This window comes from Akebia trifoliata, chromosome 1 (assembly GCF_017979445.1).
Source record: "Akebia trifoliata isolate Shusen 1 chromosome 1, ASM1797944v1, whole genome shotgun sequence".
Lineage (NCBI taxonomy): Eukaryota > Viridiplantae > Streptophyta > Magnoliopsida > Ranunculales > Lardizabalaceae > Akebia > Akebia trifoliata.
Window position 1 is genome coordinate 24,958,531 of NC_141375.1, and position 70,396 is coordinate 25,028,926.

Genomic DNA, 70,396 nt, shown 5'->3' on the forward strand with positions numbered 1-70,396 from the left:
TTATAATTGTTGATGACAAAGGTGGTAAAAGGTAAATCTCAACAATTGGATCAAATTTCAATCTTAAATTCAAGGGTGTGTAAGAGAATTAAAAAATAAAAAATAAAAATTCCTCCATAAGGATTCATCAAATAATTTTTTTCCATACATGTTTAAGTACAAGAAACCTCTTTTGCCATGTGATTTGGAGAAGCACTCAACCACAAGGCAAATTAGGCACTCCCATTGCTCATGTTGTCCCCCTTTCATTATTGGTTTCACATGATACATATTTCTCAACTTCTTTAGCTCATTAACAAATGATGTTGACCAAATCCTCCTATGGGGTTGATTCCATTCGATTGTCCTTGTGATTTATTTGTTTATCTCGAGGATCATCACATAGTTTTGAACTAGTGATGACATCCTTCTCATCATAACAATTCCATTTATAAGGCAAAGTAGATTACAATAGATTAAATGGTTATTTTGACCATGTAGTTTATCCTAGAGTTCATCCATGCCTATACGGGCATCTTTTATTGGATTAAGGGGGTAAAAACGAAAAAAATAAAATTGGAACGATATTATTATTTAAAAAAATTAAGATTAAAAGAATAAAAGATAAAAAAAAAATATTAAAGTAGATTAAAAGGGAAAATAAAAAATATAGTAAAGTTAGGGAAGGTAAAGAATAAATGAAATAAAATAGATCTCAAGAAACTATAATTTGATTAAAGTAGTATTATTAAAAAAAAATTAAAATTAAAAGGGTAAGAGATGCAAAATAATAAAGCAAATTAAAAGGGTAAAAGAAAAAATATAATATAGTTAGAGAGACATCCTTTTTCTAATTAAGTGGTAAAAGTTAAAAAAAAAAATTTGGAGAAGTATTATTAAAAAAAATTAAAATTTAAGGAGGTAAAAGATGAAAAACAATAAAGTAAATTAATGGGATATAAAAGAAAAATATAGTAAATTAGAGGAGGTAAAGAATAAAAGAAATAAAGTGAATCCCATGATACTACAGTTTGCTGGGAGATTTAACCCACAAAATAGTAAATGATGGTTATCTCTTTTAATTGTAATTGATTCGATGTTTATGTCACACACACAATTGTTTAGATGTTTTTTATTATTTAGATTTGATAATAGTCAGGATTTAATAAAATTGTAGGAAAATCAATAGAATTTTTGGTAGAAAAATCAAGGATTTTTAAAATGGAGTTAAAGTGAGGTTGAAAATTATAGATAATAAAAAATAATTTAAATAAAAATCAAGGGCTTTTTGACTAAGAGGTTGAAAATGGTGGTATTAAGGTCAATTTTTCATTAATCTATAATAGAAGAGTTAGGTCAAGGTAGAGAAGATGTCATTAGGTTGGAAACAAAAGAGGGCTTCTCAAATATTAACCAAAATTTTGTTCTATTTCTTTTTCATTTAAACGAGATGAGTCGAGCTGAGTTGGTTATTATGGGTCAGTTGGCGGTGACAGATCGCCTTGTCATCATTCTTTCTCCTTAAACTATGGTTGATTGTCTTTCCCCAGTCAACATTCTCTCCTTAACCATGGTTAGGTTGTTAACTCTTTTAGTTGGGTCAACATTCTCATCATAACCATGGTTAGATTGTTAACTCCTCCTTTTGTTGCTTAGCTGGAGGATGCTGGCACGGTACACAGCACATGGCCAGCTGCCCCTGTCCCATACCTTCGATTGAAAAGACCATAATACCCTTATGAGCCAGACATTTAACGAAATCTTCTCGATGCCATAGTAAGAACCCAGTATATAATATACTGTATACCACCAGTTCAAGTTATTTATGGGAATGGAATTGGCCGATAAATGAGATGAAGGGTAGTTTCGTAATTCTTCATACAAATTTTAATCTTACATTGGATTCTAATTTAGGAGACGAGAATAAGAAATTGAGATATTTGATATTGTCACACCGATTTTTCATTAACTGTCACACCTAATAATAAGAAGAGTCGTGTTGGAGTGGCTTCAAGCTGGAACCTCATATTATTTCGATGAAAAAATCATCTATAATTTCTATCCACTTTCATGTCAAGAAGTGCGATATGATGCTCCATCCTAAGGCCACGTCAACATTATTTTAATAATAATATGTCATGTTATTGGAAAACTATTAGAAAATTTTCAACTCTTTTCAAAGATAATTTATATTTTTTAATTTAAAAAAAAAATTATTTAATTGAATGAAATTCCTTAAAAAAATGAATTTTCTTAAAATTTGCAATTATGAGATCTCATGCTTAGAGTAGTTAGGATCATTGACAAAAGAGATATACTATGAGAAAATCCTTGACAGAGTGGCATAAAAAAATGACAACTTCAAACCAATCTTCATCATGAAGCCAAGGTCACAGCTCTCAAGGTATGGTTTTAAAACTCGTTTTGATGTTTCGTCTAATCCATGAATGAGATCGAGTCGTCCGATTTAATCATCTCATTCAATAATGATGCCTTCCACCTTATTTGAGCACCTCAAGTTTGAGATGACTTGTCAATCTGTCTCATTAAAGGACGATACTGAAAGGAATCGAACGAGATTTAAAACCATGTCCTAGAGTGGTTAATATTTGTCAAATATAACACAAACTTAGTACCAAATGGTTGGAACTAACAACTACGTATGACTTCTACATACTTATAAAGGTATGGAAATAAAGTTGAAGGTATGCATTCTACCCTAACACAAGTGAACACTCTCCAAAATTGAAAGTTGATTTGTGATCAAATTAAAATAAGCAAACAACCCACCCAACTAAGCATTAAATTAGGAAAAGAACAATTTAAAGATTTTTCATAAAATGTATCACGCATCTTGATATGATAATGTAATAATTTTTCATTACATCTCATGTGAACATAATGTTTAATAGAGTTTTACTAAGATTAATTTACATAATCTATTTTATCAAACATAAATATATCATAATCAAAATCAAATAACTATTGATCATTGGACTCGAATTCATCCAATAGGGAGATGCTGGTCATTGATGGTCCCAAAAGAAGAAGAAAATAAGATAAATAGAGAGAATGGTCATCTCTACTTCATACTGCCAACTCAATGGGAACATGTGAGCACACCACACATGCCACAACATCTACACACTTTCTCTCTCTCTCTCTCTCTCTCTCGTCTTGTAAAATTGGCAGAAATATAAATGCAAAGAGATTAGAAGAAATAATAAACAAAGAGAGACTAATAAGCGAGAGAGAAAGCAGACTTTGTCTGCAGGTGAAAGTGGGAGGAGAGAAGGAACTCTCTCTCTCAAACCACTCTTCATCCTTCTTTCTTTCTCCGGGTCTCCTTCAGTATCTCTGATCTTTTTCATCTCTTTGTTCTTCTTGGTTTTGGTGGTTTATTTAATGGAAGAGACAGACATCGTTGATAGAGAGGAGGATTGAAGAAAATTACGAACACCCAGAAAACAAAATATAAAATCTTTTTGGTTGTTTAGGGAGAAATGTCGCATTCTGAGACACCAACAGCCGAAATTGGGTTTGATTCCCTGACTGATAAGTTTCACACATTGTTGAGCTACGAGAACAATAAGCCAGATTTCAAAGAACTCGATCTGGGTTCTCCAGTTTCTCCTCTAAGAACTCGTAGTTCGGGCGGTAGAGCTACTTCTTCCACCCCTGCCCATAGCAGCTCTAGCTCTTCTGGTTCTGTTTCTAGCAAAACTGGGAACAACCCAGTTGTTAAAAGAGCTGATAAAGGTGGAAATAATAACTCGGGTGAGCTTTCGGGGTCGAGCGAAAACAGCCCAACGGCTGTTGAAAGTGTCCGATTCACCTCAGTGATTCGTAATCCCAAACCCGGTCATAGGAGATCGAATTCTTGCAGTAACACATTGATCTATTCAGGTGGAAGCGCTGCTGTGAGTTCGATTAATTCTCCTGTTATGAGTGTTCTTCCGACCGGGAACATTTGTCCTTCTGGAAAACTTTTGAAGACGGGAATGGGTTGTAGGAATTCGGCTCGAAAGGATGTTTTGGGATCGGGAATAGGGAATTATGGGCACGGAAGTATAATGCGGGGCACAATTGGGGTGAAATTGGGTGGAGATAAGGGAGCAAGTTCAGATCTCGAGGAGATAAAGAGGGAAGGGAACGAACAGTTTATAAGGGGGAATTTTGTGGAGGCTCTGTGTTTGTATGATCAAGCTATTACGATTTCACCCGATAATGCAGTATGTAGGAACAACAGGGCAGCAGCATTAGTGGGGCTTGGCAGATTGGTCGAGGCGGTGAGGGAATGCGAGGAGGCAGTTAGATTGGATCCTGGGTATGGGAGGGCGCATCAGCGATTGGTGTCTCTGTATCTGCGGTGAGTGAGCAAGAAAGATTCGACCTTGCATTGTTATTATGTTTCTATAGCTTATATTTCCTTCATTTTAATTGATTTTTTAGTGGAAATAATGTTTGTTTTTCATTTTTGTCATTGAGTTTTTTGTGAATGAATATGAATGGCTCGTGTTTTTATGATCTGCCTTACTGTTTAAATTTTTGTTATGGGTTTTCTTTGTCTTTCTTTGATGTTTGAGTGATTTGGATGAATGGGTTCTGTTTTAGTTTGCTGTTCAGTCTATTTAGATTAATAGAATCTATTGAATTTCTTCTTGAATTATTGAGATTAATGGGTTATCTTTGATTTCTTCTTAGCAAAGTTTGAGATGTTTAGTTTCAGTGGTGCTTTTGTAGTCTATGTAGATTAATAGAATCTGTTGGATTTCAGCCTGAATTATTGAGATTAATGGGTTATCTTTTATTTGCTCTTCTCAAACTTTGAGCTGTTTATTTTCAACAATGCTTGTGTATTTCTGTATCTTGCTAATCTAAGTGGCATTATAAATCATGAGTACCTTTAATTTTCATGGTGACTTGATTGATTTAGATTCATGGGTAATTTCTGTAGCCCTTAGAACCATTTAAGTTTCTTTGTATTTTCATCATTTTAGCTGGTTTTGTGAAATGTGGATCAATCAGTTGGATCTCCATTGTTTCTCCTCATTGTGTCATTAAGGAATCTAGATTTGTTAAGATTGGTCAATGTTCCTTTAACTTGATTTTTCTACAGATTTGGCCAAGTTGAGAATGCACAGAGGCACCTTTATTTTCCCGGGCAGCGGCCTGATCCAGCTGAGTTGCAAAAGTTGCGGGCAGTGGAGAACCATATGAGCAGATGTGCTGATGCCAGGAAGATTGGTGATTGGAAGAGTGCTTTAAGGGAAGGTGATGCTGCCATTGCTTCCGGGGCAGACACTTCTCCTCAGGTAAAATCCTCATGTCTAGTTTCTTCAGTAAAATTTTTGCGAGATAAGAAAATCAGCCTACCTGAATGGGTATGAATGGAATTTACAGCTCTTTGCATGTAGAGTAGAAGCCCTTCTGAAGCTCTACCAACTCAAGGATGCAGACTCCGGCCTGGCAAACATTCCCAAATTTGAAACATTTCTTCCCTCCTACTCACAAACCAAGTTCTCCGGGATGCTCTCTGAATCGTACGTGTTCTTCGTCCGAGCGCAAGTTGAAATGGCATTGGGAAGGTGAGTTCAGAAATGTCAAGTTCCACAAGACAAATAGTTAAGGGTCTTTTGGGGTGAGTGAGAATGGGTGATGGATGTCTTGCAGGTTTGAGAATGCAGTTGAAATTGCTGAGAAGGCCAGGAAGATTGATCCAAAAAACATTGAGGTCTCAGTGATGCTTAACAATGTGAGGTCGGTGGCAAGAGCCCGTGCCCATGGTAATGATCTCTTTAATTCGGGTAAGTTTAATGAAGCTTGTTCAGTTTATGGGGAAGGCCTCGAGTTCGATCCTTCCAACTCCGTTCTCTATTGCAATAGAGCGGCTTGTTGGTCAAAGCTTAGACAGTGGGAAAGATCTATTGAAGACTGTAATCAAGCTCTCAGGTTTCAACCCAATTACACCAAGGCCCTTCTTCGGCGTGCGGCATCTAATGGCAAGGTGAATTAAATTTTTAACTTTTTGTTTCGTCTCCATGTGTTTTATTTGCAACTAGAAGGTGGCATGTGGTCTTATTTGCAATTTAAAATGTTGATTAAAGGGCTCTTGAAGATTACATAGTACAAAACAGGACTTTTTTTTTTTTTTTTTTGTAATTTTGAAAACTAAGTAAGGTGATTATAAGATAGTGGGATGGAATTTTCTTGGTTTTTGACCAAAATGACCTGATTATATTAAGTTTAAATATAAAAATGGTGGCATTTATGGCCGCTCCAATTTTGGTGTCGAACCATTTCTACTCTGCCTTCTCCCATTGTAATAGTGAAGATTTGGCTCCCAGAAATTTAATGGGGTAAAATTAATCAATCATTTGCTCCTTTTGTTGTGGGATTATAGCTTGAACGGTGGGCCGAATCAGTGAAAGATTATGAGGTCTTGAGGAGGGAGCTTCCCGGAGACAATGAGGTGGCAGAATCTCTATTCCATGCCCAACTTTCCTTGAAGAAATCCCAGGGGGAGGAAACCTATAATCTAAAGTTTGGTGGCGAAGTAGTGGAAATCTCAGACATAAATCAGTTTGGAGCGGCTATATCTGCCCCAGGTGGCCCCTCCTGTTTTTTTTTCTCTGTTGTGTTGGTTCTTCAATTAATTACAACTAATTATGAATGAATGATACTTATACTTCAACTCTCAGGTGTTTCAGTAGTCCATTTCAAGGCAGGCTCAAACCAGCAATGCGAGCAGATATCCCCATTTGTGAACATGTTATGTGTTCGATATCCATCTATTAATTTTTTCAAGGTAGAACCCATAGTAAACAAATATCAATCATGTTTGTTAAACTTATTTTAGTTTTCATTTTTGTCTGATATCTGTGAACAAAAGAAAGCTATCTGATATCAATTCAATTGGATGTTGTTTCATGGAAGGTGGACGTGGAGGAGAGCCGGGCAGTAGCAAAATCTGAGAGTGTGAGGATTGTTCCAACATTCAAGATTTACAAGAAGGGTATTAGAGTAAAGGAAATGATCTGCCCAAGCGATCAGGTCTTGGAGTACTCGGTGAGGCATTATAGTCTCTAAAATAGTCTTTGCTACTGTTTCATTTTTTGCAATTTCATCACACCCACCTTGAAGCAGAAGTTTCCTAAAGCCCTCCACCCTTCCCCAATACTCATACAAAGTTACATAATAATTTCAAAGAGCCAACGCCAGAAGAACTCGGAGAGAAAACTTAGCTTATTTTTCAGTTTTTATTTATTGGTTCTGTTTTTATTCTTTCTGGTTCCATAGCTCTCCAATCCTCCTCTTTTTTTTCCGTTTGCGTAGACCTGCCCATTCTTGTATTCTCACCTTCATCTTGAGAAACTGAGAAAGATGTACAATAAATTGGCTCCTCAGTTCAATTTGAGAGAGAAAGAGAGGATTTGGTGGTAGAAGAGGTTGTATACATTATATATGATTTATACATGAGACATTGGAAGACATTGGGGTTAGTGAGAGGATTGTCATATTAATGTTCTTGTTCTAACATTCATTGAATATTAAGGGACCATAATTTGATCGAATTCACCCAAGTTCTGAGGGCATTTTTGGTTGTAGTTCTTTACGTGCCCACTGGATTAAGTCTGACCAACCAATCCAACTCTACATCCAAACACTCTGTAATGTTTATCACTTTGTAAAATTCAGGATCTTGTACTCCTATGAATTTGGTTGCAAACACCACTGCCTTGCCAATCCCATTATAACCCATCTTGGAAGATCTACTCACCAAAAATCATTTTGATTATTAATGTCTAGGAATTGGTTTCGAGAATTTTTCACCACGGTTTTGATTATAAAAAACCTCTCGAATCCGGTGGTTACATATTGCCAATGAGATTTTCTTGTGTGGGCCCTTATTCAAGGTCGTTAAACAGTCACAATTTAGTAGTAGTGCCATTAGACGATGAATTATGAAAAAAGTGGATTGAAATTATTTTGTCATTTGCAACAAAGTCAAAAGGAACATCAAAATATATATACCCTAAATTGGATAAAGAAACATTGACCCTAAATTTTTTAGATATAACTTTGATTACAACAAAGATGATGATAATGTAGTTAGACACATAATTTTAAAACTTAAGCGTTCATCGAGTCAAGTCTAGTCGCCAACTTGCAGGTTGAATCGGACTGAATCAAATTTAAAATATTTATCTTTTTTATATTCGAAAGAAATAAAAATATTTATTTAATCCACAAAAATATTACACATACCCATATAACTTGGCCAAGTTTCTTACTTGACTTGGTGCATTTTCAAGCTGCCTCGATGATTTGCCAAGTTAATTGAGAGAGTTGGGTTACATCGGGTTATAAGTCTGAATCTAGATTTCAAAACTATGGTCAGACACATTGAGCCGAAAGGAATAAAGAATTCAGGTTATAAATTGTACTCTTCAATTTCATATAAGGAAATAGCTTTATGTTATTGTTTCCCCATGGTTACTTAAACCAAATCCCATTACATGATAAATATACCTTCAAGTATGCTTATGGTATTTATTTCTCTACTAACAAATCTGTCCCCCCTTAGAGAAGTCCAGACTGAATTTTAAAAACACAAACACAAACATATAAACCATATAAAGCTGGTTTCTACCACATAATCAAACACCATCTAATAGTGAACCATGAAGAACACTAAAAAAGGCCACAAATCCTACTGGCCTGCACCAAATGCCTCGACTGGGAAGGTCTTGGTGACGCCCGCAAGGCTCTTGAAGTGAATTTTCCCGGTCGGTGGGTTATCGATATAGATCTCATTAACGGGTGGCCACAACATGAGCTCCTTTGCCTTAACTCCCTTGAGTTTCTTGATCCGTTTGTTCTCGATGTATCCACGTATCTCTACATCATAGCTTACTTGCTTACTAATCATCTTGAAACCATGTTCCACCTTCTTCTTTTGTAAGATCCACATGTATCCGGTGCTCCGAACAAATCCAACTTCGACCACGTTTTCGAGTGGGAGAAGGCCTAGAGGAAGCCCAAACTCTTCTAAAAGAGTAGTGGCCATTTTCAAACCCTCCTCATGACCTTTCTTCACAATGCCTCCTTCCTTCTCTGCCATGGCTGATTTCACTAAGTCTATATGAGAGAAATTTGAAATATATTCTTTTTTTTCTTGCTTAATGTCTTTAGGGGGAGAAGGTGGTGTAGAATTTATAGTTTGATGCGATTAGTAATTAAATGTTTGGGACAAATTGAACGGAGGAAACATAAGTAAGTTGCATTGGATGGGCCGTCACACTTTGGATTCATACTTCATAAGAATCTTATCTTTTTTTTGTCTAAAAATGCGTGCAGGTGTGCATTTTAAGACTTATCTTATTTTATTTTACTTTGATGTCGACCATAAGATGAGGCCATTTATGGTTATATATTTTGTGTTGATGGGGTGATCTTAAACATTTGATCAATTTGATTAGTTTCAATTATACATTTTAGTGAAAAATTAGTAGGGAAAATTACTTAATCAGCTATATATTTTGTAGAAATTACTGACTAGGATATAATGCCAAAATTACTCAATAAGTTCGAGAATCGTAAATTTGTACGGTTCGTGATACACGATTGCACTTCCCATAGAAAGTATATCTCAAGGGAGTTGTGTATCTTGAGATGTACAGATCTACAGTTCTCGAACTTATCCACGTCAAAGAGTCGATAGAGTATGTCACCTAGTAAGTCATATTATCAGGATTTTTTTTTTTTTAAATATCTACAAAAATAAATATATCTTATTTCATAAAATCATTTTTGAGGAAATATATATATATATATGATGTAAGGTACTTGTACAACAATTTGGTTAATTTACCTCTATGGGCTTAAGTAATTCAGATTCATAGAAAGGGTAAATAGCAAAGATGACCAATACAATAGATAACCATCTTTGTAAAATTAAATTAAATTAAATTTTATTTATGAAATTAGTATATGATAATTTTTGTAAATAAAAAAAAAAATTGAGATCGATCTTTGATCCAATTGTGATCGACCTCTTACAACAATCTAGATCATTGATTTTACAATGTCGATATCGATGCTAGAACATGATTAGCTAATATCCATTAACAATTTAAATAATCGATTTTGACAACTTGATTTTAAGTTATTATAGGGATGAGAAGTCATTAAGAATGAAAGATTCTAATAACTGGATTACTAAGCGGCCGCACGTAATTTCCCTTAAAATAATGCTTACTGAGTGGTGTGAAGGCCTTGGGCATCATTTTTATTTTTCAGAATAACGACAGTGGAGTTGAGTTACGCAACAGTGGACTCTATTACAGATAGATAGTGAGAAATGTTAAACTAACTTCCTACAACACTGCCCCCAGCATTGCACTGAGGTGGTGATGTGGATAGAACCATTGATGCTTTTTCTCAGTATACAAGTGTTGCACACTCGAGGAAAATCAATGGTTCTCTATATAAACAGTGTTGTAGGGTGTCAGTGTAGCACATCTCGTGGATAGTACCAAATTTTATTTTAAAATTATCTTTAAATGAAATTTGAATTTTAAAGAGGATTGTTTCTTCACCTGGATATTGTCTAGCTACCCACCTATGTCGATTTAGGGTACTAAGCAGCGTATGGATTAGCTGTGCACCAATGGGGAGTAGTTATGTATCAGAGTGAGAGGAACAGGAGGATGGATGACGATACTTGTTTAGACAACTCCAAATCTTTGGGATAAGATTTCGATGACGATAATGATGGTTTTTTTTTTTTTTTTTTCCGTTTGTATTTGACATTGTAAGCATCAAAATTTTGATGAGATTTTTACAAATTTTATAAATAAAAATGAAGTACCTAAAATTATAAATAGGCCTCGCATCCAAATTGAATTTATTAATTGAGAATGTGCCTCCTACAAGTCTAGGTTTTGAATTTTCACATATAAAACCCATGGTTCAATAAATCTAAGTGATTCGCATTAAGTATTGGGTCAATGTACTCAACAAACGGGTTAGTCCATGATTAAATTCAAAACCCATTAAAATGGGTTGGATTAATAATCAAATACCATTTAAATCGATTATGTAAAATCCGGTTAGGTAGGGGGCATATTTGAAAATGTTATTTTACTTCTCTCATTGAGAGGGAATCTAAATCACTTTCTCTCTGAAGACAGAAGTTCTTCTTCTAGAGAAGAAGAAGCTCTCAAGTCATATTCCAGAGATAAAGCAAAGCTCTTCAAGAGACTTGGAGTCCAATTTAAAAAAAAGATCAAGTCTAAAGTCATTCTCCGAAAGTCAAGAAATCTTTCTTAGTCGATGAAGTACAAAGTTTAGAGAGAAAAAAATCTACAAAAGTCTCTAAGAAGATCAAACACAAACAAAGTCATCATCAAGGTAACTTTCTCAATTGATACAACACAAAATCCAAAAAGAATAAAAACTACATACGTCATTATTTTGTATTTGACTGTTAATCAGAGGAAAATACTGAGATTTGTACTTCCGTTTTTTTCAAAATAAATAAAATCATTTGCGATCTTATTTCATGAATCTCGAGATAGATTTGTTAAAATTTATTGTTAACAGACATGTTTTCACACATTTATAGTTTCACTTTACGAAAACATATAATTCATGACAAATCATACCACTTACATGGTTATAAGCTTACCCCTAATATATTTCATGAAAATATTTCTCTCATCCTCGTTTTCGTTTGGAACTTTCATCTTCATTGTTGTCTATGTAAAGATATCTTTGAAAGTAGTGAAATTTTCACCTTAGGAAGAACTTTCAAGTTCCTCAAATGAATATATTGCTTATCATTACTTCAATCTACTTCCAATTGATTTCCTTAATAGATTATATTATAAATCTAGGAACCATTTCATTTATGAAATTAAATTTTTACCATCTTTATTTTCTTTTTAATTTTAAAAATTCTGTGAAAGTTTGTTGATGATAATCCAAATTATACTCAAAACTTTTCCCATCTCGATTTTAATTTCCTTACTGTATCCGAGTTATCAATTTTGGGAGAGTTGTTAAGAGTGGGTGCTTGAATTAGCTCTCCTCATAGAATGCTGATTTTTGAAACCCAACCCACACGGTATTCAAAAACTCACCGTCGTGGCTTGGGCAAAGAACCGTAGATTCGGCCCCTGAGATACACAACTGACCTGTCGTTAAAAGAATCTACAGTTCTTTGCACATGACACGTAAGTGAAATTTTTGAGTCCAGTTGTCAGGTTGAGTTCAAAAATCATTGGTCCTCCTCATATCATCGTACATCTCTCCCCAGATTAAACAAAAGTTGACAACCCATCGTCCATTTCCCATTTATATCTTGTTTTGCACGACGACATTAGTGGGTACAACTTAAGAGAACTCGGAGATCAGAAATCAAAACAAACTTATTCCAGTAGAAACAACCGTTGTCTTTCCACAGAGATCATGGAGGTCTCTGCTATCCCATTTGCTTAGCCACCAAAAAGATTTGCTTAGCCACCAAAAAAGAAAATGATAGGAAGGAGAGCAAGTAGAGAAGAGAATAACAAAAAAGAATCTGCAAATCTGTCAAAAATGCAACTATACTTATTATTTCACCTAACCAACAGACCCCATTGGAACTTATTACTGGATTTTCTGTCAAACAAGGCATAAAAGAACTGCAGTACACGGTCTTTCCAGCCAAAGCAGTAAAACACACACTCTATAAGTCCAGACAGCAAAATTTTGATTTTTCCTAGTATGAAAAAAGCCTCAGAATCCAGACAGACAACAAATACCATCATTCAATTAATTCTCATTTGCAAACTTGATCCCTTTCTCAATGGAAGCTTTAAGTTCGGATTTGAGACTTTCCAAGCCTTGCTTCTCATAATCAGAGAGAGGGCCCAACCCAAGTACTTCTTCCACACCATTCTTTCCCAGCCTTACCTGTGCACACCATTAAACATAATTGTTGGGTCCTGTTCAGGAATACTTTCAATATGGAATTAAGAAATGAACAATGTGATGAAAGTGGGCATATTCCAGGTAATCAATATTCAGATATGATAGAAATAAAGGATTTCGAATCTCGAATGAATAAATCAAACTTTTCAAGATTATGATTTTGAATCTCAAATAGGAAGAACTTCCTGTACAGAAGAACAATTTGCTGGTGATTTTTGACTTTGCACTCTCTTTGTGAAGTTGGCTATTCAGAATCTCACTCCAACTAAAAAAACTTTAACAGATATTTGACAACCTATCGAGGCTTCTTGAAATTCTTAAAAATGATTCAGAACAATATTGTCCAGTTCACTATTCATACACCTAGTTAATGAACAAGACTCCAGCAGTGAACAGAAATCAGCACCATGAACTCCACTAGTAGGAATAAGCTCTTTTGGGTTTGAGAAGAAGTTAGCAGCGTTTAGTGACTTTTTTTGCTAGGCAAGCAAAGGTTAGTGGTCAGTCGTCATATCAACACTCTGCATGCCTTATCAACTTAGCTAAGTTGGCACCTTCCATGTAATAAGATGACTTACTAAATGGACGGATGTGTCAAAGATCTAATAAACAAATGGAAGCTGAGAAAAACAAGTCAATGTGGTTGAAGCAAGAATGGAGCATCAGTCCACAAGACAGCCACTCAGTTCTGAAATCAAGGCTTTGCCTTCTTATGTCGCAATATCCTCATTAAACATGATAACGTGCATTTGTTCCAAGAAGTTTAAAAAAAAAAAAAACAAACAGTGCAGCTCATTCCTGTGAATATAATGTAATGGCTTGCATGAAAGAGCATACACTTGCTAATCACAGAGAACACTAGATCAATTTAGAGAACAAATAGTCACCATACCCATTAATCATATCATATTTTATCAGAATTATTAATCATATTATACTAGATTTAGATGACAATTTTTAGGGGAAAAAAACAAGAAAACTGATGGCAATCATCTAACTTGAATATGCTTTATATGTATCAATTCTCTTGCCTCTAAATTTATCATACAATCCATATTTGAGGCTATACTGATGACATACAAGGGTATAATCAGAATTCCTTACATATCTTACCTACATTGTAATGTATCATAACAAAAAGTAACACATCGATACATTCTAATATGTTCCTATTTTTGTCTAAAATTCTGTGTTACTACAAAAGGGGGTAATCATTAATTCTGTGTTACTAAAGAAACATACAAAATAAAACATTTTTCATAATTATCTTAGTAAAAACGGTGCCACCTCAATGAAGTGGTAAAGTCTGTGCTTAGTTATACCACAGATCTGAGATCAAAACACACTTATAACCTATACTCAAAAAAAAAAAACAATAAAAAAAATCTATGTATGCATCTTGGTGTGTCCCAGTGCATGGGTGTTTCTTTTAGTATATGTGATGTGGAGATGCACAAGCGTGTTTTTTTAAGTATATGTGATCGTGGAAGTTGTACACTAAGTATCACACTTTCTTGTTATATAGCCATAAAACACAGCCTAAAATAATGTCGTGAATTTTATTGATCAGTGGCACAAAGCAGTAGCATTTGAGAGAGTGTCTGGTCATGGGGGACAAGGAAGTAGCCATTGAAAACAAATTTTAGTTAAATTAATTGATGAAGTGGGAGCGGAAACAAAATTCCAAAGCAAGAATAGTACCAAGGATAGAAGATTTCAGCAAGTAAAGCTTATCAAAAAAAGATTACATACAATATGTTGTCATTGAGTCATGATGTAAAATTGCGAGTGGGATTGAAAACGAATTGTGATTCAAATTGTAAGGTCATAAGATTTTTCTTATGAGTTAAAAAAACATAAAATGATATCCAAAAAATTTATAATAAGAAAAAAAACCCACAAATGCCCTAAATACTTTGTAATCCATCATGTAAGGATAAGGTCATGAAACATCTATACATAATAATGACAATACAATGTACCTGGTGAAACAGATATGCACTATGGAGATACTATCATAGACTTTTACAATTAATAGATCTCTTCCAAAAGATGAATCATGTATCATCACATCAACATCAAATTAAACAAGTCTTGATCTCACATCAATTGTCCCAATTTAAAAGCTTTCAAATTGTGTGCATGGATTTGCATTTTCTTGTCATCCACATATATTGTTTATGATTTAGAAAACAACAACAAAGACTAAATTTAAGAATCATTGTTTATAGATGAATTTTTTTATAATTTTTTAACGATCCTCCAAGTACTTTAAGAAAAGCAAGCTAGTCACATCAATTCACAAGAAAAAATGAACAGCTATAATAAAATGGGCTTGATTACAGCAACAAAGAAGTATTGTTTACTGTCACATTCAATAGATTTGATTCAAGCATTGAACTGTAAAATGAAATAAAGATTCACCGACATAAAAATCACTTCAACTAAATAAATAAAGGAAGTCATTGCATGAAAAGAAACAAGTATTCCCCTAGGAGACTACTGACATCATAAATAAAAGTATCAAATCAGAGAAGTAGAAAAAATTTCATTGATAAGTAGAATTCAAGCACCTTAGAAGCAAAGAAAGGTAGCTCAGTGATGGTTGATTGCACATAAGAGCATTCAACAATATCGGGAACCCCGTTGAGTCCCTTCAAACAGGCATCAGCAAAAACAGCCCCAGCATAGCTGCAGAAAATGATATAGCTTAGATTCAAACTGCAACCGATTTTACTTTTAGAATCAAACATTCAGCAACTAAAAGCAGCAATGGAACAGAGATAAGATAATGAAGCAACAAAGAGACATAAAAAGATCCTTTTGCAGCTCAGATAAGTCCCACTAAAGTAGTACTAGTCAAGTTTTTTTTAAAGACTATGTAACAACATGACATTCTGTAATGATCAAAGCATGTGTATCTTAATAAAAGCATGCGAAAGAAGTAGCAAAGAAAATTATTATATTTTAGAAAGAACAAACTCTCCAATTTCTTTCTAAACTTACAAGTTAACAGGAATTGTTATCAACTGGTATTGGGTATCAATCTTTCTCTATAACCAAATAATGATTGCAGGTATAAGTGATACTTAGTGATGATTTGGAATGATTGGAACACATGAAAACTTAACAAAGTACTGCAAACTACCAGAACTATTTACAGTTCAGTATGGACATACAACGGCATAATCTGATATAGTCAAAGAGACAAGATCAATAAAGATCTTGGAATTTTCTAAGACAATCCGACAACAATCCTTAAAAAATATGTGAAATTCACAATTTTTGTGAACCAAACAACCGAACCAGTAACTAGCTTTCTCTGTAAGCAATTTGGCTCAGCACAATCCCATATCAAGAATAATAACAAATCTTGGCTAGTTAAAAATTACTTCGTCGTTATTGGGAAAACCTTTATGAAGGAGATACATTAGTTACATTTACATATGAAAAAGTAAGGTCTTCCAAAAGTGGAACAAAACTCAAAGTGCTAGATGGCTGATACTCGAAGACCATCAAAATAGACATGAAAATCACAAAACTAAAACACTATACGAACAAGTTGAACTTCATAAGATTCCAAAATAAAAATGATTATAAAAAATTTGCATCAAAACTCTTTTTAGCAGACTCAAAATTGGTGATACCCCATAGAACCGAGATATTGAATCCAAAAAAGTGACTCAACCATTAGGAATTCCAATTTTTGCTAATTTGCCAAAGTGGAAAACTAAAAAAAAAAACTAGAACTATATTAAAACAATAACAATTTCCAGGGAAACGATTTATCCACAAAACAGCTTTGAAGGTTGGTGCCCAAACTTACGCCATGGATAATGTAGCAGATCCTTTCCCTGCCTTTGCCTCTACAACCTCTGTCCCTCCATCTTGGGTTCGCTTTGTAAGAGCCGTAATCTCTTCATCCGACAAATTACTACCCTTTGGCGTTGCCTATTAGTTTGCAAAAACAGAGAACCAATTTCCCAAATTTTCACCATAAATAACCACACCAAACATTACAAAACAAAAAAAAACCAATCTAAGAGAATGGATTAAGATCGAAGCAGAGAAAAAAAAAATTACTTGAGAAAAGAGAGGGAGAATTGTAATGCCAGCATGACCGCCAACAACGGGTATATTGACCTCTGTGAATCACAAATAAATCAATGCAAGTCTTAACCCTACTCAACAAAAAAAAAATACAATTAATAATGAAAAAAACATACCAGAAACTGGCACTTTCGCCTTTCCTGCAAAGAAAGTCTTAGCCCTAACAACATCAAGCATAGTCACACCAAACAGTTTCTTCTCATCGTAAGTCCCCGCCTTCTTGAATACCTCGGCGGCAATTGGTACAGTGGAATTCACCGGATTGCTAATCATATTAATTACCGCCTAATTTTAATAATTAAGAAATGTAACAAATCATCATCAATCAAAAACCCTAAAAAATTATATTAAATCAAAGAAACAATCACAAATCACGACTTACATTAGGGCAATACTTTGCGATCGCAGTACAGAGAGATTTAACAATACCAGCATTAATGTTGAAGAGATCATCACGAGTCATTCCAGGTTTTCTTGGCACACCAGCAGGGATGATCACCAAATCAGATCCCTCCAAAGCTTGCCCTAATTGATCTTCACCCATGAATCCAGCAACCTAAAAAACCCAAACTCGAAGAGAAAAACAAACAGATTAGGTCAAATAAAGAAACCCTAGATCTATAAAGAGGATTGATGGAGGGGAAGGAGAGAAGAAACCTCAGATCTGGTGTTGATATGGCTGACATCGGCTGCAACACCAGGAGTTCCAGCGATATCGTAGAGAGCGAGCTTAGAGACAAGTGGGTTGAGCTTCATGAGGAGAGCGAGTGGTTGTCCGATTCCACCCGCCGCACCCAAGACTGCAACTTTCCGCTCCGTATTCGACTCAGAAGCATAGGATCTACGGAGAAGATGAGATGAAAACGAAGATGGAGAAGTCGTAGAAGCGCTTCTGAGAGCTCTTTCGACGGATCTGAACATCGAAGCCCTCATTTTCGCTTGTGTGTGAGAGAGAGGAAATGAAACAGTGATGAATAAAGTCAGGGGAAAGAAAGGGCTTTTTGAAGAAGCGAAAGTGGTTTGGTGTTGTGTGGTTTTCGAGAACTCCGTCACTTAGAACTTTTTTACAACCATTTGGGACCGTTGAAAATAATTAGATGATTGATATCTGATGATTAAAATGACTTTATTACAACCATTTGGGACCGTCGAAAATAATTAGATGTTATCTGATGGTTTATATTGACTAATATTGTTGGCTAAATAGCATTTGGTGGGAGATATTTCAAAGGAAAAGTTGACACGTGCTATCTTTTGTCACGTGCTATTGTTATTTTTCAGAGACCACGTAAGAAGCTGCCAAGTGGCAGTTAGCTTCAGGTGATTTTGTTGAGACCCTTGGCCTGGGGTCTTCTATGGAAGACTAATGAAATGACGTAAATGCCCTCTTCTTCTAAAATGTCTAAATTTTCAGATTGACTGTTTTTTAATCTTTGAAAAGTAATTAATTTTATTAGTAAGAAATTCATGTTCATCAAATCATTTGTATATTATGTCTCAATATATGTCTTGCTCGCATTATATCCCATATGGTCAATAGTTAAATATTTTACATGTTCATCGATGATCATTATTAGGCCATTTTATTCATTACAATGGATCTATATTGTTAAAAAATATATTAATCAAAATTAAAATCTGAATATTTGCAAAATTTGAATCAAAATACCCATTTATTTTGAATTCATCGGACATAACAATAAGCAACTAGAAATCATTTGAGTGTTGTGAGTAACAAAGACACTTTGTACAATTACTTTTTGGGGAAAAAAGATTTATACTCATGTGGATACATATCATGTATGCATACGACTTTCTACAGTTGAGGTGTATCCTCTTTCATCAATAATCCTCATTTTATATAATCCCTGGGAGACAATAATTTTTATTTAACACAATTAAAAAAATAAATATCAAATCAAAGAACACTAAGATTTATGTAATTCACAAGGATGACTACATGTGCAGATCTAATCTTCTTCACTGTGAGAGTCAATGAAGAAAAATACTTGAAATTTAATATCAAATCCGAGCCGAACGTCCTTGTACACCTCTCTTTGTCTTTCTCTCAAAACTTAGAAGAAAAAAAAAATACCATAATCATAAGAACTAACCCATGACATTACCATTTATTTGATTCCAAGAAAAGAACCTATTCCCACTGTTCAATTGAGATACCATTTAGTGGTTGGGTTAAAAGATAATAATAAATAACATAAACTTAGCTTTAGAATTTGTATAGTAGACTTGAAACTTGATGGGACAAACCCACAAGTCTATTTAGTAACCTCGATCAAATCAACTCAAAATCAAATTAAATTATAAGGTTGTATTTAACATTCAAGTCATGCTATCAAAGAAAAGCATTTATGATTCTTATACACTTCCACGTCAAGAAAGTAAGACATGAGCTACAATCTTGAGATCACTCTAAGCATTATTCTTAATATTTTTGCAAAGAACAAAAGAAAAATAATTTTTATTTTTACTCGACACCTTAAACATAAGTACTATTTATATTTATGAATGATGCTGAAGTGACCTCAAGATTGTACCTCATATTGCACATCTCGATATGAAAAGTGTGTAAGAACTATAGATACTTTTTGACTTGTATCTCGATGAAAAACATCTATGATTCTTACACACTTTCACGTCTGGATGTGCGATATGAAGTACAATCGTGAGGTCACTCCAAGCACAACTCTTTATATATACCTCCCCCCACCCCACACGATAACTCGGTAATTTCTTATATGCGAGAATTTTCGAGCTAACTCGGCCAAGTTGGCTTGATGAGTTTGCTCGACGAGTTCCATTGAAATTTGGGGCTAACTCACGTTGAAAACCAACTGAATCGAGCCAACTCAGGAAATTCCAAGTTGATTTGATGAGTTCTAAAACCATGGCAGAATTCATTTTCCCATGATCACTTTCTTTTGATCAAGAAAACCCCTAATAAAAACCAAAACTCTGAACAACAGACCAAAAGCTCACAATTTTCTCTCAATTAAATCACAAATAAAATTCTAGGCCGATAAGCTAACTTAATTTATTAAGACAAATGAATATATCTTATGACACAGCCATTTATGACCTAATTAACATTTAAAAAAAAAAAAAAAAAACCAGAACAAATCTGAATCTGAAAACAAATACATCTGCCATCGAAATCCACAGAAAGATAAATAAAAATAAAGCCTAATCGACCAAATAAATCAATCGAAAAACTAATTTCAACAAGGGATTTTAGAGGTGAACCACTCCATGACATGAAGAGGTGCTTTTATCAACTCTAGTGCCAACTCCACTATGATCGTCACGCATAGGCAACATGGGCAAATACAAGTCAACGTCAATCTGCAACATAAATAATTAATCCATTAAAAACAAAACAAAAACATAAATCAGATCAGAGTAGATCAAGATCAAGATCAAGAAACTCTTTTTTTTTTTTTTTTTTTAAGAAAAAAAAAAGTTAGAACGAACCCAACAATCCAGACGAGGACACCAACGATGGAGATAAGAACAGCGAGAAAAGCGAAAGGAAGACCCAATAGAAAGCCAATTGGGCGGCATTCACTGTCGCAGCAACACATCTTTAATTGCAAAAAGTGTTTGAGAATCGATTCTGATTCTTTCTTTTGCGAAAATGAAGCTTTAGAATTGTTTGTTATTAGGGTTAGGATTTCAGACCGAAGAGATGAGTGACCAAAGAAGTTGTTTCTATCTTTGCTACTACCGTCTACCCAAAGCGACAACGATAGCTGTTGGGTAGGTCCCACTGGAAGATTGGATACCTTAAAAGAAAAAATGCTAAAGTTACTTAATTAGACACTGTGTTCAACACTGCGCTAACGTGGAGGTGTACTCACAACCGTATATTCTTTTCCTCGAGAAAAAATTCAAAAGCATCAATGGTTCTGAACATACCTTCACCTCAGTGCAGGTTCCTGTGTAATCACTATAGCATTATTATAATATAGTACGAGACTTTGTAAAATATGACTCCAGACGTGACTTACGGGGTACGATTTTTATAAAACTAATGCTGGCCCTGGAGACATGTGCCCATGACATGCTCCCTTGAGGCCACTCTAGCACGGCTCATCAATTTTTCTAATTAGGCTAATATGATAAGATAATGTTAACAAGAAAGTCTTCACTCGATATATACTCAACTGATGTCTGATGTGTTTCATGATAAATTATAAGAGGTCGGTACGCAATTGACCTTGCAAGTGCAGGAACCATAGATCTTTTTTCTTGTATATACTAGGGGTGCAACTTAATTCGGTTCAAACCGAGAACCGAACCAATCCTTAAATTTTGGACTGGATTGGTTCGGTTTTAGTTAAATACAGTTCGATTTCGGATCAAAGAAAATAAGAATCGATGAGGTCGGTTTGATTTTCGGTTCAGGATTGATAAATAACCGAACCAACCCGAAAACCGATATTATATATAAAAACAAAAATGTAAATTTTTTTTTTAAATAAAAACCCTCTTCGTCTCTCTCGTCTCTCGTCTCTCGGTTGCGGCTGCGACTGCGACTACAATCTGCGCTGCCACCGACTGCCACCAGTTACAACCGTCTCTCTCTTTCTCTTCTCTCTCTCTCTTTCTCTCTCTCTCTCTCCATCGTTGTCTCTGCTGCTGCGACGGTGGGACCTGCAACCTGCGGCTGCCATCGGCACATCTCCCTCCCTCCCTCCCTCCCTCCCTCTCTCTCTCTTGCGCTGCGGTTGCGACCTCTGATTTGCAACCTACGGCCGGTGATATACGATCTGCGACAGGTTTGAGATTGGGTTTTTTTCTTTTTTTATTTTTTTTATTTTTTTTTAATTCCTTCTTTATATTGTGCTGATCTTTAGTAATTATAGGGTTTGAAATTCAAACTTTAAATCGAAGAACTGGGAATCAATTTTGTGTAGAATTCGAATGTTCTTCTCTTTTTGACAATCCATCGAACCGAACCGAACCGAATTAAGGTCGATTTGGGTTGGTTCGGTTCTAGACCAATTCGGTTCGGTTTTGATTCTCATATAGTATAACCGATCTTGGTCGATTCGGTTCTGATTTTGCTCTAAATCGAACCAACCCGAACCAAGTTGCACCCCTAGTATATACCCATAAAATGACTTATGGTTCTATGCTTTTGCTAGGTTAGTCACGTATTGACCGTATTGATTTATCACATCTTTTCTGATTACCCATTAATTAAAAAGTAGTGATAAATTGACGCTGTAAAACATGTGTGATATGTGCGCGACTGGTGTGGTAAGGACACAACACCATAGATCTTTTTTTTTTGAGATACATAAGGAAAAAAAATGAACGGTTATGTGCCCTTGCCACATCAGCCCGTATGTGTTTTGCCTTGTCAATTAAGCATTAGTCTAATTATATTGTCACACCAAATTTTAATCTTTCACACCACACATCTCTCTTACTCCCTCTCCCACATCTGGTTCAATGGTTCAAGGGTTTGGAAGATGGTTATAAGAAAATGAATTTCATTATTTGATGTAACACATGAAAATATCATAAAGAGAGATGCTTTTTTAAGGATAGTTTTAGAACAAATTAAGTCAATTCAAAATTTGACCGAGTTAACACGATTTGATTTGATTTGTCCTATATAAGCTAAAAGTTTCGAAATTATCAACCTCACAAAAAATCAGCCCATTCAAAAACTTTTAACCCCAGTTTATTAGTTGAAGAATCATGGATCGTAAATTTGAAACTACTTTTGGTGGGGTTAGAAGTTTCGGAATGGGATGATTTTTTGTGAGGATGATCTATAGGATAAAACTTCGGCTTTCATTTGGGCAACCGAATGTTGTCCATATATGTTTATATAGTGAAAAACAAAAAATGACTTGCAAATTTTCAACTTGACTCGAGTTGAATATAATTTTCGGCTTTTAAAACTTGGCCATTAGTTTTGGGGTTGGGAGAAATCTCGAAATAAAAACATTAGGATGCAGGAAAACAAATTTCTCATGAGGTGGGATGGGAAGGCATTTCCCTTTCTGGTTGGAAATTTGCCAGGATGAGAAATTGAATTCCAAGGGAAACTCGTAATTTCATGACAAAAAATCACACTTCATAGAAAATCAATTTCCTACACATTTTTCATACACAATCAAACAAAACCTTTTAAGAAAGGGACTAATTTTGCTTTCTTCTTTTTTTCCTTAATTTTCCAAATAGAAATGAATGGGTTTTCTACTTTCCATGAAAATGTTTGCAAATTCTGTCTCTATGAGTACCACTCTAAATTGGTGAACTAAATATCCTCGTTGGCAAATAACATCCTCTCACTCATTGGTGCTCTTTAAACATCATTTCTTTGTTTTTTATTTGTCTCCAACTTGTTATGGTTTCTTGATCCCCGATAGTACTTATTAGTTAACAAGGAGTTACTGTTAATCAATCCTCGAGTATTGTCGGTCAATGTTGATGTTAAGCTTGTTGAAGGGTTGTAAGGGGTAGACAATGTATTAAACCAGAGCCAACCATTTCACCGTCAAGTAGAATTTCTTCTTGTGCCCTTTGCTCGGGAATTTGGGGGTGAACGCCAATGTCCCAAGGGAAAAATCATACTTTTGTATGGGTAGGCTGCTATGGATCTGTGGACATGTCTCAATCTTCAGAGAAACATGTCAATCTCTATGTCGTGTTTGCATCTTCGTCTCTTTTATCTAATTTCTCTGATTATTGTTTAGTAATTTTTACGATTGTTACGTTACACATATTTCACCCTATCTCTCCTTCCAAACCTAATGCTTTATTTCTCTTTCAACTCTTGGTTCTTTTTAAGCAAAAGTAAAATAAAATTTTACTTTGAAAAAAAAAAAAAGACTTAGAAGATGAATTAACAAAGAAAAATTCCACAAATTCGAACTCATCATTCTCCTTTAAAAAAAAAAATCTCTTCCTTTCCCTCTCCCCCTATTCTCTTCTTGGATATGACAAAATTCCAAGTTTTGTACGTTATTCATTTTAATTCTTAGAAATATGTAGATATAACAACGAATTCATTGATTATAAAAGTGTAGAATTCACTCAAAATACATCTTTTGAAAATTAAAATAAACAGTGATCAAAACTGAAATTTGGACATAAGTTATGCACGATTTGGGAAAATCACTAATATCATACGAAATGGGCTGTTCTTAGTAAAAGTTGTTCTAGCAATAGAATATCTCATAAATTACTTGCGATGTTGGGCAGCCCACTGCTTGGAAACTATTTAACATAGGGAAACAATTTTCTTACTAAGCGTCGTTGAGCTCAAATGGGTTACCAAATTGGCCATCAAATACCAGACTTCTGGATCTCAAGTTAGATCTCATGTAAAACCTCGGATTTAAAAAAAAAAATAGTTTTTTTGAGATTGACCCAAGGTTTTGAAAAATGGACAGCTATTGAACTCTCAAATTTAAATTTAAAATTCAACTGAAATAACTTTTCAGAAATTTATTTGTTCAAAGTTCATATAATTTCTTTCTTTACAACTCTGTGGCAAGGGATCTGATTTCCACAAGGTGAACTCAACCACCCTTAATAAGATTTGAATCAAATCTTACTAAGTTTGTAAGTCTACTATTTAATGCATTAGAGAACATGGCTACAAATAATTGATCCAAATGACCTGGCTGAAAAGATTATTGCATGTGCCATGTGAATCAAATCTTACTAAGTTTGTAAGGCTAGACTTACTATTTGATGCATTAGAGAACATGGCTAGAAATAATTGATCCAAATGACCTGGCTGAAAAGATTATAGCATGTGCCATGTGGTAGCTGAAATACTGAATGAGTTGCTATTGCCACACCAAATCCTATTTAAATCACCAAGAAATGCATACAGTTGATGTAGTGTTAGCAAAAGTTGGTGCGACAATAGTAGCTCTAAAAAACAATTAACATTAGAGAAACATTTTCCTTACTTAGTAAAGATTTTAAGTCTTACTAAGGGTCCTTTTGCCCAAATGAATTACCACATCAGCCATCCAAAACCACAGCCCTCTGGGTTCATTGAAAAACTCAGATAAAAAAAAAAATCAGTAATAGATTGATGATGGTGACCATTTTATCGATGACACGTCCCATAATGAGGATATTGATTTTGATGATTTTTACCAGTAGATAAATCTTAAATTGATCTCATGATTGTAATCTTTTTTTTTTTTTTTTATATTTTGAACAATATAAACCTTGAGTGTGTTGTGGACCTACAGTTACTTATTGTGGATGGATGAATAATATCAATATGGGGTTTGATGATTTATTCTCATATTTTAATATTAAATTTGATGATATATTATGAGAACCACACTTAGTAGAAACAATTACACAGCTAGTACCCTATCTTGATTTTTTTTCATACTTTACTGAATTTTCCCCTTACCTCGAAGGCTCGAACCCGATTTGGTGACTAAGCTGACACCTATGTTGACTGCATCTTTCCGTGCAGTCAAGTCAGGTCCAACTCAGCTAATTAGCGTTGATTTCCAAGTGCACCAAAATATGAGCTGCTTAAGCGAGCAATTCAACAGACTTGGTATCGAGTTGCATGGTTTTGGTGTTAGATGAGAGTAATACCCTGAAATCAAGATTCAATTCCTTCTGAAAGAGTAGAATATGAAGAATAAAGCCATTAGACACTTCAGGCTTCGTGGCAACTTGAACCTCATTGTGGACCATCGTTCATAGTTGAGTTTTCTTTCTCCATAGAGATTATGCAAGCAAGCCTCTCATGGACCTGTCACAATAAAAGTTCCACATTCTTGTCTGAGAGATGAATTTCAACAAGTGAGCATCCAACATTGCTTTGTTGGAAACTATGATTATATCTTGATTACGTACCTCTGAAAGCAGTTCGCTTTTGTTTGTCTTATCCATGGAAGATCTGTCATACCTAAGATAAGATAGGGATATATGAAATTGCACACATTAAATTAAAAATTCAACCAAAATATAAAATATTTCTCACCAGTCACGAGGGATTCCAGCTTCGTCTCGAGCTGAATAATTGAAGGGTCCTTTTAACTGTACATCGTACTCCTTTAACAAGTCTACAACACAGAATTATGAATACAATTCATATAATTGTATGTATGTAGGTATGTATCAAAATTTATCATACAAGATTAAGCAGTTAAAATAAAATATGTCCAAACCTTTGAAAGCGGTGCAAGGTATGCAACCCATTTTCTCGCAAACTGAGACAAACCAGAAAACGCCTACTGCCACATGTGCAACTTCCTCATCAGCTATCCTAGCAACAATGTTCGATGTCCTATGATCTCCAAAACCCATCAACTTTTGTACCAGGCGGGGACCCGCATCAAGCCCTCTAGCCTCCTGAAATAGATTTAAAAAAAAAAAAAAACTGAAATGAACCACACTGGACATGAATTAAAATAAAACCATGCATTTAAGCCCTGTATGAAAGCTTAGAAATTCTCCTTAATTTTTCTTCTTTCAAAAGAAACTCCTGTTATGAAAATTCCAAGACAATAGAAATTCTTCACTTGTCAAAAAATGCAAATTCTTTTCAAGAAGTATCTGTAAGGAGGGAAAAATGGAAAAGAAGGGAAATCAAGCAACTTCTAGGGACTGAGCATAAGTCAATTCAACCTGGAACTAAATGATTATGTCTTGTACACTCTTTACTTTTACATTTTCTGAAAAATGGAACAGAATGGGTATTTAGAGTTCCTTTTGTCTTGACATGGTTAAATCAGTATTAATTTGATTCACGATGCAATTAAAATTGATAAGATCCAAAGTGCCAAAGAGTAGACAATTAAAAACAAAAGCCACACCAAGAAATGGCCGAGAATCTAAATCCGATTCACAAGATGGCAGTTAAGGGAAGAGGTGTTACTAAGGTCTTGGGTGTGTGGAAAAGTGCACATGCTGAAAATGGCAGAAATAGATGTAACGGTAAGTTGCAAATGTGACATTGATGTTTAGTGGTTCAACATAGAGTTGACCACATGAAGACATCATGTTAAAAAAAGAGAAAAATATACTCTCGTGGAAGAGTGATCAGGAAAAAAAAAATAGTATTATAGAACGAAAGTTGAGCTAGTGCCACAGTATATCTGTATACATTATAAATATTGGAGTTGGGTGAGATTTAGGAGATAAAAATGGAGAGCTCATACATTCGTCATCACAAATTCGAAGAAGCAACTTAAGGGAATGAAGTTACTGTGGTGTCCCACCAAATCAACCTTTAATGCCACCAGTGCACCCTTTTGAGGGTGGGGGTTGATGTTAAATAGAAACGCCTATATTTACAAACACAATGTGTAACATTATGCAAAAAACTTCTAGGTTTCTATTTACTACTGGGTTATTAGAGGCCAACCGCAGGGGATCTCACTCAGATAAACGGGTGGTCGCAAAATGACATTGCAATTACATCAGAAGATGGAATGAGATAATGAACCACAGAACTACACCGTAGAATTGTCAGTTAGGCCACAATATTGGATAGGAAACAGAATTTTAGAATGGATCGCGACATGTATTTACCATCAATCATATGTGTATTCTTTTGAGTGTTCATGCAGACACAGTGATTGTGTCCTTAAAAATATCTGATAAAACAGTCTTTTGAATCAAACACAGAATCTATGATAATGCCTAAATACATAGCCGTTATTCGATAAGAAACTACACTCATAAATGATAATCTCAAGTCTTAGAATTCTGTAGAGGCCAAATTTTCACTACATCACCATCACCATCATAAAACCTTACCCAAAAATTTGGAACGAATCATGTTCCTCCATTCAAGTGTGAAGCCACATCTTCTGTAATTCCTATTGCATTTTTAGAACCTTGAGATTGCATGTTCCTTTTAATGGGGGCTGTTATTTGTATTCATTGCACACGATCAAACCATCTCAACCAACTATACCCAAGGTAGGCTACTCCCACATTTATCTTCTTAGTCTTTCTACCCATCCGTCTCAGTCTATCATGTCTGTTACATTTAGTCTACGAACATATATTTTGATTGCCCAATATTCATCTCCATAGAACATCTAATAAAATTATCCTTTCAATTTGATTGGGATGCGCCTCATAAAATGTACATAGTTTCATGGCAGATTCCATTCGATGATTACAGTTGCAACAAAAAAGGGAGAGGAGACGCAAATCTGATACGACACCTATCTAAATCGTAACTATCAAACTATTCAAAGTGTACAGTGCTCCCAAAGCAGTAAGATTACCTGAACTAGGGGAATCACTGCTAGACGTGCTGCGACATTCCCAGTTGATTTCTCACACTCCCTCCAAAGCAAATTATGAGCAGGCATATCTCCATAGCTATTGACATACAACAACAGGAAGAGAGAGAATCAGTCTAATTAACAAGAACCAACAGGAGCTTTGCAAATTTTATTTATCTATATGAGAAATTCAACAAAAATCAGTCACAAACCAAGTAAACTCCCCTTCTTACCTGAATCCTAGCTCAGCCAGTCTCTGAGAACACCAACTAAAATGGCGACTCTCATCGTCAGCCACATGGGCAAAGTCAGCAAAGAAACCCTCTCCAAGAACATCACTATATGGAGAAAATCGGACAACTGTATCCCATGCTAGATCAATAGCATTCAGCTCCACATGGGCGAGATTATGGAGCATGTAAGCATTAAGTGGTAAGCCTGAGTTCTTGGGAGCCGGGATCTCCTTCGGAGAAACCTGAATTTCCAACCCCAAAAAAAAATCCATTTAATTATATACTAACCAAACAATCCAGACCCATAAAGCTAGAAAATCACCATCATCCATGCCTTTTCCAAAATACTGGTGTCGGCAACATGAACCCCCTTTGTCCATTCAATTCTACGGAATCACCAACCAATAATTCAAAATAAGCAATACTCAAATCATGAAACTTTCAGTACTCAATTTGTAGTACCCAAAAAGTTAAAAAGCACAAAGCTCATTGTATGTAACTAAGTTATAAAGCTTGTAGAGAAATTTCTAGACAGAACCTGTTAAGAGTATAATGTTATTCATTTTGTGTTCATACTCGTGTATCAATATCTGTCCGGGTATCATAGTTCATTGTATTTATATTTACGAGCCCTAATGGAATCATAATGCTTCATAATTGTCGTCTCTTTCAGCCTCTTAGAAGCCCTAGATGATCATCCTCTCTTTTTCTTCTTCCAATCACAGTTATCTACAACACTATTCTCGATTTTTCTTTCTTCCTTATCATCGTGGATCACCAATATCACTCTCCCTTATTTCTTGCTATCTTTCTGTGTGACTTAATCGTCTTCAATCCACAACATCATTAGCCTTTTGTCTAACATAGCCAAATCCAAAACATCACTCATCTTTTTTGTTTCTTTCCTTACGTTGTGCTGCCCTATCATTTTTCTAGGATAGAAACTACACAACAATTTCATTTGCATCTTCATTTATTAAAAAACCTAAAAGTCTGTTCACAATGTTTTGCCTTCTAATCAACAGCTAGTATCTCTATTGAGCTTACTAGTTATACTCATAGTAACAAACAAAAAAAAACGTATTTTTTTTACTTTTGAAACACTTTTTTTTTAAACATACTTAATTATAGGCACATGGTCAAGTTTTATGACCTTATGGTTGTTTATAATTTGATCTATAAATGTTGTTTAATGTGGGATTTGATGATAATGTCTTCAAGTTATGATCATTAAATTTTTTCAAGTGTCTTATTCTGCTCAAAAGATACGTTAATGGTTAACTTTTGTAACATTATAAAATGTATAATTATATGTGGAAAAATGTTGTCATGCATAGAGATTCAATAGTATTATTTTTACTCAAAAATATATTGAAAACTAAGAAAAAAATGTCTAATGCTATATATATACACTCTCGTTTCTCTCCTGTATTTTCCAAAGTTTTCCTCGGCGTTTTAAACCCATATTGGCGACTGTGGTTTTACTTAGGCAATTAAAGATCCCAAGTTCCCAACTAGACAACAAAATTGCAAGAAAACTTCAATGTACCCTAAATTCGTACTAGTCTCCATCTCACTGGCATTAAGTTGTCCGATGTAAATGTGATCCAAACTCAAAAAGCATTCAAATGGCACTATGGGGCAGTATGAACAACGAAGCAGCCCTAGTGGCCAAGGGATTCTTTACTGATTTTTTTTCCAAGTTAGATTTTTTTTTTTTTTTCAAGTTAATAAATTGGAGGTTATGAATTACAGATAACGGATAGAAATTAAGGGTTTGAGAAGCAGAGAACGAACCAGGAGAGGTTTAGCGGGGCGAGCAGGTCGATCGGGGGGTTTAGAAACTCCAAGAGGGAGATTCCCACGGCGCCATCTCGAATATGCGAGATGAGAGAGCTTGGATTTGATGAGAGGGTCGCTTGTGGAGAGAACTAGGGTTCCAAGCTCAGCCAGAGAAGATGCAGAGGCCGTTAGATCTTCAACATCATCTTCTTCAATTGATGATGGTAGTGGTAGTTGAGGAGCGTTGGATCCCCATATACGGTTTTCGTTGAGAGAGCTTTCTCTCCAGCTTTGAAGACCAGACCATGGAGAGTAATGGAGAGAAGAAGAAGAAGAAGAAGAAGAGGAATGGTTGGTCCTGAGACAGAGAGAAATTGGTGGAAGAGTAGAGGAAGAGCAGAGGGCGCATCGAAGCGATGCAGAGAGCATGAATTTGAGTGGCATTTCCACTACTTCGTCACCTACAGCTCTACTTCTGCTTCGCTCTTTCTTTCAAATCTCGGTTTGACGTCTCGTCCATAGAAGAGATCGAGTTGTCTCGGACGAGCCAACTCGTTTCGAAGAGATAAATCGGTTTACAATTATTTATTTATTATATACATTGTAAGATGTTTTATTATAAAATAATATTTTATTTAGATAACAAATATTTAAATTCGAAAAAAAAAAAACATTACTTACTTTCATTAAAATATACAGAAAACCTGATTGATAAAACTGAGATTTTAAAAATGAATAATGCCGAAGTGACTCAGGTTGGAACCTCACATGATTTTCATCGAGATATAAATGAAAAAGAATCTATGACTCCTATCCACTTTCACGTCAAAAAATGTGATATGAGGTCAGTCTAGGACGAGTCAAGTTGTTTATCCCACAAATCCAAAATTTAAAACCATGTGATCAAAGAGGCGAATTTGGGACAACTAGCAATGCCAATACCCATATACAATCCTCGTCGGATTTGATATGTTTCCAAAGTTACAGACTACGATTTTGCTTTTGCGAGACATTTCATCTTTCGCCAATTTCATAAAAATCCAATCTTAGGTTTTAAAGTAGTAGATACATTTACAAGGCTGAAGATTATTAGAGATATTAAGAAAATTTTCTTCAGGTTTAATTTCCAATATTCTATCATGGATGCTTAATTAATATACCATCATTTATTCACCCTTGCCCCGATTAATATCATTTAGGCTACGTTTTGGATTGAGAGAAGTGGAAAGAAGAGAAACTCAGTAAAAGGAAGGAAGAGAAACTCAATTTCTCTCCACCTTACTAGGATTGAATGGAGAGAACTTGTTGAAATTTTTAAATATCTTAAAAAGGTCAAGTGGCAGAATTGAAATAATAAAATATTTTAAAAGGATTTCTCTTCTCCTCTCCACTTTAGGAGAGAGAAAACTCAATTTTATGTTTATTTCTCTCCCATTCTAATCATTTTCTCTCATCTCCCCCACTTTACAATCCAAACAAGAGGGAACGTGGAGAAACTCATTTATTTTCTCTTCTCTCATTTCAAACACGGCGTTAAGGTAAAGTAAGCAAATTGATCGTCATAATCTACTAATTCCAAACCCTAATCATCAGATTTAAGTTGCAAACCATTTCAACTGGAACCACCCCAGGAATTCTGAGATTTGATTTCACGACAATCTCCATTGTATAGGTAGATCAAGATCCATCAAGAGTAGGTGAGTGCCAGACACTTGTGCCAATGAAAAATTTTAAAATTTCCTGGATTACAAAAACCAAGTAGATCAAGGACGCACTAGGCAAAGCCATAATAATCATCAGTAATTGGTAGCTTAAGGCAGGTTTTGATCCCAAGTCTGTTCAATCGACACTCAAAAAGACATTAACCAACTTTGCAAGCTGACATCTTCGAGTAGATCTTTTGATTCAGCCAAAGTCTAAGCCTCTCTTCAGCAACCTTCACGTGCCCAGACCTCATCCTGGTTGACTTGGTCTCAACCCAATCTCCAAACTCCATTCAATAAAAAGCCTAGTAGAGGTGGACTAGACGGCATAAAAGATCAGGGCATCATTCAAAGCTCCTGTACAAAATACAAATAAAAGCATAAAAGACGTGGAAACCTGTCCATCTTAACATAGTTGAGTGACCAACCAACCAGAAAACCTTTTCCCAGAACAAGGTAGTGCGTGTGCCCAGATCAAGTACAAGAAATGGTAACCAGCATCATAGAGAGAGAGCCACAACACTTCACACAGACTTCTGAGATACTTGGGGGGAGAGTGGAGGTAGTTAAATTTGTACATTTGCTACATAGCAAACCCACCTTTTGTCTCATCACACAAATTTATCCTACAAATTATCATACAAATTTGCAAGGGGTGCAAAGAAACTGTAAATTTAATAAAATTAACAGAGTTTCATGCAATGATGGCAAAGAACTAAGTCCGGTTAAAGAGTCCTTCCTCCAACTTCAAAACAGATATATGTTCTGTTCTGCAGCGAGAAGGTGAGTCCTTGGAAGTGATCTGCACTGCCGAACATGCTTCCTATGACGAGGGCACTGAAGCAGAATCACCATTTCAACAAGTTGGCAATCCATGTTTGTACACATACCAAATACCTACCAAACCCCCAAAAAAAAATTAATTAATTAATTAACACCATATCTAAACAACCAGCTTGGTTAGGAAAAGAAAGAAGCCCTGTTTCTCTTTCATCTCAATATATATATATATATATATATATATATTTTCATTTGGTAGTAGTAAAAGAAACCAATGTTTTCAGGATAGCATGTCCCAAAATACAAGTACAAATACAAGTAGCAAAATGCAACACAAAATGCACAATAACAAAATGATACAACCTAAATATAAGGAATGACGACACTTTCTTTTTTCTACAGAGATGTTATGACACATACTAGGTAAAATAAATTAAAAAAAGCACACAATGTAGAACATAATGACAAAAACTAATTATTAGAAATGACATGGTAAAAAAACACCACCCCCTAAGCATACATTTCATTCAGTATTAGTTCATGCTAGGATGTTCCCCAAAAGGGTTGAGCAACAACATAGACCAATGGAAGCAGGAAGTAGGTAAGGGTTATGGCTCAGGTGTCTTTCGGAAACAATGCATCACAACGATGTCCAATTTTGGTGAGTAGGCAAGGGTTCTCGCATCAAACCGGACAAATGCAAGTAAAGAAGCTAGTCCAAGGGTATAGGATTTGTCTCGCCAATTAGAACATGGGGACTTTGACTCAGAAAGTTTAAAGTTAATGAATAAAATGAAGAGAAGGAAAAGAGGTATGGCTTGGCTACAATAGATAAAGTGGAAATGAGTAAAAGCTAAGAAAATCTATAGATCTAACTTTTCTACACAAGATATTTATGAATATGGTACTCCCCTACATCAACAGGACGATTTAGAACACCAGTTCTACCATCATCTCGAGCCGCCTAAAGAGTTCCTGGATGTGGTCCACTAGACCAATGGTGTAAACCACACCAAAAATAATAAAGATGGACTCATTTAAACGATAATGAAAATCATTATAAAAAGTGGAAAACAACAATACAACATATAGCTAAATGAATGTATCAAACTAGCATTGCTTTCAATGTTGTTCAATTAGAAAGCTTCAAAGTAATTTTCGAAGCATTACAACTTTCAGATCCCAACTTAAACCACCCTCATCATAAAAAATAAGAGAACTGTGTTAAAAAAAAGTACTCACTAAAGGTTCTCTTGCTGAGGATAGAGAGTGTTGAACCACCTATAGGTGTACTCTCATGGCCTATGGATGAACAAATGGATGCAATCAAACATTAATTAACTTTCTACTTAATTGCCTGACTCAGACTGTTGAAATTTCGTGCATGCATCTGCTATTTACACATGGCTGAATAAGTTATTCAAATTTAAGATAATGTAGTAGACAAAATAGGGGAATGAAATGTTGGCCAATTTACGACAGGTGCATGTTATAGAAAAGGGACCTCATTTATATTGAAATTGAACGCCATGCACAACATAGTGTATAAACTTAACACATCATGACTATTGCAAGGGCTAGAAAATTGCAGAATAAATATGGCCCAAGATCTAGAGCAGTGTCTTTAGAGGCTTACGCCTTGAGGTGCGCCTCAAGATGAAGCTCATTAAACACCCTGAGGGATAAGGTCAAAACATAAAAGCAGCTAAGGCTTATGCCACAAACCATGATGCACATAAAAGTAGTAGATTATTATTATTATTATTATTATTATTTCTTCTTCTTCGTTATCTGAGCAATATTTTGTATTTTTTTTTTCACTTCTATTTCTTTGTTACTGCTACTATGCTAGTATGCGATATATTTGGAATAATTAGAAAATGACTCTGAATACAAAATCATAACATGTGCAAAAAAATAATTTTTCAGTTGAGCTAATTTATAAATATTTGCCAAAGTATTTAGCATTAAACAGGTAAAGTAATCGAAAAAATAATATTTAGTTGTATTTTTGTAATAAATATAAAACAGTTATTTATTGTAGAGACTTCCAACCATTCAAATACAAAATATTTCTCTTTTGTTAAAATATAAATATTTTTTTTTTGCAATTGATTAAAATTTGAAATTTGGTTGTGTGCATTTGAAATATGTGATGGTATCCTAACTAATTAGTTTTTAATATTTTAATTCTTTTAAAATATTGTATTAATTATTTAAAAATATAACGCATATAAGGCCTACATTTCACACCCTGAGGTGTTGGCCAAACTAAACACCTACCCACACACCTTAACGGATTTCATTTAGTAGCTTTCATAGCCAACTAATGGGTTAGACAGATTTTAGGGATGGAGTCTCCATTTTATTTGTTTTATGTTATGTTAGGAAATTGATAGGAGTCTATATACTATTCATATAGATTTTCTTTATACTTTATTTTAAAGGGTCAAAACTTGTCATATTAGGATAATTTTAGTGTAATTTGAAAAGTTATTTAGTTACATATCCAACAACCCCATGATTTTCCGATTCGATGAATCTTGAAAAAGTAATGACCAAAGTATTGACAATTTTAAAAGGGATTTGCATACCAAGGTCAAAAGTGTTCATCTTTAAGTCATGTTAGAACATCTCCAATAGCCTCCTCTTCCATATACTCAAATATAGGGAATAAACATCATATGGGGATGTCAAAAAAGTAAGGTAGTGTAGTGGTCTCTTCTTTCTTATTATCAAGTCACTTTTATTTATAAAACATTCATGTATTCATTTAAAACACTCAATCTTCAAAAAGACATAGTTTTATGTCTAAAAGCTAAACAATAGCCAAACGTTTTATTTTTCCTCGTCAAAAAATATAATTGAATAATAAATTATGTGGTTGACTCGTAAATATTTGAAGAATTAGATAATATCGATAAATAAATAATACTCAGTAATATACAATGTTATTATTGGTGAATAGTGTCACATGTACTAGATAAATGGCACAAATAATAAATAGGTGTAGAGGCAAGACTGTTATATTGTACGATTTTTTAGGTTAAAAAAAATCTAGAATGCTTGTGCATTTTGAGCATCTACAGCAAGCTCCACTTTTTCCTCCCTTGAATTTAGGGAGAAAAAGACGAAAATTCCTTCTCATCTGCCACCGCATTTCTTACCTTATCACATTCTTCTCTATTTTCTACCATAAGTTTGGGCTAACCTTCCAGATTTTTTTCAACCTCAAAAATCACACAATATAACAATCTTGTTTTTTTCTTCCTTGTTGTGTTTTTTCTTTTCTTGTTGTTTCTCTTTGTTCTTGGGTTGATCACCTTGACCCCCTCATTCTCTTTTTCAATAAATTTCTCTTTATCGATCAAAAAAAAAAAGAAAGGAAAAAATTACGAAAATTATGTTATTTATTTGGTATTTTAGTTTTATAGGGATTCTTACATCTATTTTTAGTTTTATTAGGATTATTTTGAACAAAGAGAGTTTATGAATAAAGAATGTTTCTTTCAATGGAACAAATTCACCATCGTTTTTTATGTGATTCCAAAAAACCCTCTGTATGATTCTAAGGTACTATCTTTTCTATCTCCATTTTTTTTAATTGTTTTCTTGACTTTCTTATTCTTGATTTTTTTTCTTTCAACTTTCTTGATCCCAAACCAATTTCCCTCCCAAACCAATTTCCCTAAACACCTATTTTTTCATGTCCCCCCTCATTGTCCTACATCAATTAGGCATTTCAAAAGTTCTAGAGATACTAGGCAAGGTAATCCTATGTTTCTTGTTTCTTGTTTGCAAAATGCATTTTGAATGTCGATGGAAAAGTGATGAGGCGATTTTAGATTCAACTGAAGATGAAAAGCTTTAATGAAAAAGAGGGGGACAAGAAAAGAAATTGTTGTCATTGGTCTTTTTTCCAAAGGCCCAAACAAACTCAAACATTTATCTAATTTCATATTTGATTGGAATTATTCTTAAATTCTCCCAAATGTACTCATATTTTTATTGTCTTCTCGACTATTGATCACTCATCCTTCTCAACTAAACTCATGCTATGAAGAATTTGTTTCTAGACACCCAACATTCAGCTCCATAAATCATTCCTAGCCATGTAAAACTTCTCCTTTTGTTTGGTTAGTAAATGCATGATTTAAAATATTGGAATGTACCAATCGATATCAGCCAAGGTCTATAAGAAACATCGACCCTAAAACATTCAATCAATGTAGTCAAGGCGAACGCTTCGGTGTGCCTCAAGGTAGGGCGGACTAAAGCGTCTTAATACATGTGAGGTGAGGCAATTTAAGTGAGGAGCACCAAGGCGGGCACCCTTTGACTACGCCTCAGTCAGGCGCACCAGACGCGCGCTTCACTAAAAATGAATTAATTTGTTTAAATAAAACGCTAGTTTTATACTTGATTGTATAATTTTTTTGCATAAAAAATAAGATTTATCAAGAAAGTTCAATTTTTTTACCATCAAAAATATTGAATTTTCCATTTGGTGATTTTTACTCGGCCCAAACCCATTAGGGTTTAGAGGACTTAGGCCCCTTATAGCCTAGTACAAGGTAGAGACTGGCTTTTTAGGATTGTTTAGGACTCAACCAAGCTTGACCTGAACTCACTCATTGATAGCGTTAGTTGTTGTTGTGACGTAGCAACAACACATGTTTGCTAGAATACTTCTAATTCTACTTTCACTTTGTTTTCTTCCCTTCTTATTCTCCTTATTCCTCTCTATTATTTATCGTTCTTCTTGAATTATTGAATTTTTTAACTTGTTTGTGAAAATTCACATTTATACATGTTATAATTGCAAATATCTAGAACCCACCTTTCATTATATGATTTCTATTTATTTTTATAATTTCATTATGCCTCACTTTACTCAAACGTGCACCTTGCACCTTGCACCTCAAGCACTAGGAGGCCTTTGCATCTTAAGTGCACCTTTCGCCCTTAACTACACTGCATTGAATGTTTCAAGAATGTATCGGGTATGTATCAGTTTGAATCGAATGTATCAACTGATATGATGCAGGATGGTGAGGGAAGAAAAGAAAATAAAGGGGGCTTCAGTGAATTTGGTTTAACATTTTTGGTAAGGATTTGGGCGACAATAGGAAAAGGATTTCCAAAATCTCAATTGGATGTAAAACACAAAGTTTTCCAACATTTTGAAATTATGATTAGGAGAAGGTTTAGGGATTAGGGTAAAGTTTAGGGTATTTAAATGGAGGGAAGGTTTAGTGTAATTTAATTATGAACTTTTGCAATGCATGATCACAATCCCAATGAAAATGGTTAAAGGTTTGTAGGATAAGGAAATGATTAAGGGTAAAAGATTTGGAAAAGAGATTAATGAAATAAAGTTAAAGAAAATGGGAAAAGGATTAAGGGTTGAGGTTTGAAGGTTTCAAGAATCAAGAAAGTTAAAAAGAAAAAATAAAGATTAGAAAAAATAAAAATAAAAATAAGGGATAGAAAGATAAAACCCTGGAATCCCACCAAGAATAGTGGAGAACTCACTTCACTCCATGAAAGAAACTCATTCTTTATTCATCAAAATCTTCGTTGTTTATTAATAAATAAAAAAACCCTAATACAATCTATATTAAAAAAAAAAAAATCAAGAATCTTAATCAAACTAAAATACCAAATAAATCAACTTAATTTTCGTAACTTTCTCTCTCTTAATTTCCAACCCTAATAAACTTAAACAAAAGACAAACTAAAGTTAATAACTACCACTAAATATTATACTAAAACAATAGGCCGATAAAACATCAAAATACGCCCAAACAACAGAAATCTAAATAAAAACTAAAATCTACTCTACAAGATTTAATGTCCCTATCACAATAACGTATCAATTTTTTCAATAACTAAAACATTCAATCAATACAACATTTTAAACCTTGAGTACATGTATATTACATAACACTCCAAAAGTGCACCTCACATTTATCCATCAAATAAAATGATTCGTGTCATCACCAATTCTCCAATCATTATTAATAATTGAACCGAAGTAACCAAAATGGCCTAGTAGGGGGATATTGCTTTTGTGCCTATCCTAACCAATGCTTTACCCCTAGATATGTCATGACTAAGCCAACTTTTGTCATGACATTGAACCACAAGTTTGAGGAAGAGTGGTTAAATATGTATCGTGGAGTTTGGTAAATGAAATGTGTCTGCAAATTTTTACTACAGCAAAGCTGAGAAAAAAGCAGGCACGCGCACGCACACACGTCAATAACTAATACAAAATGGTATGGGCTTAGTGTAGATCCCCCGTGCAATACAATTATAACAAGAAAACCCCTCATCTCTATTTTAAAGCCAGTAATAACTCCAGCATACATGTTCTTAATAACATCAATGTACTTGTAAGGAACCCCCTTATTGTCCTGATACCCACAAAATTGGGCTCCATTAAATTCCTTTTTGAAGTTCTTAAAAACCATGACATGAAGCCAAATTGGCGGTGGTTGTTCATATCAAAACAAGAACAGGCTTTCAATGTCAAAATTACTCCATTAATCATCTAAATAAGAAGAGGGCCTCAATAATTGACTTTCCTGGCATAATGCAAACTAATCGATTTTCTGATATCATTTTTTTTTGTCACAATCTTTATTTCCTGGCATAATACACTTCTAAGTCTCCAAAATTTTGCCCCTCTTCTACTGAAATTATCATTTCAACCCACATTCCTGTCGCTTCCTCATTGAAGTTCTGCATACCTTCATCTACCCATTTCTCTCTAAAAGATACTATGATCATCATCACCAAAATTCAGCTCATTCCAGCACCACTTAACTCATGACAAGTTTAAGTAATAATTTAATTAGATGATTTAATTTTAATTCAACTTTTCACGAGATAAGAATGTTGAGAAGGATCGATTACCATGTCTCCAGTGGGGACAACTGAATTAGGATAGATTGTCCAACAGGATATTCCACCAAATGTGTAATTTTACACATCTAGTGATCATTTTAGACATTGGCAATTGCAAACAGAAGATTTTTTCCTCAGCTAACATAGGCTTCTAAAACACGAGGACAAACCGATGGTCTCTTTTTTCTTATAATTTATTTAAGATGATGGTCAATAACCAAATACCTAATAAAACAGAAAGTAGCTACAGAAAGCAAAACATACAACACAGCTTCAGGTGATATAACAACCAGAACCAGTAGTTTTTTATCCTTTTTTCAACGTCAACTAGATATTGTAGTAACCTTAAATAACTGAATTACGGCAGAAAATCCAATATAATAACCACAACCTAAAGAGAGTAGTCATCTTTAAACAATAAATAACTTAGACAAAACAATATACAAGTAACACTTACAACTCTGGGTGTTCTCCAATTTGGAAGTAGTGTAAACTTTGCATTTTAATAGTAGCAGAAATAAGCTACAACAATCAGAATTTGTGAACTCGAAAATATTTTAAATAATGTTAAGTAATCATTTTTTATACAACAATCAAATTACAATGGATTGTGAACTTGGGTTGACTAAGTTCCACACAAGAGTATCTACTAGTTTAGATATTTCAGTTCAATTAAACTTGCTGATGCCTTCTATGACTAAACTATCTACACTCTTATGATGTAAGAGTAAGGAAAGAACCTTTTACGCTCATTCGGGCATCCATTTGGTCACCTTTTGTTCCATCCAAGGTGGTTTCTTTTTATCTGGCTAGCATCTTTAAACAGAATTCTAACCTTGGATAACTTGATCAAACGAGGCTTGCCTATGTCAAACTTTTGTTGTCTTTGCAAGGAAAACAGAGGGTCAGGTGTCATATTTTGACTCACCGTCCCTTTGTTTCTAAATTTTGAGTCATTTTCCTTGTCTTTTCCTAGTTGATTGGGTCTTCCCAAATTATATCTTGTCCTCATTCTTGGGGTGGAGCTATAATGTGGTATCCAACAGGAAAAGGTATTTGAGATCCATCCTCCCTTTTGAGTTATGTTGGGGGCTTTGAAAGGAGAGGAATAGAAGAGTTCTTCAAAGGAAGAAAAAATCGTCTCATGACGTAATCTTGGATATCTGGGGCTGTTGTTCTATTGGTGCAAATTGAGGAAGAATTTCGAATGAATGAGTGTTCTTTCAGGACTTTGATTCAAATGGGATGAGCTGTGCTCGTTAGAACGTTAGAGAGTGTTGATGGCGCGTTTTCTTCTTTATCTTTTTTCTTAGTTATTGCTTTCTCTTTTCTTTTTTTGAGCAGTTTTGTTCTTTTAGGGTAGCTCCTCGTCCTCTTGTTTCTTCATTAATAAATTTATTAAAAAAAACAATTTTTTGCTAGACAAAACAAAATTTTGCCAGTGTTAACATGGTTATACTCAAGGTTGCATCAATAAAGAGATCAATGTCAGTGTCGCATATTTTAAATAATGTTAAGTAACCAGTTTGAATATAACAATCAAATTACAATGGATTATGAACGGTATCCTAAGTATACTTACATAAAAGAATGCATAAGGCTTTTCGATTTGGTTTTGTAGTAGGTAGGTCTTCTCGACCTCCTTTGTATTTTCTCTCTTCAAATGAAAAAATCTTATACATACCAAATAAAGAGAACATAAATAGAATTACACTTTATACATAGACAATTTAATAGGAAAGATAGAACTCGTTATAATGATTAGAATTCTAAGGTGTCTCACAGAAACCAGGAGTTTACAAATCCAACATGGGTAATCCATGCAACAAAGGTTAAGCTTGTTCACGGATTTGGATTATCTGTCACTCAAAGATTGGTCGACACACTACAGTTATCCAATTTGTTCATGATTTTGACTTGTTATGCACACAGATCAAAAGAACTTAACCACATTTTCCAAGCTTATCTCCAACTATTGTGTTTGATTATGCAAGAAATGAAGCATTTTAAACTAGCATTTAATTTTAATTCCTAAAACAATCTGTAAAAGATAGCAGGCACAAGAGATACTTCTAGGAGAAAAAAAAGATTTAAAAAACTTAATAGTGTGATTCCTGGGATGAAATAAGAGACATAATCCTGCCAAAACAACAAATTCTACCTGAATTTAATCCATTCAAGTCCTAGGGGAATGCCCAGCCTCCGATGCAGAGGAGCTATCACTATCAGAATCTGTGCAATAAACATAAGAATAAAAGAATAAATTAATTTGACTTTCAACAAAACAAAAAAAAAAAATGTTAAATATTCTCTAAAAACAATATAGTTAGAAGTGCATAATAATACCACTAGAAGAGGACCCAGAGTCACTGCTAGAGCTGCTAGAACTACTCGACCTACTTGCATTATCCCCTTGTTTCTCTCCTTGAACAGGAGATGAAGAAGGCATATTCTTCTCATCTGTAGCCCCAAAAAACAGATTTCAGTGGAACATTGTTTCAAATAAGTAAGAATTAATACCCATTTTTCCAGAATGATTACCTGTTCTAGTTTCCCTCGGCAACTCCAACATGGCAGTGGTTGGGTTCTGTAACAAAAAAAGAAACAAGTCAAACACTAGGCAATCAACCTAACCTCATCGTGAAGAAGTATATCCACAAAAAGAAAAGATATAAAAAATATTGATTCAGGGGCACACCATTTGCTGGACGTTATGCTTAGCTTCTTCTCTTCTTTGAATAGCAAGTTCAGCTTTCCTCTTGTTCTTGCTCAAACTCTTTTTATAATTAGTAACAAACCTATCAAGTTCCCACAAAGTTTCCGCGTCAACAACATCAATATCCACTTCAATCTCATCATCACGTTGGCAGAGCGAGGAATTTCGCTTTTTTATAATCTGGACAATGTTGTCCAGCTTTTCCGGAGGTAAACTCTGCAAATTCGTACTAAGTCTCTGCTTCTCTTCATACGTCATATCCCGTTTGTTAAGATCCTTTGCTTTAGGCTTCTTCAGAGCAGGGGTCCTACCCGAAGGAGCAACATTCGAAGGTTTAAGCTTGGAATCAACGGGAAGCGTCATTGATTCTGATCTATCAAGTGTTCTTCTCATTTCATGAAAAGGAGGAGCGGGGGCTCTCTTCGATGTAGGTGTAGGGAGACCAATGTCATAGTCTAATTCAAACCTCGAATTAAGATTGTAGTATTCAGCCTCTACAACTGCCCACCTTTCTTCGAACATGTTCGACAACTGCTCCGCCATTATGTGAACGTCCTGCCCTTTTGGGTTGTACGTCATTGCATTATGAAACGTCAATCTCACATCCTCGGCAAATTCCTTAGGAGACTTGTACCAATTCTTGTTCAGCCGAGTCTTCACCGTGCCAAGGTCCATCGGGTGCTTGATAATAGTGTAATAATCATGAAGGCCAAGTCCCTTCACATCCACGGGGGTATTAAACACCCACCCATGCTTGTGTTTCATCAATTTCGAAAGCAGAGCAGAACAATTCTTGAAAACCTGACTCGAACACTTTTCCATCCCAAACCCAAAACCCATTTCTCCTCCACTTCCATGTTTCTTACTAGTGTTGGATTTCGACTTTTTGTTGCTCTCCGGAGGCGGGAATTTCTCCTTTCCAAGAACAAATTCCGAATTACGATAGTATTGGTTAGCCTTCGGTGTTCTCTTCTCTTTCTCAACGATTTCGCTTACCCCACCTTGACTATTTTCCAAAACTGAGATACTGAGTTGGTGCAACGGCCTCGACTGGCGAGGGGGGCCCACGGAAGCAACTTCTGAGTTCACTCTCTTTGCACCACCATTATCCATGGCATCATTCGCCGACAACTGCGAGTGACTATACCCAGTAAGTTGTAGCTCCTTAGCTTCAAGTTTCTTCACCATGGTCCGCACTTGGTCGAGCTCATTGGTAAGCTTTCGCCGAAGCTCTCGTGTCTCCTGCTTTGATCTTGAGGAAAGATTAATAGTGATTCGGTTCTCAAATCTCGAAACGGCTGATCCAGCTAAATCATTCCCAGGATGCGTGTCACGGTTGTTCGGCATAGCGATCTCCCGTCGATTGAGACTCGAGGAATCGTCCGACGCCGCATTGAAACGAGTCAACAGCTGTTGTTGTTGTTGTTGTTGCTGCTGCTGTTGCTGAGACGAGTTACCATCTTCGGATGCTAGGGTTTGGGAGGGAAGTTGAGAGGTTGTTTTAGGGCCCTTGTTGTGAACTTTTCTGGTGTAGACTTTGCTTTCTGCCCATCTGTGTTTCTCTCGAGATTCATCTCCGCCTCCCCCGACCAAAGGCCCCGAAGCCATACATGAAAATCGAAAACCCTAATTCGTTCTCTTAGGAAAAATAAATAAAAACCCTAGATCTTCTCCAGAAAAAGGTTGAAGCTTTAGAAACTAGGGTTTCAGAAGAAACCCTAGATAGAAACACGAATGGTTTATTCAACTTGTTTTACTGATCCAAGGCGATAAAACCCTAATTTCACAGAAGAAGGAAAAAAAAAAACCCTAAAAGACGACACGGGGACACGGAGATAAAAAGAAATTTGAAGGGAAAGTTAGGGTTCCTTACCTGTAGAGTGTAGACTTCAGATCCGAATCCGCCTCTCTCTCTCTCTCTCTCTCTCTCTCTCTCTCTGTGATTTTCCTTATCCGAACGATGTACGGTACTTTTTGAAGAAATGAGAAACGTATCGCGCAGTGTCGAATTTTATTGAGGAAATTTTGGGACTCGTCCGTGTGGGCCCACGTTGAGATGGAGATTGGTAAAGCTTTTGATTCGGATCCATCTCGAAGAAAGAAAGCCAAAAAAAAAAATTATATTATAATATTTTCAGCGTTAAAGTACATGTGTTCACACCAACTTTTACTTGCCACACACAAATCCTTTTGAAATATATTAAAAAGTATGCAACTTGTGTTCAAATTCCAGTTTCGTACAATACACATTTTAATTAACGAAGTCGTTGGTTATAAAAGTCACGAATTTACTGTAAAAACATATTTTGTAATTAAAATGACTAATATGTCAAGATCAGAATTTTGTCCTGTTCAACACAGGAAATGGAGGATTGGTGCGTCATAAGTAAAAGTTGGATTGCTAGCAGCGGCTCTTTTATTATTTTAGAGGTAATTAGATGTATTCCTCCACCAAATATGGAGAATATTTGAGATACACCCCCATGTTTTCAAAGTGACATAACTTCTTCACCAGCAAATTTTACTTAAATGTCTCCATCTTTAAAATTAGCAAAAAGCCCTTGATACCTTTGAAATAAGTCAACTTCGACCTCTTACACATTTAGGGGTAAAATGTTGAACTGACTACTCTCGACATTGTGCTGACGTGGCAATGTCTCTAGAATCATAGATTTCTTCTGTGTATCTTGAGGAAAACTTTATGGTTCTGGGGACCTGCCACATTAGCAGAGTGACGAGCATGACTAGTTTAGAACTACTATTTCACTAATAAGCATATTACGAGGAAAACTTTGTATGTAGTTCTCTTTTAACATATTGAAGAAGTACAAGATTTCCTTGATATTTTGATAATTAACATATTTTGTGAAGATTATTAACATCGATGTCACTAAACATATTTTTTATGAATATAAGTTATATTCTCGACAAAAATAAAAAATTAAGGAGATTGAGAAAACCTATTTTATGGAGAATAAAATAAATACAATGGAACCCCATTGCAAACCCAAAGACCACGATCCCATTACAAGCATCCCCCCACTTATAAAAAAAAATCTTTAAAATACTCTTTACAATATCTCGAATTATTTACTATATATATATATTAGGGAGCATTGAAAGGACATAAGTAAAAAAACATAGGTAAAAACAAACATTTTTCAAAATATGGGTTAAAAGTTTCATATTGAGATGATTTTTTGTGTGTATGATCTCTCTGATGAGAAGGTCTACCTCACAAAAATCAGCCCAATATGAACCTTCTAACCCTATCAAAAGTGATTTAGAATGTTGACTGTCGATTTTTTTTTACTGTAAAAATATATTTTGAGAATTAAAATGAATAATATATCAAGATCAGAATTTTGTCATCTTCATCACAAGAAATGGAGATTCATCCAATATGTTAGTTATCGTAAGGATTGGTGCGTCATAAGTAAAAGTTGGAGCACTAGCAATGATTCTCGTATTATTTTAGAGTTAATTAGATGTATTTCTCCACCAAATATGGAGAATATTTGAGATACACCCCCATGTTTTCAAAGTGATGACATATCTTCTTGATCTTAGGAATACTAACAGCAAATTACCTAAATGTCTCCATCTTCAAAATTAGCAAAAAACCCATGATCTTTACCTTTGAAATAAGTCAACTTCGACCTCTTACACCTTTAGGGTAAAATTACTTTTGCGACATTCAACCTCTTGTACAAATTGTATTTTTTGCTTCCCCTGAATTCTTATTTTATTCTTGAGGTTTGAATGTTGAAATAGTTAGAATCTAACGAGTGAAGACGAGGGAAAAAAAATAATACTTTGGGTGAAGCTGATGGATCTTGGAGAGAAAAACAATACAAACTTTGTGTGCATCCTTGCATGGATTGTAAATATAATTTCATTAGGAAAATGTTGAACCGACTACTCTCGACATTGTGCTGACGTAGCAATGTCTCTAGAATCATAGATTTCCTCCGTGTATCTCAAGGAAACCCTACCACATTAGCAGTGTCGAGCATAGTTAGTTTAGAACTACTATTTCATTAGTAAGTATATTACAAGGAAAACTTTGTTTGTAGTTCTCTTTTAACATATCGAAGAAGTACGAGATTTCCTTGATATTTTTCATAATTAACATATTTTGTTAAGATTATTAACATCAATGTCACTAAACATGTTTTTATGAATATGAGTTATACTCTCACAAAAAAATATATATAAAAAAAAAAAGGAGATTGAGAAAATCTATTTTATGGAAAATAAAATAAATACAAGGGAACCCCATTTCAAACCCAAAGATCATGATCCCATTACAAGCCTTCCCCCACTTATAAAAAAAATGTTAAAAATACTCGCTTGAACATCTCGAATTATTTACTTATATATATATATTGGGGAGTATTCAAAGGACACAAGTGAAAAAAACATATGTAAAAACAAACATTTTTCAAAATATGAGTTAGAAGTTTCAGATTCAGTTGATTTTTTGTGTGGATGATCTCTATGTTGAGAAGGTCGTCCTCACAAAAAATCAGCCCAATCTAAACCATCAAAAGTGATTTAAAATGTTGACCGTCAATTTTTGACCAATAATTTGTAAATCACTTTTGATGGATTTATAAATTTTCAGATTAGTCTGATTTTTTTAAGATGATCTTTTCATCATAGAGATCATCCTCACAAAAAATTAGATAAATACGAAACTTCTAATCCATGTTTTGAAAAATGATTGTTTTTACATATGTTTTTTACTTATGTCCCTTGAACGCCCCCTAGACATGTGTGTGACTAATAATTTAAATTACGATCTCATGAAGATCATCTTCCTTGATAGAAAAATGTTATTTTATTCATTTTATATATGTCTTATTTGGATACAAAACTGAAGTAGTAGAATGTAGCAGTGGAAGACAGTAGTTTAAAAAAATATATAAAGTAGTTTCTCACTACTTAAAAAAAATAAAAATTAATGTATCATTTATTTTATAAGTTCAATTTCTTGGTATTAGGATATTATTTATAGTGGCCCCATAAAATTATATGGTTTTAAAATCAAAAGATTTAATTTAAATAAAATCAAATGCATGAAATACGAAAAAGGTTTATAGCTAATGACATTTGATTTTAGTGAAATCCCACTGACGAATAAAATATCAAATCCTTGTACGTTGATAGCTAATTATGATCAAACGTTAACTGTTGAGATAGACAGAACATAGGACAGATAAGATAAGGGTAGGAAATGGTCATGAGTTTTAATCCCGCATCAGACACTCATTTCCTTATCTCTATCCTTATGAGTTATTAGGCCTCTCCTCTTATTGTCAATGATTTTGAGTTGGACTATGATAAATCCTCAAATTTATCATGGTATGAGAACGGGTCTTTCTCTCATCTATGTCATCCAGTTCATATCTCCTTGTGCTTTGGCCCAACCCGGCTCACATGTGTGGAGATATGTTGAGTTTGGTCCACATCGGACACAAATTACCATGTCTCTCTCCTTATAAGCTCTTGGACTTCTCCAGTTATTGTCAATTGGTTTTGAGTTGAACCCCCAAATTTATCATTCAGTAGAAGGTTTTTAAATTTACATTGTAAAAAATGATATTTATATAATTTTAAAAACTAACCAAAGTGATTGGGGGTGTGCAACAATTTTCTTGGTTTTTGACCAAAATGACTTAAATTATATTATGTTTAACTATAAAGGTGGCGGCAATTGTTGGATCCAAAATTTGGTGTCGAAATACGAATTACTTCCTATCACAAAGCATCTGACTATCACCGTGGAAAATAGTATGTCATCTACATGTAGAATGATGATCATATAGTCGCTCCTGCCAATTTTACTATAGATACATTGATCCAAACTGATGATATAATCTCTTTACTTTGGTCCATTCTTAAAGACTAACTTAAAATGGCCTAAAAATTATTACAATATTTTTGTGTTACACGTCGGATTATAATTTTAGAATGAATCGGCAGACGTACTCCTCTATGTTTTGGTGAATATTTGAGATGCACTCCTATGTTTTGAAACTGATGAAATAATCCATTGACCTTGGTCTATTCTAAAAGAGTAACATAAAATGACCTAAATGCCTCCATCTTCAAAATTAGCCAATAGTTTTGATTTTTAACTTTAACCTCTAGGGTAAAAATATTTTTCCTAAAAGACTACAATCGCACTACAAGCAATCCAACATTTAAAAAGCACAATTATTTTGATCATTCCATATAGCCTAACAAATAATAAAAGAAACTAACAACAAATTAAAGTTTTTTTTTTTTTTTTTGCTTGTAAGAAAATACCACGATCTACAAAGGTTGCTACGTTATAGGTAAAAATTGATGTGTCCGTAGAATCTCTCTTAAAATATCGATCATAGCTAATTATGATAAGATATTGACCATTACAATAGATAAGAATTAGGGAAAAAACATACTTTAGGGTATGTTTGATTGCACATAGAAAATGGGCGTAAAATGAACTCCTTAAAAAAAAAAGAAGAAATTTTTAGGCTTTTGATTATGCATTTTCCCAATTTCTTGCCCAAATTAATTTTCTAGCTTCTAAGGGAATAGGGATACCCATTTCAACCCTTGGAAAATCATTTTTCCAACCAACTAATGTTATTAGTGGGGTGACACAAATGAGATGGAGGCTCGCACATATCCGTAGATGCTTTTTACTTGTATCTCGCAGAAAAGCTTCTACGGTTACATGCATGCCACCACGTCATTGTGTCACCCGTGTCCCCCTTTGTGTCACCCCAGTATGCCTCATCTAAAAATCATAGTTTTTAAACTCAAAAACTTGATTCATGTTGCATCTCCATGATGGTCATTTTGAGAACTTGCGAGTTGACTCGAACAAGTCAATTAAACTAAATATATCTTAAATTATAAACATTTAAAAATAATAAAATATTAAATTTTGTTTTCCCCCAAAAAATTTATGTGGGCGGATAACTTGGTCAATTTCTGATATATGACTAGGTGCATTTTTGAGTTGAGTCGACTCAACTAGTTGGTTCCATCAAATTATGTGGTCGAGTCGTCTTGGATGAGATTTAAAACCATGACTGACAATATATAAACCATTTTAATAAGAATAAACAATTATGAAATAAGATATATGCTCATTTTTATAAATATTTAAATAAATAAATAAAAAAAATGACTAGTTCGATAAATTTAGTAAAATGTATAGCTGTTATCGTAAAATATCCTCTGATTTTCGACCACGGAAGCTTTTGTTGTTCCAAGTATTTTTAATTTTCTCACTACGACGACCATCTGTATTGAATATTAGTATACTTTGAAGAAAAAAAAAATCATTAAAATTTTAATTTTAATTCAACCTTCACAAGATTAAGATTATTTAAATGAACTAATTATTGCAAGGAGGATCTATATTATGTAAATATTCAAGGACGATTGAACTTTTATCAAACATTCATGGTCATGTACAAGGGCAAAATTACTAGTCCAACTACATTTTTAAGGGGTTTGGTTAACATGTGCATTAAGGGTACACATTAAGAAGCATTAAAGACACCTCCAAAACTTTATTTTCCTATAAAAAATGGCCTTAATTTTTTTCCCTACCAAAAATACCCTCAAATACATATTTCCAAGGTGTATATAATTAGGGGTGTCAATTGAGCCTTTCAATCCGGCCTGGCCGACAAAACAAGGGCTAGGGCTTTCATATTGAGTTGCAAAGGTATGATCGGGCTTAATAATTTTTAGCTTATTATATTCGGGTTGCGGTAGGGCCTTACCCAGCCCCGTCCGCTGCTTAATATTATAAAAATATTTATAATATATTTAAGTATTATATTTTTCTAATAAAACATATTGCCTAACTGCTTAATTACAATTTAACTCTCATCTATAACTTTTATAGGTTAATAAGATATTAATTTCAACTTCAATTGGATAGTCTTCAAACATGCACAAAAAAAATTATTTCAAAAATACATTTTTTTCATTAAAAATAATAAATTTTAATCATTTTATTTGACTCGAATTCAGCCCGAGTCAAGTACAAGCCTGTTAGGGCTGGGCTAAGACTTGGTTTAGTTAGGCCCGATACTAATATAGTGATAGTCGACGTAGAACCCGCCCATTGACACCCCTATATATAATGCATCTTCACATGTGCCCCAAAATGAGTGGCGATCGAGTTCGATTTCTCGTTCCTATAGATAGGAACTTTGCATATGTGGTACATTTTGATTGGAAAATAAATGTATTGGGCTACGAGTACAGCTTGGTTACAAGCCCGAAGTATTTTAAACTCCAATTAAAATATGCCACATAGACACCATTCCTATTTGATAGGAACGAGGACCGGGATCAAAACGGGTCGATTTTCAAAACATCTATCAAAAGAACCATATATCCATTTTGATATTTATTTATCAAAATGGGTGATAACATTTGCAATTTTAGTGTTTTTTTTTTTTGCCTTCACGTGAACCTCAAATAAAAGCTCATACTTATTATTATTATTATTATTATTATTATCTTTTTAATTAAAAAAAATCAACTTATTTGTAATTTGAACTTGACAAGGGTACACTATTTATTAATGCCAATAAAGTAAATACTATTTTAGTAAATAAAAATAAAAATCCAAATGGATATATAATATTTTGATAAATATTAAAAAAATGAAATTGGGCCAGTTATTTCATTTTCATAGATCACCCAATATGATATCCTCATGGACTAATTAGAAAAAGTACAAGAATAGAATAAATATATTCTTTCAAGAAATGGGAACGAATTGGGAACATGGTTTCAGATCACGTCCAAGACTGAAATGACTCGCTTGAATCATCTTGGTATCGTCGAGGAATGAGTGAGATATCTTATGCAAATCACCTTGTTTCACAATCGAGATGACTTGAGGTGATATTTTAAAAATCTCGTTTGAGTCAGTAAAACTCAATCGAGTCAATCGAAATTTTGTATTTTTTGAGTAAAATATTTAATTTTTTATAAATAAGATATGATCTAGTGGCTAATAATCTTCTTCTCAATCTTATTTTATCAAAAAATTATTATTATTTACATGTAAATATATATTAATAAGTAATTGTAAATCTAGATAAAGATTTACCTCTTTAGTTTCATTATTACACCTAGACGTCCATGTTTCCATTATTGCATGAGAAATAAAGTATGCAGAAGGATTCCACGTGTCAACTCAACCGGATAGGATATGGTAGCAAGAAAGGAGCACTCAGCTGAAAGTTAGGTTCAATTGAAGTAATCATATAGTTTGGGAAAGTACATTGCAAAAATAAAATAAAAAATTGAAAAAGTGTACGGATCTTCAATTTCGAGCAGAGAGATTTATCGGGCTGACCTATCTGTTGCAATTTTATTACAAAAATTCTCTTACTTTATTAAGTTTGTTGATTTATCGGGTTGACTTATCTGTTGCAATTTTGTTTCACAAATTTTCTTATTTTGTTAAGTTTGTTGTTGAAACTAACCTTACTTTATGAATCATGCTACCATGGCTAAGTAATATTTTAAATCTTATTAAGGATTGTTGGGTGCATATGAATTATCAATCAAAAAACACAGACTTGTAGATTTCATGTAAGAACTCTGATTCAATATAATTTGTTTATTAAAAAAAAAACCTTTGAGCTTGATTGTAGGTGTTGAAAATGGTGGCTACTGAATTCCCAAATTTAAAACTAAAATTAAATAATGAAAAATAACTTTAATTTTTCTATTTTTTTTTTTTAATTCTTAGAATTTTGACCTTTTATAATTTTGTGTATCGGATCATGTTTTTGGATGCCACAAATTCATGTTGTTAGAATCCACTCCGAGGTATGTTAAGTAACAAATTAACGTCATAAATTTGAATTTTATGATATGGATCCCACTCAGGGTTGAGTCCAACTTTGAAGTTGACCTCCCGTTTTAAATTTTGAAGAAATCCTTTTTGTTACAAGACACATGGCATTTTGAATTTATTTCACGTCCCTACATTTTTGTCAAAATTGGAAACACCTCCTTGAAGGTGCCACGTGTAATCCAAAGAGGAGGGTTCCTTCAAAATTTTGAAATGGGCTGACCGCTTCAATGTTTTTTCCCTCAGGGTTTACTAGTAACAACTTTGATAAAGTGAGGTTTGTTGGGTAACAAACTTCATAAAGTTAGGCTCCCTTGGAGTTGTTAGAACTCTAAGGGAGTTTTTGTAATAAAAATGCAATTAGTTGGGTATGTTGGGTAAATCTCTCTTCCATGAATTTAATTAAGGGTTCGAGACTCTCTCAAGAATCTCTTAATGTTGAGCTTAAGTAAGATACACTTACATTAGAAACCAATTGAAAGAGAAAGGAATCAAGTTATACATAGAATGATAATAGATAAACTTAGTAAATTTCCAAATGGGAGAAAACTACAAGATTATAGGAAATATTTAAGAGATTTTCATGAATTTGCGAAGAACAAACTAGGAAGTGTAGATGCCCATGGGCCTAACTCATTTTCACAAAATCAGCTTGTAAGGTGAGGATTGCCCTAGTTTTATATATAACCCAAAGTCATAATACTCAAGCGATGTGGGACTATTGCTTACACTCCACCTCACATGTAACGTGTCTCTTACATCCCTATGGTTACCCACTTCGATACCATGTAAAATAATTGATTTGTTAAAAATTCTTGGATGATTATTATATAAACCAAATAAGGTATTTACAAACATATCAATAAATATTCTAGAATATCCTCCATCATAACCTTCCATTTGTGATGAGATACACTAATAATGATATAGTGTATCTCATGCATCTTATTCTCTAACATCTTCCTACAATTGCATGGTCATTTGAAGAAGGAATATGCAATTGGTTTTGTTGAATAATTATTTGATCTCATTAGCGGATATGTTCATTGATCTTCGAAGTGCCAATCGTGTTTGTTAGTGGTCATCATCTGTCTGTGAAGTCTATCATTGTCGCATCCCACTATTTTTAATCTGTTGGAGTCGGTGACTTAATAGATCAGATTTGTCATGATCTCTCTTAAAAACATAAAAAGTAGGATTGTGCAATTTAAATGAAAGAACGCTCGTTAGAGAAATTTTAGATATGAAAAACAAAAGATCGTGAGAGTTGTATATGTGAATTGGGGAGACTTGTAGAGATATGGAAGGAGGTGTGGTTTTTATTGAATAGAACTATAACAATAATAAAGGGAAAAAAAAAAGATATAGGTCCAGCAATGGTGATGGCGTCATCGTCGAAGAACGATGCACCAAGATCGATGTGCTGGTGGAGCTTAAGCTTTGATACCATGTGAAATAATTGATTTATGTAAAATTCTTAGATGATTATTACATAAATCCAATAACGTATTTATAAGCATTACATCAACCAAGATATATGAAAACTACCTAGTATAAATATATTAGAATATTCTAAACATTAATAAATATTCTTGAATATCACAACATTTTATTTGTGATGAGATACACTAATAATGATATAGTGTATCTTATGCACCTTAATACAATGCATCTTATTGTATATCAAGAAGAAAGGGAAAGTAAAGAATCTATGACTATATGTAATAATTATATTTTATTTTTATCAATAAGTATATTTTTAATGAGTTCAGTAACTTGGTGTTAGTAGGATTTGAACCTAGGTCTTTAGTATCATCATACAAAAACTTTACTAATTAAGCTAGCTGGCACCTGCTAAGTAATAGTACTAATGTAATGGACTTTTGATTGTTTTTTAATTCCAATTTTTTATTTTTGTTAATTTGATTGTCGGAAGGTCTTGGATTGAAAAACTCTTTTTAGTTTTTTAACTTTTTACAGAATTAGAAGGAGGATCTTCATTGAGATATGAATTTGGGGGTGAGGTAAAGATTTTTTTTACTTTCAATCTCATTTGAGATGAGATGACTCAAACAAGTCAACTTGATATCAAAGGGAGACGAGATGAAATAATAAGTTCTAATACCATGGATGGGAATTGAGAGAAATAACCTCAAACTCCAATATTTTGCATGTTTTAAAATTTCAATTTTGCGTCTCATGCTTGAACGATGACGAATATATTAGACGATGACATATGCATGATGGTGTCTGAGATGATTTTTATTTATTTTTTTAATCATGTAAGTGCCCCCAAGTCATCTAGCTCGATCTCCGACGATTGCATGGTTGTGAGTTTAGTTGCTATCTGACTTAGCAGAGTACACGATTTGAACTCCATTGCATTTTTTTCCAAAAGGATTTAGCTTACGAAAGATTATTTCTTTTTTCACACTTTTTAGGAAATGGACCCCATGTTTCACTTTTCATGAAACCTAACATATTGTCGGCTAATGCAAAAAGAACTTAAAAAAACCTTTAGGGCCCAACATATTATAATCAAAGTAGTCATGAAGACAATTAAACTAGAGAAATGCCAATGTGCAAGACGACATCACCATATTATTCTCCTTCAAGTTGATCAAAACCTATAATCTCAATCACATTAACCCAATCCAAAGCATTGACAAGTCAAAGTAAGCAATTGACCAAAACCCATCGAAATTTGTTTTTTTTTTCTTCCACAAAAATCATTCATTTGGTAGGCCGTTTAACAGTATTGATTATTATTTTTAGTTGGAAAATATTGATTGATCGTACGGTCACGAACACTCTAAATGTTGACAAATGCTGACCAAGTAAAGTACCATCATCATAAAATTATATTTGACTTATATATAGCAATATAAACCCCATAGCTTCCATGCAGAACTTATAGTAAGTGGGGTGGTTTGTGCTGTCCTTTCCTTAACCCCAATAAACCCGACCTGTGACCCCACTGGCTCACGCGCACATAAGCTGCTCTTATGGAAATTTAAGGTGTTACTCACTTACTCATGAGAGCCACTTGTCTTGGGTGTTCAAATCAAATATTATCAGATGGACCCTCTATTGTGGGACGATTCAATGAATTTGCCCTGTAATTTCAAGAAAAAATTAAAATTTTCTTTTGGTAAAAAAGATGATAATCATTATTGATCTCCAAATTTAAAATGCCTTGACTAACAATGGAAATGTTTCCAAGGATTCCAATTCAGAGCATATTCTTAAAGACTAATGATAAAACAAAGTAAAAGTTCATAATTTCTCATATGAATCGTGATAATCTAACTACCCCACATGGCAAACTCAATCGACTATCCTAACGTGACAAGTTCGGAAACAGTAGATCTACATTCCTTAGGATACATGGCTGCACTTCCCATATAAAATGTATCTCGAGGGAACCGTGTATCCCAAGGAGCACGGATCTATGGTTCCCGAACTTGTCATGTCACGGGAGTCGATTGAGTTTGCCACATGGGGTACTCCGATTATCACTACTATATATATATATATATCGAGAGAGAGAGATGATAATATGACGACCCCTTTTGACAAACGCCTTTATGCCCCCATCACAGAACCGTAAATCATTTGCCTTGGGATATGCAAAATCATAAATCTTTTTCTTGTGTATCCTAAGGCAATTGATTTACGGTTCTGTGATGAGGGCGTTTGTCAGAGGGGAGTTTCATATTATCACGGTTTATATATCTATATGGACAACGTTGATTGTCAAAATGAGAGCCAAAGTTATGTCCTATATGGGCTAAAAGTTTCATAATGAGTTGATGTTTTGTGAGGATGATCTCTATGGTGAGAAAATCCTCACAAAAATTTAGCCTATTCTGAAACTTCTAACCCCTCAAAAGTAGTTTTAAATTAACAATCTATGATTTTTCAACTTATAAATTGGAGTTAGAAGTTTTAGAATGGGCTGATTTTTTGTGAGGATGATCTCCTCACCATAGAATCCATCCTCACAAAAAAAAAAAAATTCATTCCAAAACTGTTAGCCTATATAAGACAAAACAATTTGGCTTTTGGCCCATATATTTCAAAACCCTAACGAGTTGGCTTAGTGGCAAGTCGAACCTTGATCATAAGCTCCTTCAGGAAGGGTAGGTCAAGGGTTTAAAACCCCACAAAAAAATGAAATCCTTGGGACCACCCTCTAAGGTCAGGTTGACTCAACCAATTGCATGTAAGACATCCGAGAGGGCAATGCGTGTGATTGTGGGACTAGTCTCACCCGAAAGGTGAGGATACAAACGATAAGCAAAATATATATATATAGGGTGGCGTTCGGAGGTCCTAAAAAGAGTTGATTTTTTTTAATGTATGGGTTAGAAGTTTCAAAACAGGCTGATTTTTTGTGAGGATGATCTCTATGATAAGGAGATCATCCTCACCAAAAATCAGCCCATTTCGAAACTCCTAACCCCATCAAAAGTGGTTTACAAAAATAAATGATCTACGATTTTTTAACTTGAAAACTAGGATTAGAAGTTTCAGAATGAGCTAATTTTTTGTGAAGATGATCTCTTCACCATATAGACCATCCTTACAAAAAACAGCCATTCCAAAACTTGTAACCCCTATTTTGAAAAATGTCTAGTATAATGTTTGACTTTCTTTAGGGCCTCCGAATGCTTTCCATAGATATATATTCAAGGAAAGAGTGCACTTTCATTCAAGAATTGATGAAAAACACTACATTACAACATATTTTCCACGTAATAACTTCTAGAGTTAAAAGCCGAGCTTTATTAATTAAAGTTTTCATATGTTTCTTTACGATGAGTTTAAAACTAAATAACAAAAAATTATGTGTATTTACTTAAATCAATCAGTAATGAAGAAATATATATAGTTGATTTAATATGGAAATAATTACCAAAGAGTTAAGTTCCAAACTCAATCATCATTATCATTGTCATTGTAAGCCTTCATTATTATCATTGTAAGCTTTGTCAACAATTTTTTTAGTCGATTGTTACTTCTGTGTTGTTAGAATAGAAAAGATAAACAAGAAATAAATAAAATAGTAAAATAATGAATAACAAAAAATTACCGATTGGACTCAATTATTGATTTGAATAGAGTGAGGTTTGTATTAAATACAATAGCCTTAAAACATATTTCACCTCTCCAATGTGCTAGTAGCCTCTAGATGTCTGTCTCCGGGAATACAAGAAATATTTTTAAGGACTCACGAATAATCTCAAAAAACATAAGGTTTAAAGTAACAAAAGATAGAATAAATGGGAATTTATAGAATTATAAGTGTCTATCCAATAAAGTTTTGGCAAAAATGGGTCTTTCACATGAGGTTTAAATCCGATTTGCAATCCCCCTGTGCATGATGCATGTGCACTAAGGTTTTTTGGACCAAGGGCTTCAAATCCCTTTTAGAACCCATGGGCCCTCACGTGTATGTGGGTTTGACCTGTATCTTTCTCACACTTACTATAATATGTCAGAACTTTTATATAAAAGTTACACTCTTTAGTTGTTTCTGTTCAATGTGAAACTAAAATTTTACACCACAACTTATAAACAAATCACTTAACTATTATTTTCACTTTTTTACTTTTACTTTTACTTTTGCTTTTACTTTTATTTCCACTTCCATCCAAATATTAGGATAAATCCAACGTTAATCCAACACGATAAAATACCAAAATGAGTTTCAATGAATAAATCATTACTAGAAAGATTCCTTGCATGCACAAAACTTTTCTTCGATCATTATCTTTTGCAAGACTACGTTAATAACATTTCGTAGTCATAACAATGAAAACAAATGAAAAATTTACAACTATCTCAATCGTACAGAAATTTAAATGATTTATTGAGATTTTTAAGCTAGCTTGCTTTATGAAATCGTTGATAATGATGATGTGATTAAAAAAGAAAAAGAAAAAGAAGCAGCCTAGACAATCATCTATGATTTTTTTGAATGTGTAAGAACCATAGACACTTTTCACTGAGATACGAGTCAAAAACATCTATGGTTCCTACACACTTTTACGGCATGATGTGCGATATAAGGTACAGTCCTGAGCTTACTCCAGCACCACTCATTTTTTTTAAGGGAAGGCCAAAGGAATAATTCTACTATTGGAATTTTCTAGTGTTTGAGCATCAACTGTAACAAAGATAGAAGGAATTAAAAACACAAAATTTTTAGGCTTCAATATAGATTTCTTAAGTAGTCATTTGATTGGAACTAAGACTATCTTTATCTCTCAGTCTACCTATAACATGGTTTGAAACTAATATTTTCAATTTTTATTATTTGTAGTTATCTTCGAAAATAACCATGACCTATTAAATTAGGAGTTTAATGAATTTATTTTATTTCAATTTATTTAAAATATTATTTTAGAAAATAAGTAGATATTTAAATTAAATATTTAACAAATCAATACATACTTATTTTTAAATTTTAATTTAATATTTCATTGCTCATAGTACATTAAAACTTGGCTAACACAACTAAGTAAGCCACATCATGCATACAACAAAACTTAAAAGGTTGGCATAGTGGTAATGCTAGCAACATGGGTTTGTTCCCTCTAATCGTGTGTTCAAAATTGGGTGGTCTTCTAAACTATTAACCTCGTTGCATATTGAAAAACTTCAATGATAGGGATTGATCCTACCCCAAAATGAGTGGGATTATCAAAAAGGTCAATTTTTTTTTTATAAAGTTTTTTGATATGATAGAAAAATCATAACCATCCGATCATACACTTACTTGATCTTAATTACATTATTTCTTATCCAATACACTTTTCTTTATTAATACAACTATCACGTAATGTTGATAAAATATTATCAATTGTCAACATTAGCAGCTTTTTAAAATATTAAATTTTTTTGTAATTATTTGGGCATTTACCCTTCCAAACAAATACAAATAGGAAAATGTTGGAGTGACGATAAACTTCACATTGTTTCACACATTATTGACTTAGATGTGGGTACGGAATCGTAAATGCTTTTCATTGAGATACTGATGAGAAGCATCCATGTTTACATGCACACCTCCACGTCAGCCATGTGTTAAATTATGTCAATTTTAATGTCACTCCAGTACGACTCAGATAAAAATATGGGGATCTAATATGCAACGACGGAAGTTGCATGTGCGACCCCATCGATTTCTCCTACACAACACGAGACTGTCACGTGCGATTGAATTAATCTTTCGCCGAAATATGATTATAAAAGGATTTTGTTAAGGCCACACGTTAAATTACATTAAAATATCCTTTGGGATTTGGGATTTGTATCGAAATTGCCCTCATTCTTTTTATATAATACCAAAAGTGTCCTCACATACTTATTCCCATATTTAATGCACTTTAACTTGTGCCCTTAGGTCAATCAAAAAGAAATTCCATCGAGTAACTCAATGGCTCTAAACGTCATCTAATACTGACACATGGCATTCTAATCAATCACTCTTCGTTAATTTCAAACAACGTTTGATGCACTAAATCAGTTTCACGATAGAGATGGAATGATGTTCTTTCTTGTCAGCCGTACATTTCACTCTGTATTTCAAACGTCGTTTGATGTTAGTGAAATAACTTAACTACGAGTTCTCTAACAGCTAATGCGAACCAATCATTTTCAATTTATAGACGAAATTACCCTAATTTTTTTTTTTACTAAACTACCCTCAACTCATCATTTAAAATTGTTTTTTGCGAAGGGCATTTACGCACAATCATTACGAGCCTACGAAAACTCCGCCATCTCTTTTGTTTCGGCGGCCGAATCGATATATTTTGCAATAATGACAACCGTAAATAAGAGAAAGGATCTGGTGCATTAAAGTCAGGAAAAATTACCTGAACTCGCATCTCTAATTATGCCACGTTGCCCACATTTTTTTTAAGGGAGGCTTGGATCTAATGTATTTTCTTCCCTTCATTATTAGGCCCCTAAATGGATAAGATCATAATTCCAATCCATTATGATCCAATATATTTGGATCTAGTTTATGGATTTGGGTTTCGTTAAGTATCTGATTTGATAGCTGTCTCCCCATCCGATAGGGACCACTATAATGATTGAGTGTGAATTTTGTAATGTAAACTGCCACAGATACAAAATTTTGTATTTGCAGAATTTTGTGTTTACTGAAATTTACATAGTTTTGTAATTAGAGTGTTTGGTTGTGTCCAATGAAAAATTTTACGTTTGTTTGATTATCACGTTAAAAAAATGATTTTTTTTCTTTTTAAAACCTTATTTAAATTTAAATAAAAAAAGATAAATAATTACATATTACTTTAAAACAAATCAAAAAATTATAGTCAAATCATTTTCATATAGGTCATACAATGCTATTCTCTTTAAATCAGAATTATAATAGAAACTAAAATTTCTTTAATCACCGATAATTTTCCTTAAACATCTACTACATGATACCAACTTCCACTTGCTAATTTTTCATTTTGGAAAGAAACGCTATTGCCCCAAACATGTCAATATTAACATTGATAGTACCTAATGTAACTTACCCGAAACTCAGTTTAATACCATATATCTAATGATTTTTTTTTTTTAATTTATAAAAAATATATGTAAATTAACAAAGTAAAGTTTCTATCCCTCGTTTTTCTTATATTAAAAAAAAAATATCAATATTTAAAAAAATTTTTTTTTTTTTTTGTAATTTTAAAATATAAATAGAAATTAGCTCCAAGTAGGATTCTATCTCACGATTTTTCATTTAAATAATAATTATATTAACATTGGGTAATGTTTAAGAAGTTGGGGAAAGTCAACAAGAGCGAAGAGAGAGAGAGAAGAAACTTAACATAACGTAAAATTTTGTGGAGGTATTTTCTCCGCAACACTTTATGGAGAATTCGTTGTAATTTTAATTAATTTTTGTATTGTTTTATGGTGGGATCCACCAAAATTTAAGCATCCAAGCACCCACATCCCGTAAACAAAATGTAAACGTTTTTGTTTGCGTTTGTCTGTGGTGCAAACAAGCAGGGCCTTATTTTTGTGCAAGAAATTATATTTGATCCCAGAACATTGAAATTTATACTATTTCACACATTGTCAACTTGGATGTGTACAAAATCATAAAATGCTTTTCATCGAGATATGAATGAGAAGCACCTATGATTACGTGTACACCAAATGTGAAACGATGTCAATTTCAATATTACTCCGGTACAACTCTTGATCCAATTATTCTTAGATGATAAAATATCGATATGACATCAAAGAATGATTTTTTGAGTAAGAGAACCCTATTCCTTCTTATGATAGTAAGGAAAAAGACATTACTAAAGACTCTTTCATTGTCAAAAGGACCCTTAGGTATGTAAAACAAGACCTCAAGATATGTTTCGAATCTCAAGGACTTGTTTTACACATCTTGGAGTCTTTTAATGGTGGATGAGATTTAGGAAGGCCGTTTTCTCTCGCTATCATAGTAGGGCTAGAGGGACTCTTTGACTAATTCATGATAAGTGGGCGTGAAAATTTTTATGCCACGTGGTACAAAACAAGGTGTAAAGATGGGTAACGTTCGCCGACTTCGGGAGTATGGGATCCATGAAAAAGGTAACGGCGACTTATGTCAAGCACAGTGGCATTGTCGTTATTATCAAGATTATTGAGAGCATTTAGAAGTTTTAAATTTTGGGAAACTACAAGAAGGATAGAGAGAGAAGTGAAGATTAGAAAAGCACTCATTGGTGAAAGAAAGAAAGAATCTGAGGTACAGAGGAAAGAAAACTACCTCTCAATCTCTCTCTTACAGATCTCTGATTTAAATTACCAGCTTTTGCTTCAATTATATGGGTAGGCATTAATGGAGGAGCAGCTTTAGCGAAGAAAAACACTTAAAATTTTCAGAGAAGGGTTTGTGGTTTTGTAGGTATTTCTTTCTTTCTTCAAGTAGCATTGCATGTGAAATAGAATCAAAGATTAATAGAATCCGTTGTTAAAGATGCGTCCAAAGATCATTCTCTTTGGAGATTCCATTACTGAAGAATCCTTTGGAGATGGAGGTTGGGGAGCTGCTCTTGTTCATCAATTCCCCCGTAAGGTATGAATAAACCCTTTTTTCTTAATTAATTTTAATTTTGGGTCAATTAGATCTGATATTTGAAGAAATGGGTTTGAATTTGTTTTGTTGTTTGTGTTGATGATTAGGTTGATCTAGTTCTTCGAGGTTACAGTGGATACAACACACGATGGGCTCTCAAAGTGTTGGATAAGGTTTTTGGTTGTGATGGTGTTAATGATGGTGGTGCACCAATTGCTGTGACTGTGTTTTTTGGTGCTAATGATGCTTCTCTTCCTGATAGAAGCAGTGGTTTTCAACACGTGCCCCTCCATGAATACAAGCAGAATCTCCACGCCATCGTTTCCTTTCTCAAGGTCCTCTTTCTCTCCTCTCTTTCTCTTAAAAAAAAAAAAAAAAAAAAATAGGTTTAGGTAATAATTTTAAGAGCAGTGATAGTATGGTACGTTGTACCACAATTTACATTGCTTCACTCAAACCGACGATCAGGAAGAAAAAGACCATTAAAAAGTCCTATACGATAATTACAAAAGACCATTCAAATTCAAGAGACACTTACAGAGAACGTATGTACGTACGTGTGATGGTGTGAGGTCCAGTTGTCACTCAATTAAGCTAACAAACTTGACTTTGTGTGTCAACGGATCGGTTCCAGTCCGGTCCGAAATGTACCCAGATCCGGAGATTCCAAGGCTGAGAGATGGTATAATCTGTTTCGAGTCGAGTTGGGTATCCACTTTGATTAATAGGTGCTAAAAAACACTAGGGTGCGCATTAACGCCTGTCGTTTTCATTTTTGCTCTTTGCGTTGCGTCCATGGAAAACGACTTTGCATCACTCGCACTTAATCCTACCAAACCCACCTCTCACGGGGGGTGGGTTACCCACTTGGATCCTTAAAGAGTCAACTTCTATTAGTGCTTGCTTACGTCACAGCTACAATTTTTGTGGATCCCTTCTCGATGAACTTTGATGGGTGATCATGACCGTTGGATCAGTTATATTTTATGTAATATTTGGTGGGTCCCAAGCTTATTAGCAAGATTGTAGTTTTACTTACTCACGCACGCACGCACATTATTTGGTCATTGGTTGCATTTTATGTACATTGTGTTGTTACGACGTGTTTGTTTGATTGGGTTCAGAAGCGATGGCCCACCACTCTCGTTCTACTCATCACTCCACCTCCTATCGACGAAGATGGACGCATAAGGTACGCTTCTATAAAAGTTTTATTGGACAATGACTGTGAAGGACCTTTCTTTATTGAGAATATGGACCCAATAGTCCCCTATTAAAAATATGTACCATCTAAATTTCACTTAATAAAATATTAATCTATTACGGATCTTTTGAAGATTTTTTTAATAAAAATATTTGAAATACCCTTTTAACAATTATAGACAGTGGTTTGATTTCAAAATATATTCAGTCAAATAAAAAACTTAATCAATTTATTTGTTTGTGAAAAATAATTAATTTTTTATTTATTAAAAAATTTTATTAATTCAATATAATTTTATTTGACTCATTTAAATCTACTTGCTAATTTTTGAGTTGAATCAATTTGATGAACATTCAAGTCGAGTTTAAAAATTATGTTTTAATTATTCAAAATTATTTATATATTTTAATAAATCTAACATACATAGATCAAATCAGTTTGATGATGATGATCATCATCATTTATGTGAGTTAAAGATTGAAAGTTTTGGGAAGAGAAAACAAGGATTATTTTTTTCCATTGTTATATAAGATATGACCATAGTCAAGGGGCTTGTAATTAAGTTTAAAACATAGGAGCACCTCAAATAAACCTAAATTTATATGAATATGAATATGAATGTAATATTATTTTATTTTTTATTCTAAAATAAGATTGATTAGAAGATGTTTAATCATAGCATCATATTTTATGTACATAATATGTATTAAAATTATAAAAAAATAATTATTTTAATTAAAATATACAAAATCCCGATTGACTCGGCACGTCTTGTCTATTGGCCTCGGTCATGGATGATACTGAGATGACTTGAGCGAGTTATCTTGGTATCAGACTAGATTTAAAACCACGAATCCCTAAGCCCAATGGGCCTAGATAGTTACTCGGTGGTGATGTATGGAAATTTAGCTGTTCTGGTTACTGTTATTATAGTAATTTAATTGTTGAAATTAAATTCTGATGCAGACATCCTTTTGGGGACAACCCATCAGGTCTGCCGGAGAGGACGAATGAGGCTGCCGGTGCTTATGCTAAGGCGTGCATCGAGGTGGCCGGAGAATGTGGGGTGCCAGTGGTGGATGTCTGGTCCAAAATGCAGCAGCTTCCAGACTGGGAGAAATCTTGCCTCAGGTATATGTTATTCCCAAATCCTGATTTTGTTTAATAAAAATAAGCCACACACATGCAGAGGTCCCATAAGTGATCTCTTTAGTCAAATGTCAACATTTGTCAAATGATCGTAACCGTCCGATCTGTTGACTTTTTTTTTCATGGGTAAGCTAGATTTGAACCAATGGCTTTGAAGTTGCATTGCAATATATATATGTCAACAAGTGAGCTATGAGTCTAAGCTCTCTCCTAGATGTTTTTTGCTGATCAAAAGAAAGAAATATTAAGATTATGATAAATTAATGTACGATGTGATCGGAGGCATAACCCCTAGATTATAATATATGGAGGGACAGAAGCTCCATTAAATCCCCAACATAAGCTCTTCTAATGGTTCTCGGTAACTCCTCCATAGAAGAAAAAATCACTACCCCTGAGACTCTCTTCGTTCATAAGCATGACAAGCTAGAGCAGCAGCCACTTTATTCCCTTCCTAGAGAATATGATGTATCAATCAACAAGCAATCTTTTACCCTTTCATTGTCTTGACCAACAATAGAGAATCAGACTCAATGAGGTCCCTTGTCTAGCTCTGTTAGCAATTTTAAGCCTTTCAGCCAGCATTCTGAATTCTGCCACATTTTATCGGATGCCACTCCATAATATAAGCAACTAGCCCATATCACAAAGCCATTCTCGTGTGTAGTAATGCAGCTGCAATGCCTGGATTGCCACGACTAGAGACATCTTACATTCAATTTAATCCAGGGGAGAGGTTTTTCCCATACAATCTGTTTTATTTTCACTGGTCTTGATTGTATTGCTATGATGCCCGTATTCTCCAAAAATGACTTGTGAATCCCATCAACACCCTCTCTTGGTCTCAAGATACTTGCAATTTCTTTTAACCAATAAATTACCTGAGCTGACTTTACCATGAGGCTCATCTGATCCTTCCCATTGATTTTTCCCCAAGTTAGCAATGAGTTCACGGATAGATATTGAAGATAAGGATAGTTGCATACCACATAGAGTTTAGTCCAAACCCTCTTTAGAGAACGAACAATTGAACAAAAGGTCCTCAATAGATTCCATGTCCTTACAACACAACACAACACATGTTGCATTGCGAAGCCATGTGTGCATTTCTACGGATTCAAACATCCACTGGACGCGCCTTGTGCAAAATTTTCCATTCCATGAGCTTCATTTTGGTTGAAATTTTTGACTCCAGGGCTAATCTTACCTACCTAATCTTATTGTAAACACCAAGAGCTAATATAGTTGATTTTTCTATTGATCCCAAGCTCCTAATTGATGTGGGTATAGCAATTTTTATTTTGGTGTATATTTGACCTGGAGAAGGAATTATTTTGATTAGGGTTGAAATACTTCTGAAAGTAATAGAAGTATTTCGTAAATAGTAGGAAATATGTATAAAATTTTTAGGGTAATAATGAAATATAAAAACAAACTTGTAACTCATACGATAAACAACCATTTGGAATAAGAAAAACAATGTTAAGTGTTTACTGTGTTAATTCAAGTATCGTCTTTGCTTTACGTACATGCTGATGCAAGTATTTGAAGCTCGGACTATTGGGAAACCACTCACCTTTCTCTCCATGTGCAAATCAATGGAAATTCACCAACATAGAATATAAAATGCCGAATTAAAGAAATTGGAACTAAAATAACACAAATTTAACCACAAAAGGAGCACCACTATTTTTCACCTGGTAAATCCTTCAATGTGAATGAAAAAAAAAAAACATGGGACCTAGTCCAGTCAAAAGCTTCCACTAAATAAATAATGGGGTTACAAAGGGTCTCTCTAGAAAAATTTGATGATACCAACCTCAAGAGAAAAACAATCTATTAGCACTATGTGAAAAAAGGGCAGGTAAATTTGACGCCAAGATCCGTCGAATTTACTTGAATTTAGCCAAATTCGATGGACCTTGGCATCAAATTTATTCACGTGGTGTAGAATAAATATATCTTCTCCAATTAGGTGGATTCCATCAATAAGAACAATAAAACTCTTAGCCCTAATAAGATTCTTAGTTAGATCTTTATATACTCATTTCTCGAAGATAATATTGAGGTTTGTTTTCCTCTTCCTTGATTTGGGCAGCCAAGGTTCCTTCGAAAGTGTCTTTTTTTATGTGATTGGTGGCTTCGAATAAGTTGTCAACGATTAATTCTCTTTAGCTTAAGGGCCTCATCTTGATTGATTTTTGTTGCTTGTGTAAGTCTAGCTGGGAGTCGGTAGATCATATTCTTATTCATTTTGAGGTAGCCTACGTCATTTGGTCTTTCTCTCTCTCTTTGTTTGAGGTTTCTTGGTGTCATTCGAGTTCGGTTGTCCCTCTTTTTTTCTAGTTCGAAAGTCCACTCTTTTTCTGGCAAGTCGAAGATTTTGTGGAAGTTCATTCCCTTTGCAATTTGTCGGGGCTTGTTTGAGGGAAGGGAAAATACCATGCAAGAGCTTATTTTTAGTATTCTCGGCTTCTTGTCCTTTTGGCGTAAGCAATTTAAGGACTTTAGGGGCTTCTTTTTTGAAGATTTTTTTTGTTTAGGAGGGATAATGTAATTAGGGAGTGATCATTGTGCTTTGTTTTTCTTCCTTGAGGACTTCCTGTCCTTCGTTTAATAAATTTTACTTATAAAAAAAAAACACACCTTGTAGGGATCAAAATCAACACCTTGAACTTATGGATCTAGGCTTCACAAGTTTGATAACACACGTTCAAAGTTGTAGGCAAAACGAGTAAGAATCATGATATAAACTATCAAATGGGACTGATTTTTCTCATTTTCTTCTGTTGTAGAATGATTTTAACGAATAAAACCAAAGAACCCTTTTCTTGTTGAATTCGTTGGAGAGAAATACAGGAGGTGAGCATTCAATTCTCACACCTACCAACCACCATAACAATGAGATGTTGGGCGACAAAGACTTTCTATCTTCTCAACACATGGGCCTCACCTCATTATGAGGAGGGAAACCCAGCACAAACTTAGCCAGATTTAGGCATTTGAACATGTGAACTTGAAATCCTAGATCAAATCAAGAATGAAAGAAAAAAATGAAAAAAAATTCACAAAAAACAACAATAATTATGGTGCTTCGAATTTGCCAACGTATGTCCACTGTAGATGTGCCAGTGATTCACCATGTTGAGAGAGATTACAGCCCAGATTTCTCCCAAATTCTCTCTAAAACCATACAAAGCCTCCTTGTTTGATTTCACTCTTACATAAACCTTTATACACACACATATGAAACCGGGGTTTAGATATTAATGGATGTGAAATATTCCAATAATTTTAGTTTTGGTCCCTAGGAAATCAAAAATTTAAGTTGAAAGGTATATCACAAGTTCTCAATTATAGCACAAGTAGCAGGTTTGGAATCATTTGCTGTTATTTCTTGCTTACCCATGTAAGATGATGTTCCGATTGGAACTGCAGAGATGGCTTACACCTCACAGCGAGTGGGAACAAAGTTGTGTTCGAGGGAGTGTTGGAAATGCTTAGTAAGGAAGGCTTGAATCTTGAAACCTTGTCTGCTGATCTTCCACTCTTTGCTGAGATCGACCCTCGTGATCCCCTCAAATCTTTTCAGAACTGATATCATCTCGGATTCCAGTGGAAAGTTGGTTGTTCTTACTGCTTTTTATCAATTAAGAAAAGCTGTCTTAGTGAAGCAACATGTCATAAAATATCAAGTTGGGGGTTAATGTAAAACTTGTTATGTTTGGATCTTTTTTCATGGAGAGGTAGTTCTCCTTTGTGATGTTAATTGGGTTTATCTCACTGATTCTTGCATCAATTCTTCTTTTGGTTCATCTACCATGGTCCATAAAAACAATTTATTAAATATGACTAAGTTATGTGATATATCCTTCTAATATTGTTTTGTGGAAGGTCTTTGTCTCCTTTGATATAAGTCTATTTCTTGATATATTTTCACAGTGAAGGAAAGATGAATGCAATGACAGTGCCACAGTGGTTATGCTAATTGGGTTTTTGCCTCCTTTATATAATGTGGCCTTTACCAAGGTTGTTCAATGGAAGTGATGAGAATAGCATTTGTGGTGTTTAAAGATTAAACGATGTGACGATTGTGTGAGAATGTTGTTTTGCCTATGTTGTATCACGTCAAGTGTTCCTTAAATTTCGAAGTTCGCACACGGTTGTACAAAACAGAAATTGATACCAAAACAAAAAAGAAAAATAATTAGTAGGATCCCGAGCTGCAAAATTAAGAAATCTTTTTTTCGAGGCCATTCTAGATTTTGTACCAATTACAGGGCCCCAATTGAGACCAATATCTTCTCTTTCTCGATCTATCCTTCTTAATGTTGTGATTTGTAGAGTCTGATAGTACTAGTCAATAAAGAGGTACTGTTAACCAAGCCATGCATCCTTGCCAGTCGAGCTTCCTGGGGTGTTTACGTATTTTCGTAATTTCACTAAGATTATGTATAATCCTAGTTAGGTTTTCTGAGGTGTATATATTTCTCATTTTTGGGTGAAGGGTGTAATTTCTAACTGTGAGAGTTTTTCTCTTCATATGAAATTGGTGTGATCGATGGATATATCTCAATCTTGAGGGAATCATGTAAAAAACTGTGTTTTTGTATGTTTTGTGTTTTATTTCGATTCGTTTCTTCGTTTGATTACCCCTATTTTCTCAACACACAAACCTTATGATTATTTCACAGACTTATATTGATCCAATTCATCCACCTCTTAGTAATGAGCCATCCCTACAGCTTCACTATTGGATTCTTCCACCAAGGACCCGTCCTGAGTGCTCCTCATTCAATTGAAGAATCTTCCCTTTCTATTGAGTCCTTGATCCTCTCCATGACAAATCAGACAATTTTCTTTATTTAGAATTTGTTGTAGTCACATTATACTGTTCAATAATCTAAATTGAGTCCATGAGAATTAGACTTGACTATATGTCTTTCCTTTTCTATGTGAATGTTATTGAGAATTAGAGAATAGAGATAAATCTCCATGCCTTATAAGGTATTTAATATCATACACTGTAATATTAATAAGTATCACCAATAATAAGGCCATAACATCTTTGGGAAAATACCACACAACAGCTAAAGTGAGAAAGTCTTTTATAACCAAGGATGACATAATATGCTCAGTTTGAATCCCGGGTTGAGAGAAGTGGAGAGAAGAGCCACCATGTTTGGATAGGAGAGAAATTGGGACAATTTTAGAAATTTTAAAGTATCTTAAGAGAGATCTAGGAGTAGAGTTGAAATTATAAAATATCCATTTTTGAAAAGAAAGAAAACTCACATTATTTTTTTCTCTTCTTTTCTCTCCAATTCTTTTCGCTTCTCTCCCCACTTAATAATTCAAACAAGAGAAATGGAGAGAAACTCATTTATTTTCTCTTATCTTCTCTCCATTTCTCTCAATCCAAACACAACGTTAATGTCACTAAGGACCCTTCCATGACATGAACTAGCTTTTAAAAAAAACATAACTTTTGAGTATTTCTGAACGATTGAAATATGTATAATTATATAGTCTAACGACTGATTTCCTATGTTAAAGGTGCTAAGTAGAGGGGCGGTGGGCTTTCTA

At 34.2% G+C, this 70,396-nt stretch overlaps 7 protein-coding genes across 12 annotated transcripts; 2 read left to right on the top strand and 5 right to left on the bottom strand.

The window, feature by feature from the left end:
- The first annotated feature begins 3,085 nt into the window (after positions 1–3,085).
- LOC147411177 (inactive TPR repeat-containing thioredoxin TTL3-like) lies at positions 3,086–7,787 on the top strand. Of its 2 annotated transcripts, none has more exons than XM_086445585.1 (7): positions 3,086–4,348; positions 5,099–5,294; positions 5,383–5,567; positions 5,653–5,986; positions 6,383–6,587; positions 6,690–6,787; positions 6,916–7,787. In XM_086445585.1, exons 1-7 carry the CDS (start codon positions 3,483–3,485, stop codon positions 7,066–7,068), a joined length of 2,037 nt encoding a protein of 678 aa, XP_086301711.1. In that variant the 5' UTR covers positions 3,086–3,482; the 3' UTR covers positions 7,069–7,787. The 2 variants fall into 2 exon arrangements, with proteins under 2 accessions (XP_086301711.1, XP_086301703.1); XM_086445577.1 differs by having other exon boundaries at positions 3,093–4,348; positions 6,681–6,787.
- A 905-nt stretch (positions 7,788–8,692) lies between these two features.
- LOC147411178 (uncharacterized) lies at positions 8,693–9,103 on the bottom strand. The gene has a single exon (XM_086431832.1). The coding sequence runs from the start codon at positions 9,101–9,103 to the stop codon at positions 8,693–8,695; it is 411 nt and encodes a 136-aa protein (XP_086287958.1).
- Positions 9,104–12,574: 3,471 nt separating this feature from the next.
- On the bottom strand, positions 12,575–18,048 carry LOC147411179 (malate dehydrogenase, mitochondrial). The gene is made up of 7 exons (XM_086445594.1): positions 17,725–18,048; positions 17,450–17,623; positions 17,184–17,352; positions 17,041–17,102; positions 16,784–16,908; positions 15,531–15,648; positions 12,575–12,939 (listed from the first exon to the last, which is right to left on the bottom strand). Exons 1-7 carry the CDS (start codon positions 17,998–18,000, stop codon positions 12,799–12,801), a joined length of 1,065 nt encoding a protein of 354 aa, XP_086301720.1. The 5' UTR covers positions 18,001–18,048; the 3' UTR covers positions 12,575–12,798.
- Positions 18,049–18,489: 441 nt separating this feature from the next.
- Positions 18,490–20,783, bottom strand: LOC147411180 (signaling peptide TAXIMIN 1-like). Its single transcript, XM_086445604.1, has 2 exons — positions 20,557–20,783; positions 18,490–20,427 (listed from the first exon to the last, which is right to left on the bottom strand). Exons 1-2 carry the CDS (start codon positions 20,664–20,666, stop codon positions 20,304–20,306), a joined length of 234 nt encoding a protein of 77 aa, XP_086301730.1. The 5' UTR covers positions 20,667–20,783; the 3' UTR covers positions 18,490–20,303.
- A 4,555-nt stretch (positions 20,784–25,338) lies between these two features.
- On the bottom strand, positions 25,339–30,940 carry LOC147411181 (diiron containing four-helix bundle family ferritin protein, putative (Protein of unknown function DUF455)). 3 transcript variants are annotated; one of them, XM_086445628.1, is made up of 8 exons: positions 30,362–30,940; positions 28,565–28,806; positions 28,332–28,428; positions 26,259–26,442; positions 26,072–26,153; positions 25,945–25,996; positions 25,768–25,840; positions 25,339–25,681 (listed from the first exon to the last, which is right to left on the bottom strand). In XM_086445628.1, the coding sequence occupies exons 1-7, from the start codon at positions 30,788–30,790 to the stop codon at positions 25,769–25,771; spliced, it is 1,158 nt and encodes a 385-aa protein (XP_086301754.1). In that variant the 5' UTR covers positions 30,791–30,940; the 3' UTR covers positions 25,339–25,681; position 25,768. The 3 variants fall into 3 exon arrangements, with proteins under 3 accessions (XP_086301754.1, XP_086301765.1, XP_086301744.1); XM_086445639.1 differs by adding an exon at positions 28,887–28,950 and having other exon boundaries at positions 25,339–25,840; positions 30,362–30,501; XM_086445618.1 differs by having other exon boundaries at positions 25,339–25,840; positions 30,362–30,938.
- A 1,167-nt stretch (positions 30,941–32,107) lies between these two features.
- Positions 32,108–44,482, bottom strand: GTE4 (global transcription factor group E4). 3 transcript variants are annotated; one of them, XM_086445657.1, is made up of 6 exons: positions 44,331–44,482; positions 42,440–44,083; positions 42,283–42,328; positions 42,088–42,201; positions 41,903–41,973; positions 32,370–32,946 (listed from the first exon to the last, which is right to left on the bottom strand). In XM_086445657.1, exons 2-5 carry the CDS (start codon positions 44,063–44,065, stop codon positions 41,918–41,920), a joined length of 1,842 nt encoding a protein of 613 aa, XP_086301783.1. In that variant the 5' UTR covers positions 44,066–44,083; positions 44,331–44,482; the 3' UTR covers positions 32,370–32,946; positions 41,903–41,917. The 3 variants fall into 3 exon arrangements, with proteins under 3 accessions (XP_086301791.1, XP_086301783.1, XP_086301775.1); XM_086445649.1 differs by having other exon boundaries at positions 42,440–44,234; positions 44,331–44,477; XM_086445665.1 differs by having other exon boundaries at positions 32,108–32,406; positions 42,440–44,436.
- Positions 44,483–62,086: 17,604 nt separating this feature from the next.
- LOC147411183 (SGNH hydrolase-type esterase superfamily protein) lies at positions 62,087–68,625 on the top strand. The gene is made up of 5 exons (XM_086445677.1): positions 62,087–62,457; positions 62,565–62,792; positions 63,582–63,649; positions 64,628–64,792; positions 68,249–68,625. Exons 1-5 carry the CDS (start codon positions 62,359–62,361, stop codon positions 68,406–68,408), a joined length of 720 nt encoding a protein of 239 aa, XP_086301803.1. The 5' UTR covers positions 62,087–62,358; the 3' UTR covers positions 68,409–68,625.
- Positions 68,626–70,396: the final 1,771 nt, after the last annotated feature.

What these genes read in the sequence shown, in the direction of transcription:
- LOC147411177 (XM_086445577.1), top strand. Translation starts at nt 3,483, where the DNA reads ATGTCGCATTCTGAGACACCAACAGCCGAAATTGGGTTTGATTCCCTG. An exon ending in GTTGAAATGGCATTGGGAAG is followed by an intron (nt 5,568 to 5,652) that starts GTGAGTTCAGAA and finishes GATGTCTTGCAG; the next exon opens with GTTTGAGAATGCAGTTGAAA. An exon ending in CATCTATTAATTTTTTCAAG is followed by an intron (nt 6,788 to 6,915) that starts GTAGAACCCATA and finishes GTTTCATGGAAG; the next exon opens with GTGGACGTGGAGGAGAGCCG.
- LOC147411178 (XM_086431832.1), bottom strand. Translation starts at nt 9,103, where the DNA reads ATGGCAGAGAAGGAAGGAGGCATTGTGAAGAAAGGTCATGAGGAGGGT.
- LOC147411179 (XM_086445594.1), bottom strand. Translation starts at nt 18,000, where the DNA reads ATGAGGGCTTCGATGTTCAGATCCGTCGAAAGAGCTCTCAGAAGCGCT. An exon ending in TCGCAAAGTATTGCCCTAAT is followed by an intron (nt 17,353 to 17,449) that starts GTAAGTCGTGAT and finishes TATTAAAATTAG; the next exon opens with GCGGTAATTAATATGATTAG. An exon ending in TTCTCCCTCTCTTTTCTCAA is followed by an intron (nt 16,909 to 17,040) that starts GTAATTTTTTTT and finishes GCAAACTAATAG; the next exon opens with GCAACGCCAAAGGGTAGTAA.
- LOC147411180 (XM_086445604.1), bottom strand. Translation starts at nt 20,666, where the DNA reads ATGTGTTGCTGCGACAGTGAATGCCGCCCAATTGGCTTTCTATTGGGT. An exon ending in GTCCTCGTCTGGATTGTTGG is followed by an intron (nt 20,428 to 20,556) that starts GTTCGTTCTAAC and finishes TTTATGTTGCAG; the next exon opens with ATTGACGTTGACTTGTATTT.
- LOC147411181 (XM_086445628.1), bottom strand. Translation starts at nt 30,790, where the DNA reads ATGCCACTCAAATTCATGCTCTCTGCATCGCTTCGATGCGCCCTCTGC. An exon ending in GCCCCGCTAAACCTCTCCTG is followed by an intron (nt 28,807 to 30,361) that starts GTTCGTTCTCTG and finishes TTGGAAATTCAG; the next exon opens with GTTTCTCCGAAGGAGATCCC. An exon ending in CAGTGATTCCCCTAGTTCAG is followed by an intron (nt 26,443 to 28,331) that starts GTAATCTTACTG and finishes AATCTATTTCAG; the next exon opens with GAGGCTAGAGGGCTTGATGC.
- GTE4 (XM_086445665.1), bottom strand. Translation starts at nt 44,065, where the DNA reads ATGGCTTCGGGGCCTTTGGTCGGGGGAGGCGGAGATGAATCTCGAGAG. An exon ending in AGCATAACGTCCAGCAAATG is followed by an intron (nt 42,329 to 42,439) that starts GTGTGCCCCTGA and finishes TTTTTGTTACAG; the next exon opens with AACCCAACCACTGCCATGTT. An exon ending in GCCGAGGGAAACTAGAACAG is followed by an intron (nt 42,202 to 42,282) that starts GTAATCATTCTG and finishes TTGGGGCTACAG; the next exon opens with ATGAGAAGAATATGCCTTCT.
- LOC147411183 (XM_086445677.1), top strand. Translation starts at nt 62,359, where the DNA reads ATGCGTCCAAAGATCATTCTCTTTGGAGATTCCATTACTGAAGAATCC. An exon ending in CCATCGTTTCCTTTCTCAAG is followed by an intron (nt 62,793 to 63,581) that starts GTCCTCTTTCTC and finishes GATTGGGTTCAG; the next exon opens with AAGCGATGGCCCACCACTCT. An exon ending in TGGGAGAAATCTTGCCTCAG is followed by an intron (nt 64,793 to 68,248) that starts GTATATGTTATT and finishes TTGGAACTGCAG; the next exon opens with AGATGGCTTACACCTCACAG.